The following is a 72,089-nucleotide window of genomic DNA, read 5'->3' on the forward strand; positions in this document are numbered from 1 at the left end:
ACACAGTACTAACTGGTCTACGCATTAGAGTAGGGTTACATTGAGGTCTGGGTCATTTTGGTGGCGGTGCACGAGCTGGTGTGGGTTAAGCCTAACTAACCTAAGGTCCGTGGCTGCCCTATCTAGGTCCCGAAAGAGATAGGGGTTACCTTGGCCGGATTGGCCGGCTACTGCCCCTGATTGAGCTCGGTCCAAATCTAGATCTTGGGAAGCCTCCGGAGCTCTCCTCTTTCGCACAAGGGGCACCTCTAGCTCATCTTCCTGCTCGTCGCCGTCACCAGCCGCGACCTTGACCTCAGGAATGGTCTCCATCACGCGGGCAGCTGGTAGATTGGCCCGCGCCCTCCTCAAGGCCAGAGTCTGGCCTGCAGAGATAAGCTTACATGCCAACATTGTCTCATCAGACGCGAGCTTGTGGTAGTCCTTATCACTCGATGGAAGCCCCGCCAAGGTGTTGTATTGACCCCCGAGGGTCACTGATTTGGCCGTCCTCGCAAAGATGGCTGCACGACGTTGTTCCAGTCAGTATATACACGCGAAAAAAAGGAAAGAAAAAAGTTTTTTTTTTTAGCTATGGGCTGAGAATGGAAAGCTTATGAGGACGGTTGAAGTAGTGGTACTCACAGTTGTGAAACCCCATCGACATGAAGAACTGGTCCTTGAATTCGTTGGGGTGGCTGGGCAGCTCGATGATTGCAGGAGAGTTTGGGAAACGGGTCAAGTAGTAGAACCCGTCGCCTCGTCCCCGTTGATCTGGGCTGGCTTTGAGGTAGAAGAAATAAAGGATGTCCGCTGGAGTAGGGTCCTCCCACTCATGCCTCAGGAAGAGGTACCTCAGCCCTGCCAGCAGACGGTAGGAGTTAGGGGGCAGTTGGAAGGGGGCCAGCTTCACGTAATTCAGGAAATCCGCGAAGTACTGGTCCAGAGGTAGGAAGGCCCGGCCTTGAGGTGTTCGTCGCTCGAGACCACGAACTCCTCATCAAGAGGCACGCAGCTCCTCTCACCCTCGAGGGGAGGTCGGGCTACAAGAGCGCCTGTCCCAACTTCGATGTTATGGGACAGCAGAATCTTGTTGACCCTCCCTTGGGTCGTAATCTTCGAGACTATCCTCTCCACCTTGAAGAAAGCGTCAGGTCCCACCTCGACCTCCTTCTCCACCGTGGGACCAAATTGGGGGATGGGAGACTCCACTTCAATCTCTTTCCTCTTGCTGGACTGTTGGGACGACGAGCCAGCCATGCTTTTCTTGGGCGCGTTCTTCTTGGGTCCCATCTGGTCGCCTAACGAACAAGAACGAGGAAAAAATTAAATAGGCTACCTAAAAATAGAAAAGGGAAAATAGCGCGAGAAGAAATGATTTTCATACACGGGCTAGGGTAATCTCAGCCCGTGGTGTGTGAAGCCAAGCGTTGCCATTGTAACGCGCCCACGTTCCCAACGGATCCCTGATCTCCAGGGATCTTTGTGTCAGGAAGGGCAGATTATTGCTTGCCTTGGAAGGGAAGTTTTGAGAGCAAAACCACCTAGGAAGCGTGACCCTTAAGCTACCCGGTTTTGCAACCTAAAAACCTCTCATGTTCCATGCTCCGAATAGGCATACCCAAAAATTTACCCATAAAATAACCCAGAAAATTACCCAGAAGTCCCCTAGTTATGAACATCACATTCCTAGACATGTTTCTAAGTGTAATCAATATGCCTAGAATTAGAACCTATGCACCGAAGACCAGCCAAAAATAGCCTATTGTTTACAACTAAGAAATAAATTTGCCTATCAAAGAAATAGGGAAATTGAAACATGCAAAACGGACAGGGAACTTACAGTGTGTTTTTCCGAATGAAAGTTGCAGAAAGCGTAAGGGTAGGAGTCCTGGTTGAATCCTTAAAGCTGGACTTCTGAGAGACTCTTGTGGCAAGAACGTGGGGATCTCTGGGAGTATGACCAGAAGAAGTACTTCTGAAACTCAAAAAGAGAAAATGAGGAAAAAATTTCAAGCGAAGAGTGACTAGTACTGAAGATTTCCCACCTTATATATACGTAAGAGGCATGAGAAAGCAAGGACCGTCCGATCAAATTAATACGAGATACGAGGGTCATAACTCGGGAGGCGAAACAACAGCAGAAAGGTGGCTAGGCCATTTAATGCAATACTCGGAATCCGAATAGTCACCAACCACGACATTCCACGTGTTCGGTACCAATATAGTGGGCAAGACATGAAGAGTCGGAAGGGAAGTTTAAAATCCCCCCCTGTGAAGATCAGAGGTGACGTCATAAGTCACGAGCAGGGGCTTGGGCGGCAAATGTACGCCCTGAATATATGCGCACTTCGGCGAGCTAAAGAAAAGGGCTTGACTCGGTCTGCCATGTGTCAACCGTCCACCCGGAGCTGTTTGTTACCATCCCCTAAATTAACCAGCCCGAGCTGGTTAATCATTTAGCTGCTCCCTGGAGCCATTATGTCGACATGTTGAAATCTCCGAGCTAGCACCACATTAAGCTCGTAGTGCATCAGAAGCTTGACACCCCCGAATCCTTGTAAAGTCAACCACGCAATATAAACGTGAATATCCCAGGTGTCACGTGTCTATTCTATTCCTGAATTCTCAAACACGTAGTATAAACGTGCGTGTTCAGACATCCCACGCCTGATTTGGGCCATGCGGCCCATTATCCCTCCTTACCTATTGATTAGACCACACTTCACTGCAAGGTTTAGGAATTAATCATCGATGTCACATAAATGATTTGATGGATGAAGAGGTCACGGGATGACCCCAATACCTACCCAGATATCATCTTCCTATAAATACCAAGACCCTGGATAGTGTAAGGGGTTGGGATATTTTTTGTAAAGAAGCACTCTGTAAGAAATAGGCAAGAGATATCAATAATATCGACTGGTGGACTAGAGGGATTTTAACCTTCGAACCACCTAAAAAGGGAGTGACCATCTTTCTATTGCTATTAGTTTCCCAAAATCTAGATTACAATTATTTTCATATTACGGTTTACCAATTTGCACTAATTCATCCTACTTATTCGTATAATTATCTGTTGGCAAAAAACTGCGTCAACAATCTTATTATAAGATATTAATAATAATTTATTTATTTATTTAAAACAGATATCTTTAAGATAAAGTTAATTTTCAATTAACTCATATTTATTTTGAGATAAATATATTATCTTACATATTAATTAAACAAACAAATGAGAAAATTAGGGATAGCCACATAGTGGCTCACGCTACTCACTATGCCACACACTAAGTGGCGCAGCTTTAGGGAATTCCCTATCCCTGGGATTTGACTTTTGAATTTAAGTTAATTTATTTATTTATTTTTAAATAATATTAAAATTAAATATTTAAAATAGGTCATAATTGATTAGTTTTATTTAAATAAAATACAGGTTAATTAAATTAGATAATTATCTTTGTAAACCTAAAAAGAAGCGGTATTTTTCAAGAAGTTTAATTAAGCAGTTGTTATCAAATTATCTTTGAGAAAAGAAATGAAAGAATTTCCTAAACATGAAATTCTAGAAAAATCTATAGCCTCCCTCTTCTCAAACCTCTCTAGATCTCATGTGCTGAGTACATCTACAGAGCATAAAATCAACCTGTGAATTCTACTTGCCCACACATGTCCTTGTGTATTAGATGATCGACTTGGAAGGCTAAGGTGTGAGCTTTCATAAGTATAAGAAGATCGTTGGTTTTACGAAAAGATTCAAGGACACTTGATAGGCTACGAGAGGTAATCTCTATTCCTTTTATGTGTTATTTAATATATCGATATATGTATGATCCTGGTTGGCATTAATGATTTTTAAAATCCCTTTACTACACAATTCTACTGCGTATTTATATTTTTCCTTATTTAATACCAACAATTGGTTCTAGAGCACTCTACATATATATATATTAAATGTTGTATGGGTTTCTTGAATTTTTTTATATTTATGGTGATATGTATATTGAATAGATGGATATGTGTTTTGAATGTATGGTTGAATGATGGATCATTAATTATATGGTTCTATTGGGTTATGATTTTGTTTTTCTTAGATCTTGTGTAAGCCATATGGGGCATATGAATTTTTGTAATTTTATTGTAAAAATTTTTTATCACACAAGAGGAGAGAAAGGAGGAAGGGACCTAAGCCACCAGCCATAAGCTAGCGCCCTGAGCCCCAGCTTGCGCGCCCCTACGCCAGGTACAACTGTGCCCATGCGCAAGACGCCATTGTGCTTACCCCTGGCCGCGTGCACCCCTGTCCCAAGTGCTATTGCGCGCATGGGCAAGCTGCCATTGCGCCTACCACCTGCCTGCGCACGCCCTTGGTCCTGAGCCCCGCCGTTTGCGCCTGCAACAACCATCCAAGCCCCTTGGGCTTGCTCCTCCATGTGCCGACCGTGGTTGTTACACCATTCTTGGTGCACAACCACAAGATCCTATTTTGTGCTAAAATATATTTTATTGAACTTATTTAAAATTGTTTGAATTTAAAAAGATAATTATTTTATTTTTATCTTATCTTAAATTTAAATAATTATTTGAATTTGATTCTCTTAATTATTTGAATTCAACTAAATTAAAAAGATAACAAAAATAGTTATTTTATTAAAAGTTAGTTTTAATTAAAATTCAACGACTGGCTGAATTTTTAATGGCACTTCATGATGACTTTGAGGGGTTGCGTGGCTCTATTTTGCATCGTACTCTACTTCCTTCGGTTGATACAGTAGCCAGTGAGTTGCTGGCTGATGAAATTCGTCTCAAGTCTCAAGCAAGAAAAGGCATCCTCCCAGTACCTAGTCCTTCTGTTTTGGCAGTTCCTCTTAGACCTTTTACTCATCATGAGAATAAGCCTCACACAAAGGTTGGGGTTAATGAATGCAGTTTTTGTAAACAAAAGGGACACTGGAAGGCAGTGTCCTAAACTAGTGAATCGTGCACCACAGAAGCAGAGAAATCAGTTCAGACCGCCTCATCATGCTAACCAAACACAATTCGGTAATCAACCACCTCATTATAGTAGCCAACCACATTTTGGCAACCACCCATAATCTCGACCATACCGTCATCAGCAATTTAATGTCGCTGCTACTGTACCTCCATCTGACTCATATGATTTTGGAGCCTCATCTTCCAATCCTGCTCTTGTTGCCCTCTCAGAACAATTTCAGAAGTTTCTTAGCATGCAGCCACATGCCATATTTGCCACTTCTTTGGTAGGTCAGCCCCTACTAGCATTTTAGGAATGACCTCCTCTACATGGATTTTAGATTCTGGAGTCTCGCACCATATGTCTCCACATTCGAAATCTTTTGTTTCTTTGTGTCCTGCATCATCTGTGCCTGTCATGACTGCTAATGGTACTCCTATGCCATTAGCAGGTGTTGGTTTTGTTGTCAGACCTAATTTATCACTTCCTAACTTTTACCATATTCCTAATCTTTCACTAAACCTTGTATCTGTTGGTCAATTGTGTGATTCTGGTTACTCAGTGTCCTTTTCTTCTATTTCTTGTTATGCGCAGTGTCACGGGCCGCCAACTTTGATACTCGAATTGACGGTACGTGCGACACTTGTTAGCGCTCTTAACTAGCAAGTCAGCCTAGAATTCACACCTGCGGCAAGCAAACTCAATGGTTAGCCGCATTACAAGTCTCACACAAGTAAGGGCAATTATGAAGCGAGAGCAAGCACGAGACAAGGAATCCAGAGACAACATCCCACACAACAATCAGAGCATATAACACATTCAAGTGGCACGCAATAGACCGTAAAGAAAGCATACACAAAGGGAAATGGCAAAGTATTGTTTTATTCATATAAGGCCTTGATAGGGCAAGGGAGTACACAGCTTAAGCCCCTATCTGCTGGTGGCCATGGTGCTTCCTTAAGTCACCAGGTCACCCCCCCCCCCCCCTAAGGAGCATTCTAAGCAAATGAAGTCTTCCCAGGAACATATATGATTTTTTTCTTGGAGACATATGCATAATTACAAAAGTGCCATTCCATACCCCTGAGGTTACTTGGTGCAATACTTGACTAATGATCAAGCACCAAGGCATGCTCATACATACAAAATGGCCCCCTGGAGATGTGCCATGACGCAGCACGTCACACTCTCCCCCACTTAAATCTTCGGCGTCCTCAACAAACTTGCCCCTTGCTGATCTTCAATCTTCTGCGTATGCTTGTGCAAGTCCTCCACCCTTTCCTAGCAAATTTCTTCATCTCCGAGCCCTTTTCACTTCACCAGAAACTCTTTCTTCTTCTTTCTGTCCATGACCACGATCCTCTCTGCTAGGATTTCTTCAGGTTTTCTGCTGCTTCGTGGCTTGACGCTGACTCCTTCTCTGGTAGACTGGTTGTGCGCTGGATCTTCGTGATACAATTTGAGGTTGCTGACGTGCAAGACCGGGTGTATCTTCATCCATTCTGGTAAGCTGACTTTGTAGGAGGTCAGGCTTACTTTCGAGATGACTGGAACAGGACCCTCATATTTGAGAACGAGTCTGATGTCCTTATTCCCTCGGAATCTCAGTTGTTCGGGCCTCAGCTTGATCATCACTAAGTCACCTGTTTTGAATTCTAGCGGTCGTCTCTTCTGATCTACCCACTTTTTCATTCTCTTTGATGCATTCTCTAGGTAGGCTCGGGAAATCTCGGTGGTTTTCTTCCAGTCTTTCGTGAAATTGAAGGCTCTCGGATTTCTTCCATGATACTCATCCACTGTGTGGGGTAACAGTGGTTGCTGACCGTTAAAAACTTCAAAAGCACTCTTGTTTGATGAAGAACTCTTCTGAGAGTTGAAACAAAACTGAGCTACGTCTAGTAGTTGCGGCCAATTCTTTTGGTTGGCACTGACGAAATGTCGCAAGTACTCTTCCAGCATCCCGTTGAATCTTTTAGTTTGTCCATCTGTTTGAGGATGGTAGCTCGAGGAAATATTTAGTTGTGACCCCAAAAGGTTGAATAACTCCGACCAAAAGGTCCCTGTGAATCTTCCATCACGGTCACTAACTATATTTTGGGGTACTCCCCAATACTTAACTACATACTTGAAGAAAAGTCTCGCTGTCTCTTCTGCCGAGCAATATTTTGACACCGGTATGAAGGTTGCATACTTTGAAAATCTGTCCACGATCACTAAGATCGCACTCAAGTCTCCCGTCTTTGGTAAACTAGTAACGAAGTCAAGCGACACACTCTCCCATGGTCGGCTTGGGACTAACAAAGGCTCCAACAACTATGGCGTCTTGTGTCTCTCCACTTTGTCTTGCTGGAAGGTGAGACAGGTTTTGGTATACTCCACGATATCGTCACGCATTTGTGTCCAGTAGTACCCCTGCTTCAACAGGGCATGGGTTCTCTGCCACCCTGGATGAATAGCCCACAAGGTGTCGTGACACTCACTCATTAGTGTCCTCCGCAAATCTCCCATCTTGGGAACATATAAGCGGCCACCCTTGGCCCATAAAAGATCGTCTTCTACCTAGAATTGGCGAGTCTTTCCCTCTTTTGCGAGATTCATGATGGTCTTCACCACCGGGTCTTTCACCAGGTTCTCCTTAATGCGCTCTCGGAGTGGAGTGGTCACCATGCTAATCGACATATTAGCCAGCAATTTTAGAGCCGCTAACTCAGCTTTGCGACTTAGGGCATCAGCTGCCTGGTTTAGACGGCCCGCCTTGTGTTCGAAATGAAAGTCGAATTCTGCTATGAACTCCTGCCATCGTGCTTGTTTAGGGGTAAGCTTTGGCTGGGTGAGGAAATGACTCACCACGGCATTATCTATCTTCACCACAAACTTCGACCCCAACAAGTAGTGCCTCCACACTCGTAGACAATGAATTACTACGAGAAGCTCCTTCTCTTGGGCAGTGTACCGCCTCTCTACCTCCGTGAGTTTGCGGCTTTCATAAGCTACGGGGTGGCCCTCTTGTACCAGCACCCCTCCCAAGGCAAAATCAGACGCGTCTGTCTGCACTTCAAAGGGCCTACCAACATCTGGTAAGGCTAGGACAGGATCTCGCATCATGGCTTCCTTCAGAATTTTAAATGCTTCGACACACCTATCGGTCCACGTCCAAGTTACACCCTTCTTCAACAACTCTGTCAAGGGTGTCGCCCTTCTTGAATAGCCCTCCACAAATCTTCGATAATAGTTGGCTAAACCAAGGAAAGAGCATAATTCCTTCAAACTGGTGGGGGCCTTCCAGTCTTGAATGGCCCGCACCTTCTCTAGATCCATGCGGATCTGACCACGTTCTACTATGTGGCCTAGGAACTTGATTCTCTCTTGTGCGAAGGAGCACTTTTCTCGCTTCACATAGAGTTGGTTCTCTCTCAATTTCTGAAACACTTGGGATAAGTGTCGTTGATGTTCTTTTATTGTAGAGCTATAGACCACAATGTCATCCAAGTAGACTACCACGAACTTGTCTAGGTATTCTTGGAAAACTTGGTTCATCAACGTACAGAATGTGGCTAGTGCATTTGTCAACCCAAACGGCATGACTCGGAACTCGTATGCTCCATATCGAGTCACACACGTTGTCTTCGGCTCATCCCCTTCTGCTATCCGCACTTGATAGTAGCCTGATCTCAAGTCCAGTTTTGTAAAGAATTTAGCTCCACTCAACTGGTCGAATAAGTCGGCGATCAAGGGGATGGGGTATGTATTACGCACTGTCGCCTTATTGAGAGCCCGGTAATCAATACATAGTCTCAAGCTCCCGTCGTGCTTTTTGTGGAATAGGACGGGTGCACCATCTGGTGCCTTCGATGGCCTGATGAAGCCTGCCTCTAGTAAATCCTTCAACTGCTTCCTCAGTTCTGCTAGTTCGGGGGGTGCCATTCTATAGGCCGCCTTTGCAGGTGGTTTGGCTCCCGGCACCAGCTCAATCTGGTGATTAATCCCTCTCCTAGGTGGTAAGGCTTTGGGGAGTTGGTCTGGCATCACATCCCCATACTTCTTCAAGACCATTCGAATTTCTGGTGGGATGACTTCATCCACCGTTTCCTCGTATATTGTGGGTAGGATAATATACGTGGGCTCTTGTCTTCTCACGCCCTTCTTCAACTGCAAGGCTGACAGCAGCTTGGTTTCTGGGGGCTGCTCTACTTTAGCAGGCACCACTGCAGGTGTCTCCCCCATTATGAGTAAGCTTCCCGTAGCTGGGATGGGGATGGCTCCCTTTTCCGTAAGGAAGTCCATACCCAATATCACATCAAAGTCGTCCATTCACATGACCACCAAGTCAGTCTGCCCCTCCCACGAGCCAATCTTCATTTTCACCTTTTTAGCCACGCCGGTTGTGGCCAAGGCTTCTGAGTTAACCGCTTTCATGCGGCCATGGTCCTTCTCCCATTTTAGTCCCAGACGTTTAGCTTCGATCTCCGAAATGAAGTTGTGAGTGGCGCCCGTGTCGATCATCACATTTCCGGCCATCTTACCATTTAGGGCGGCGTCCACATACATTAGTCCCTTTCTGGGGGTCTTCTTCACTTTCGCACCGTGTTTCTTGAGAGCATTCAGCATCCGGAGGGCACCCATGTGTGTAAACTCCTCCTCCTCTTCTTCATTGGTTTGTTCTCCTTAAGCAAATGTCGCTTGGAGGGCACTTATCTTGGATTTATGAGGACACTCTGTCGACTTATGTGGTCCGGTACAGATCCAACATGTAAGAGGCTTCTTGAACGAGGGGTTGCTACCTTTGCTAGGAGAGTTAGACTCCACACTCCTTTGCTCTCCTCCCCCACTCTTGCTTTGCGACGACTTCCCAAAATTTTTACTCCCAACATTACTTCCACTAGTTGACGGATTGGTCTTCTTGGATTGAATGTTTCCTGAAGTGTAATCAGTCAGTCGTTCGGCCGCAGCTTGAGCAGTGGATAGGTCAGCCACTCGTTGTCTCTCGAGCTCTTGTTTTGCCCAAGCCTTCAGACCTTCTAAGAATGCGAAGAGTTTGTCCACTTCAGACATGTCTTTGATATCCAACATCAACCCAGAGATTTTCTTCACATATTCTCGGATTGTTCTGGTGTGCTTCAGCTCTCTCAAATGGCGTCGAGCTATGTAGGCAACATTCTCAGGGAGAAACTGCGTGTTCAACTCTCTCTTAAGATCTTCCCATGTTTTTATGGTGCATCTTCCATTCTGAATATCGTCGTACTTCGTCCTCCACCACACTTTGGCATCCGCAGACAAGTACATCGTTGCCATGGCGACCTTTCCATCCTCTGATTCAGCTCTCACGGCTCTAAAGTAATGCTCCATATCAAAAAGGAAGTTCTCTAAGTCCTTCGCGTCTCTCGCCCCCCATAGGGCCTCGGCTCAGGGACTTTTACTCTCCCATACTCCATGCCAATGGGTCCAGTTGCAGGCTGACTCCCAACTGTCCTCATGGTGAGGTTCAGCTTGGTGTTCATCTCCAGCATTTCATCCTTCATTGCCTCAACCGACTCTCTACAATTCTCTACGAGGCCATTTAATGTTTCTTGTAGGTCCTTCACAGCTCGCTCCACTGCCTCAATACGTTCCTCCCTCGGAGGAGTATTGGATGTGCTTGAAAGGTTTTCTCTCCGCTCGATTGCCGTTATGCGGGCTAGTAGAATGGTCGTATCCCGCTCCAACGCAGCCACGCGGTTTAGTGCGTTAGTCATCTCCGGTTCTAGTCTGACAGAGCCAAGATCCCTGACTCTTTCGTCCATGCCATCTAGCTCTCCAACGCGCCTCTCTAGCGCTTCAATCCGTTGAATGTTGCTCACCATCCTGTAGGGTCACCAAGCTTTCTCAAACTTGGCTCTGATACCAACTGTCACGGGCCGCCAACTTCGATACTTGAATTGACGGTACGTGCGACACTTGTTAGCGCTCTTAACTAGCAAGTCAGCCTAGAATTCACACCTGCGGCAAGCAAACTCAATGGTTAGCCGCATTACAAGTCTCACACAAGTAAGGGCAATTATGAAGCGGGAGCAAGCACGAGACAAGGAATCCAGAGACAACATCCCACACAACAATCAGAGCATATAACACATTCAAGTGGCACGCAATGGCCCAACGAAGGCAACAAACAAGCAACACATAGACCGTAAAGAAAGCATACACAAAGGGACATGGCAAAGTATTGTTTTATTCATATAAGGCCTTGATAGGGCAAGGGAGTACACAGCTTAAGCCCCTATCTGCTAGTGGCCATGGTGCTTCCTTAAGTCACCAGGTCACCCCCCCCCCCCCCCCCTAAGGAGCATTCTAAGCAAATGAAGTTTTCCCAAGAACATATATGACTTTTGTTTGGGAGACATATGCATAATTACAAAAGTGTCATTCCCTACCCCTGAGGTTACTTGGTGCAAGGCTTGACTAATGATCAAGCACCAAGGCATGCTCATACATACAAAATGGCCCCCTGGAGATGTGCCATGACGCAGCACGTCACACGTAGGATCCGCAATCTCAGAAGCTGATTGGGACCGGTCGTAAACAGGGGGTTTATATGTTTTGGATGAGCTGAGATTACCATTATTTGCAGCTCCTAGTGTTGACTTGTCTTCTTTTTCGTTTGTCTCCCTCATCGTCTAGTTTTTATTTATGGCACTCCCGCCTTGGTCATGTTTCAACTTCCCATTTAAGATTCTTAGCTTCTACAGGAACCTTAGGAAATATGCAAGTTCATGATATTTCTGATTGTATTGGTTGTAAACTTGCTAAATTTTCTGCTTTACCTTTCAGTAAAAGTACTTTATTCTTTGTTGCACCTTTTGACTTAGTTCATTATGATGTGTGGGGACCCTTTCCCATTGCTACAAAAGGAGGTTCTAGATATTATGTCTCTTTTGTTGATGATCACACTTGATTTTGTTGGGTTTTTCTAATGAAATGTTGTTATGAGTTCTATGATATTTATGAACATTTTCGAGCTTATGTAAAAACTCAACATGTTCTGTTATTAAATGTTATAGATGTGATCAAGGTGGTGAATATACTTCAAATAATTTCTATGATTTGCTTATTTTAGATGGAACTATGTATCAAACTTCTTGTACAGATACCCTTGAACAAAATGGTGTTGCTGAAAGAAAGCATAGACACATTATTGAAACTGCTCGTTCTCTTTTGTTGTCCTCATCTGTGCCTAGTCAGTTTTGGGGAGATGCAGTTCTCACTGTAGTCAATCTTATTAATAAGATTCCATCTTCAATCACTTCAGGTTTGTCTCCTTTTGAAAAACTATATGGACATATCCTTGATTATTCTTCTTTGAGAGTCTTTGGCTCTACTTGCTTTGTTCTTCATCCTAGTGTAGAACGTACAAAACTTTCATCACGCTCTGCACTTTGTGTGTTCCTTGGTTATGGTGATGGCCAAAAAGGATATCATTGTTTTGATCCAACTTCTCAAAAATTATATGTATCTCGCCATGTTGTTTTTCTTGAGCATATACCCTTCTTTTCTATTCCTGGCACTACTCACAACTTGACCAAATTAGATCTTATTCATATTGATCCTTTCTGTGAGCATACAAGTACCTCTTCTCCTCAAGTTCCTCAAATTGTAGAGTCTGAATCTTCTCCTACACCTATAGACCCTTTTCCACTTCATTACTCTCCCAGGTCTCAAGCTATTGATACTGGTATTTCGCAGGCTGACATTTCTGAAACACCTCCGCCTACAGCTGTTCTAGATCCTTATGATATTATGGATCATCCTCGCTATCCTCAGCACACTCGTAAATCTACTAAACTAACACATTTTGTTTATTCGTCTAATTTTACTCATTTCACTTCGTTTTTAGAGTCTATTCATTGCCTCTTTGAGCCTTTATCCTATAAAGAAGTAGTTACTGACCCTCTTTGGCAACATGCTATGAATGAGGAACTTTCATCTTTGCACAAGACAGATACTTGGGATTTGGTATCTTTACCTCCTGGTAAACATACAATTGGTTCTCGTTGGGTCTATAAAATCAAGACCAAGTCTGGTGGGTATTGTAACGCCCCAAACTCCAGGGACCGTTACGGTGTGCCTTGTAAACAGTGCTAAACTCGCTAACCGAGTCATTTGGCCAAAATCGTGAACTAAGTATGATTAGCGGTTTAGGGATTAAACATTTTGGTTAAGAGGTAACGTTTCACTAGAACGTTTAGCATATACATTGGGATCCCGAAAATAAAGTTTCAGAGTTTATTACAGAAAATATTTACAACAGGCCGTTCTAAGCGGCAAAACAGGGTTCAACCCTAGTTCCACTTTAAACCTCGGCCGTGGCAGACGAGCAGCTGCATATGTACACGTCATCACCAAAGCTCTCCAACTCAAGGATGGTCCAGCTTCCTCTTGCCTTTACCTGCACCACGTAGCACCCGTGAGCCGAAGCCCAGCAAGAAAACACAATATAACATGATATAATATCAACTATAACCATAGTATCCATTTGGAACCAATGATCCATCCAGATAGGTGACAGTAGCCAAAAGTCACAATAATGAGCATTGCTCCCTCTAGCCACGTGACGATAGGGTCACCATGGCTCAACTGATAAGTGTTCCTTTCATAAGATTGGTTAGGATAGGTGCATGGTGACTAGTCACCAACATAACCTTCCTCACGACTCTAGAGTCGAAACTATGGACAACGTCCCTTAGCCATGTGACAAACAGTCACCGGGGTTCTATACCTTGGCTATAGTCATCTGGTTGTAAACCAGGCAAGCGCTTATAGTTCTCATTGACCTTCCGGTCGGTCTAGCATTAATACCCCATATGAGTCATTCAATGCCAACCTTGATTAGATCCAATCTTTAATCGGCCCGGCGCTCACAACGAACTGCCATTTCTGACCCTTGGGTCGGTAAAACACGACCAGTGCTCAGCCCGTGGTGAACTTAACTAATAAGTCACAGCTTCACAGACGGACCTGACACCATTGTCGATTCTGACTAATAAGTCAGCGCCATACACAGGCAAGCCATGCCACCAAACATATATCACATGTCCAATGTCCATAAACAAAGTGTTTAGCATGCTTACTAATAGATACCAGTACAATTAGGACCATGCACAACCACAGAGGCTCAAGCTCTGAACAATGTCATACCCAGCATATAAAGCATGTCCTAATCACATGTTTCTTATGCATCATGTGCAACATATTCAACAATCTAACATGCACCAACAACGGCCATGCATGTCACGTTTAATAGCCAACCAACATGCATCAAGAATAGCCATGCGCGTCATACATAATAACCAACCGTCAAGCAGCAATAATAACCACGCGTGTCATACTCATTAATCAACCAACATGCATCATAATAACCATGCATGTCTCATATACACAGGGTGCAGTTTTTCTTACCTCCGGTTCGAGTGAGAGTTAGAACAAGAACGACCCCTGAGAACGATCGATCCTTAATCCTTTAACGGTCACCTAGTCATAACCAAAACAACCTCCAATTAATGAAAATCACCAAAGATAGGGTCTTAAACTAAACCCCACTCTCGGGACCTCGAAACATGCCCACATAGTGAGTAGATTCGATCCCGGGCCTTAAAGATTGGAACCCCAAGTCAAAAACCCTTAAAAACACCCAAAACAGGGTTCTGAAGGAACAGGGTAGCGCTACAGCGCTGCCCTTCTAGCGCCCCAGCGCTCAAGGCAGAACCACAAACCGCCCAGCCACCCTGTAGGTAGCGTTGTAACGCCCTACATTGGGCGCTGTAGCGCTACCTTCAGCCAGCCAATTCCCAGATTTTTCCTTCTTCGATTCTACCATTTATAACCCAATCCAAAAGCTTCCAAATGTCAAATTAACTCCCAAATGAACCCAAATACCATCTCCACATGTCCTAAGGACCACAACCCCAAGAACCCTAGCCAAAACTCCAACCAATTCCCAAGTTTCCAACCCAAAACCAGCTGAAACTTAACTTATAAAACAGAGTAAAACCAAGAGTTCTAGTGGCTAGAAACTCACTTTAATCTTGGCAACACACCCTCTTCAATGGTGGAGCACAACCCTAGCTTGGCTAAGCTTGGTTCCTTGGCTCGATTCCTCAAACTGAGCTCGAAAATCCAAAGAGAAAAGAGGAAGAAAATCTATCGGGAGTGAAGGAGGAGAGGCTCTGTTTTTGTTACTCTTCTACAGCCTCAATGGCTGATATATATCTCTTAAGGTAAAAAGACCTAAATACCCTTAGGTCTAAAATAAAACCTTAATAGCCACCAAGGGCAAAACCGTCCTTTCGCACCTATTTCATTAATCACATTTAACACCCTCCAATTCCCGCTGTTCTCAATAACCTCAAACACCAATAATCCATATCCCATTACCCTTTAATTCCCGGTAATGCTCTAATCATTAAATTCACCCCGAGACTCACCCCGAGCCTCGAACTTATACCTGTTATGACTAGACCAAACTCTCGCATCTCACGATCGTCTCATGTCGACTAGCTCGAACCAATCCACCTTATAATGTGGCTATATTAATTAATCACAATCATGCACCCAAATTATGCAATTACGCCCACAGCGGCCAAATTACCAGAATACCCTCACAATAATAAATACTCCCATATGCATGCATCCACCATCATATAATAATATAATTCACGTAAACATGCATATAATCATTAAATACTATAATAAATCATTTATGGCCCTCCCGGCCTCCTAATCAAGGTCCTAAACGTTATTAGGAAATTTGGGGCATTACAGGTATGTTGAACACTACAAAGCTAGATTGGTGGCTAAGGGATTTTCTCAACAGTATGGTATGGATTTTGAGGAAACTTTTGCTCTTGTTACAAAAATGACTACTGTTCGTGCTCTTATAGTAGTTGCATCCGCTCGTCAGTGGAATATATCTTAGTTTGATGTTAAGAATGCTTTCTTTAATGGTGATTTACATGAAGAGGTCTACATGGTTCTTCCTCCTGGGGTCCCTCGCAATCATGGAGAAGTTTGTAAGCTTAAGAAAGCTCTGTATGGTCTCAAACAGGCTCCTCGAGCATGGTTTGAGAGGTTCTTCATTGTTATTGCTTCTCTTGGGTTTCTCCCTAGTAATCATGACTCGGCTCTATTCGTTAAGTGTACTAATGCAGGTCGTATTCTCTTTTCCTTATATGTTGACGATATGATCATTACTGGTGATGATTTAGATGGAGTTGGAGTGTTAAAGTCTCAGTTAGCTTCCCAGTTTGAGATGAAGGATTTGGGTCCTCTTTGGTATTTTCTAGGTATTGAAGTTTCCTTCTCCCCAAAAGGCTATATTCTTACTCAGTCAAAATACACTTCTGACATCATTGAGCGTGCTCGTCTTACAGATACAAAAGTAGTTGCCACTCCTTCTGAGCTCAATGTTCAGTATTCTCCTTCTGATAGCACTCCCTTGCATGATCCTGCTTTGTATCGCACTATTGTTGGCAGTTTGGATTATCTCTTTATCACTCACCCCAACATTACATATGTTGTTCACATTGTTAGTCAATTTGTTTCCTCTCCTACTACTGTTCACTGGGCAGAAATTCTTCGCATTTTGAGGTATCTTCAGGGTACTATATTTCAAAGTCTTTTGTTTCCCTCCACTTCTTCCTTGGAGCTTCGTGCATACTCCGATGCCAATGATGGTTGTGATCCCACAAATCAGAAGTCTATTACTGGTTTCTGTATCTTTTTGGGTGATTATCTTATTTCTTGGAAAAGTAAGAAACAAACTGTTGTCTCACAATCTTCTACTGAAGCAAAGTACCGCGCTATGTCATCTACTACTAAAGAAATTGTTTGGTTAAGATGGTTGCTTGAAGATATTGGTGTTTGTCATTCTCAACCCACTCCTATGTATTGTGAAAATCAGAGCGCCATCCATATTGCTCACAACTCTGTTTTTTATGAACGCACCAAGCACATTGAGATTGATTGTCATCTTACTCATCACCCTCTGAAGCTTAACACTATCACTTTGCCTTTTGTTCCTTTTTCTTTACAGATAGCTGACTTCTTTACTAAGTCGCATTCTATTTCTCGTTTTCACTATCTAGTAGGAAAACTCTCGATGCTTATTGTTGCTGCATCATGATTTTGCGGGGGGTGTTAGAGTTATTATCTTAAGGTTATTTTAGTCTTTTATGTTATTTTATTATATTTTGCCTTTTATAAGGCTTTGCTGATTATTTTATTGTAAGAGAACATTTGCTCTTCTTTTGCAATATACTTAGCTCCTCTCTTTATCTCTTTGTCTTTTGCTTTCTCTTTGAGATCTACAGATTGAGTAATCTTTGCATAATTATCAAACTTTTGGAAGTGGAGTCCATGTACTCAAATTCGTCATCAATGCAAGTTGATGATGAAATTCCCACTCTTCACGTCCAATCGACGCAAGTTGATTTAAATGAAGAAAGTACAACTGCTCTTAAGCAAACAGTCATGGAGCCTCGTCGTAGTGGGAGGGTTTCTAGGAACCCAGTTTGCTATGGTTTGGATGGTGAAACCAATATGTTTGTTGGTGACACTAGTGATGATGATCCATTGTCTTTCAAACATGCAATGGCTAGCCCTGAAAAGGAACTATGGCTCGAAGCCATGAAACAGGAAATGGAGTCCATGTACTCAAATTCCATATGGGATCTTGTGGAAGCACCTAGTGACTTTAGGGCCATTGGGTGCAAGTGGATCTACAAGAAGAAACGAGGTGTTGATGGAAAGATCGAGACTTATAAAGCTCGATTAATGGCAAAGGGTTATACCCAAAGAGAAGGCGTGGACTATGAGGAAACTTTTAGTCCGGTAGCCATGCTCAAATCCATTTGCATCCTCTTATCCATAGCAGCCTCTCGACTATGAGATCTGGAAAATGGACGTCAAGACAACTTTTCTTAATGGAAAGATTGACGAAGTCATTTATATGGATCAACCAGAAGGATTTAAAGTATCTGGACAAGAAGCAAAAGTTTGCAAGTTGAATAGGCCCATCTATGGACTTAAGCAAGCTTCTCGTTCTTGGAATCTTAGGTTTGATGAAATAATCAAAACCTATGGCTTTGAACAAAATATTGATGAGCCCTGTGTTTACCAACTGAAGGCAAATCAAATAGTGGTATTCATGGTTCTTTATGTAGATGATATCTTACTCATTGGAAACAATGTTAAGAAATTATCAGATGTGAAGAATTGGCTGAGCACTCAATTCCAGATGAAGGATTTGGGTGAAGCAAGTTATGTTCTAGGTATCCAGATCATTAGGGATAGAAAGAACAAACTTTTAGCTCTATCTTAAGCAGCTTACATTGATAAAGTGCTTGAATGTTTCTCAATGAAAAATTCCAAGAAAGGTCGTCTACCGTCCCGCCATGGAATTTATCTTTCAAAGAAGCAGTCTCCCCAGACTCCTGAAGAGGAAGATGCAATGAGAAAAGTTCCTTACGCATCTGCAGTTGGAAGTCTGATGTATGCCATGTTGTGTACTAGACCAGACATCTGCTATGTAGTGGGATTAATGAGCAGTTATCAGTCAAACCCAGGACCGGAACATTGGATAGCAGTTAAGCATATCCTGAAGTATTTGAGACAAACTAGGGATTATATGTTAGTCTACAAAGGTGGTGTTCTGAACCCTGTAGGCTACACCGATTCAGATTTTCAGACTGATGTCGATGACAGGAAGTCTACATCTGGAATGGTGTTTACTCTTGGGGGTGGAGCTGTGATTTGGAGAAGCGTAAAGTAGTTTGCAATCTCAGATTCCACCATGGAGGCTGCGTACATAGCCGCGTCAGAAGCAGCTAAAGAAATAGTCTGGCTAAAGAAGTTCTATTCGGATCTTGGTGTTATTCCAGAAATGGATAAACCGCTTGTGTTGTTTTGTGGCAATACAGGAGCGATAGCCAACTCGAAAGAACCTTGAAGTCACAAGAGGAGTAAGCATATAGAAAGGAAGTATCACATTATTCAAGAATATGTGGCTAGGGGAGATGTGAAGGTTATGAAGATTGCAATCGAAGACAATCTTACAGATCCGTTTACAAAGACACTACCAGATGCTACATTTGATAAGCATATCAAGGAAATGGGATTAGTAGAATTAAGACATTAGTTTCAATTAGTGCAAGTGGGGGTTTTTTGGGGTTTTATGCCATAATTAAAACCCAAATTCTTTGTAATCTGATTTTATTATCAATAAAAGAATAGAAATCATTTTTTTGACTTGGTCAATCACTTTGCTCACATGTTTTATTTTCATGATTATTTGTTTAATATAAACTTCTATCAAATCCCGAGCATATAGGTAATCTTATTTATAGTGACGTAATCACAGTGGAATATAAATATGATTATATGTTCAAAATAAGTTAGTCCTAAGATTAGTCAGTGCACCAGATTTACACTGACTTGCCAATCTACGATATGATCTACTTACACATTACAGTGTTATGTTCTTTCCAGAACATTAGCAAAGTAGATAAGATCGGATGTATCTGTTACATTGGACAGGACCGATATTGACAGTTGATAAGATAAGTAAACATACCATTATTATCTATTCTAGTCATATCATATAGTTGACCATAGGTCAATTCAATCTCAATTCTGAGTGGTTAGTATTCTAACTGATTGTATTATTTGAGTTCTTTGACTTGTTCGTTACCATCTTACCCTATGGACTAGCCCATACTTACATCTTGGGAGCTCGGTAGTATAATTGAGTGGAAGTGTTAATCATAGATATGAACATCTATAGCTTCTGATGAAGAAGTGAAATGATGGTTTCCTTTTATTTTGGTTCAAGGTGTTAAATGATAGAGATCTCATTTCAGTAATTAAATTAGTTTACTGAAATATCATTTACAAGGAACTAAGTGTTTTAAGGATAAAATACAATGAGGGGTAAAACGATATTTTAGTCCTATCTCATTGTAGACCGTCTATAGATGATTGAGTGACAATTATGGTTGTAACAATGGATAATTAATAGCGTATCTATATTTGTTATAGAGCGTTCTATGAATTCAAGAGTGCAATTCCAAGTCTATAGTGGAGTCATGAGGAATTAATAAGTTAGTAAATTTATTTGTTAGATTTATGATAACTTATTGGAGCTTGATTTCATAGGCCCATGGTCCCCATTGAACCTTGGATAAAATCATCTAGATAGTCTCAATTAATTGATTTAATCATCAATTAGAATTATCAAAGTTGACCAAGTCAATTTTGGATAGTTTCACAGAGTTATGTAATTTTGAGAAGAAAATAGAAATTATGCCAGATTTATTAATTAAGATAAATTGGTATCTAAATTAATAAATAAGTTTAAATCAAGGTTCAAATTATAAATAATTAATTTGATAAAGGATTTAAATAATTATTTAATTAATTAAATCAATAGAAAATAATGCAGGCCTTGATTTTAAGTTCAATGAGCTTATAATCAAATGGGAAATTTCACTGGCCAATAGCCCATGATAATTTCGACATAGAGCTTTAAAGTGGCTATTATTTTATTGATTTTTTAATTAAATTAAATGATCTAATTGATTCTATAAAAGGAGTGCATAGAGAGAAGTCATCAATTAAGATTTCTGAGACGACATAGAAGTTTAATCACTGGTTTTCTGATAGTTTTAGATTCTTTCTAAACACAAGTCATTTTCTAATCCTCTTTGTTATTTTCTCTTCTTCTCTCTATATCTATCTCATGTGTTGAGAATTGCCCACACTAGTCTAGGTGGTTCTAAGGATATATTGGAAGATTGTGAAGAAAATAGAAGATCGGTTCAGTTTCTTGATAATACTCTGTGACAGAGAGGATGCAAGAGTTAGAGAAACTGAAGGAATGACTGTTTCATTCCGCTGCATATACTATAAGTGTTCTATTATTTGTTTCTCTTTGAATTCAATTTTAGAAACATGTTTTAGGCTATCTCGTATTAATTTGTTTAATATTAGATATATATGAAAATAAATAAATATCCTGTATAAGTTTTTCCAACATATATATCTCAAAGAAAATTAGGAATACAGTTATTTAGATAAGACAAATTATTAACACGGGAAGGAAAACCAAAATTGGTTTATGGAAACTAGCTAACTAGAACTTACGTTTGTTGTCCCTTGTCCCAGAAAATAAGACCAAACAAAATACCAATGACTATGGTCATGAAGAACCGAATAGCATTGTACTGAGGGTTTCTCCAATAAGACCAATGTTGTTTCCAAAAACTAGCTTTGCATTGAACAAAGAATGATTATGAGTATTTTGTAGGGAAGTAGAGATCTTTGGTGCCTGGTACCGGAGTACTAAGAACTTTGATAAGATTATGATTCCTCCTAAAGAAAACATCAACAATCACTTGAATGTTAACAACTCATATGTCATATCAAAGTTGGTGATATTGAAAATGTTGGATAAAAAAGTTAGAATAAATAGCATTTTTGCCCCCCCCCCCGGAACTATGACCATTGTATGATTGTCTCCCCCGAATGATTTGTGATGTTAAAATTCTCCCCGAACTATGCACGTTACTGAAATATGAGACTTTTGTTAGATTTCGTCACAGAAGGCTAACAGATTGGTAATGTAGTATTTTTTTTCTTGATGTGGCAGTGCCGTGTGTAGAATAATTAGAAATTTTGCCCTCCGAACTTTGACCACTACCAAATTGTGCCCTTTTTATTAAGACTAATTTTTTTTAAAAAAATAATAATTAAATCCTTAAAAATTAAAAAAAATTATTTTAAAAGATTAAGAAAATAATCAATACTAAAAGTTTCAAATTAATTAAATAAAATTCAAATACTCAAAAAATAAAAATCTAATTAATAGCAAATAACTTTTTTTTTTTACTTTTTCTTTTCCTTTACAATATAAAATAAATATATTTTAGTATAAAAATTAAAAAATAAATCCCAAAACAAAAATTATTCCCCTTTGTCCTCTCTTAAATTAAAATTTTTATTTATTTATTTAAGCATTTCGTCTACCTCTTAAATTAATTTTTTTTTCTTTGTTTTAGTATTTATTTTAAATATTCATTCTAAAATAGTTTTAATTAATATTGTAAAAGAAAAAGTAAAAAAGAGTTATTTCTTGATAATTAAATTTTTATTTATTAAGGATTTAATTATTATTTTTAAGAAAAAACATATATTATTTTTATAAAAAGAGTATAATTTGGTTGTGGTCAAAGTTCGGGGGGGAAAATTGATAATTATTCTACATATGACACTGCCACGTCAACAGACAAAATGCTATATCATCAATCTGTTAGCCACATATGACGAAATCTAACAGAAGTCCCATATTTTAGTAACGTGCATAGTTCGGAGGGAATTTTTAACATCGCAAATCATTCAGGAGGCACAATCATACAATGGTTATAGTTCGGAAGGCAAAAATGCTATTTATTCAAAAAGTTATATAATTAGTGGCATTATTCTTGTAAAAAGAGTTGGACTAGTTGAGAGTTGGCATAAATTTTAGCGAAGTCTACATGAAGTTGAGCCTCAATTAGAGGGGAAGTGATCTCAAGCATCCATGTTGCAGGAGGGTTATAACCATCCTAAATCTTAGGGACCCTTGGGATAGCCGATAGTGTGTTATAGATATTAGTCTAATGCTCTAATAAATTATATTATTTTTCTATGTATATATGGACACTATTACTCACTTCATAATACTCTATCAACTTGTGAGAGTGGCGACTAAGAGGTCCAGCGTAAATGACTTGACCTCCACGTTACATTGTTTGCAACTACAACACAGCAAACAAAACTTTTCATGTGTGACAAACAAAGATTGGCAAATGAGAAATAGAATTAACGAATGAAGGAATATGTACCTCATCAAAAGCTTCAAAGATATTTATACTTGGCTGGTGAATTGTGCATAAGACAGTTCTTCCTGTGTTCAGCGACGGAGCCACTTTGGGCTGAGAAGGGGCTTAAGCCACTGAAATTTTAAAAAAATACTTATATTATATATGTGTTATTTTTTTTTTCTTTTTTACTAAACATATATGACTTTCCTTACATGTTTAAAGCCATCACTTAAACTACTTAAGCTCGCTTACACTTTTATAAGTAACAATCTATTTGTATATTTTTATATGTGTATGTATACATATTTGAAGGAATAGCGTACTAGTTAAATTTTTTAGTTTAATATGAATAAATAAATATGATAGAGCATACATTTACTTATTATATAATGAAGAGATATCAATTTGTCAAACAATAATTTGTAACACATATACGATATAAATTTATCATTCATTTTTACTCATATTAGTAATATTTATTCAAAGTTCAAGCCTTCACTAAGCTAAGTTTCTGGCTCCGTCACTGCCTGTGTTGACAGTGTTTCTTACAGTTCACATGACAATGGCAGCTGCTCTAGCATCAAGACCAGATGTTGGTTCATCCATGAAGATGATGGATGGATTTGCAACCAACTCCATGGCTATTGTTAGCCTTTTCCTTTGTTCTGTTGAGAGACCGTCAACTCCTGGAAGGCCTACTAGAGCTTCTCTAATTAGATTTAGCTCAACTAAATCCATAACTTCTTCAACAAACATCTACGCAAAAATTTGCCACCAACATCTCATCATAGTTAGGATTGTTCAGGAGTTCTAGCTGAACATTTGATATGTGCTCAGGACGAATAAATAAAAAATAAAAAAAAACACAAACAACACATTTACGTGGTTCAGCAATATATGTGTGATTATTGCCTACATCCATGGTAGCAAGAATTGTCTTCTTATTATTAATAGAAGATTACAACAAAGGGAGCATAGCCCATTATCTTTATTGCTTAAAGAGCTTAGAGAGATTTTTAGTATAAATTTCTTTTTGTATCTTAGGACGTTTATTTTGCTGGATATAGCTAGCTTATAGTAATTTTGTAGCAAGTTGGATTATGCAAGGTTGGAAACATATATGAATTTGTAGCAAGCTAGGTTATGCAAGGTTGGAAAATGCATATATATATATTGGTAGTTAGATTATGCAAGGTTGGAAATATATACGATCTTATAATAAGCTAGGTTATGCAAGGTTGGATATATATTGGTAATAGAGTTTGTAGTGAGGTTTGTGCAAGGTTGGAAATATATCTATATGTGTTAGGGTGAGAAGGCGTAGTGTAGGTTATGATGATCAACCTAGTCTGTTTGAGAAAATTTGGCTTAGGCTAAGAAGAGCTAGTTTATGGAGAGGCACGCTAATGATAAGTGTGGATCTTATCTTCCTTTTTGTCTGTCCCTCATTGCTTGGTCGTCCTTTTATAGGCTAGGGTTGCTTGCTAGAGAAGCTAAAATGTAACTTGCAGGAAAAGGCTAGAATGCAACACGTAGCTTGCAAGAGAAGGTTAAAATGTCACACATGTTATCTGCCAAAGCTTGTTTGTTTCTGTAAGCTTCCTTCATGGCATTCTTGTAATAAAAGCTATGTATCATGGGAATTCTCATTATTGCACAATTCCCTTTGTAACCCTATCTATTATTTTACGATTCAACATTAGCCCCCTTGCATGTGTGAAAATACTCGTAGTATTTTTACACATGCAAAGACTCTTCTTGATAGCTCATGTTTGTCGAGTGTCTCACCACATTATACCTTGCTAGATCTCCCTAAAAAAAATTATCTATAAATAGGACATTTTATTAGACTGGAATCACATCTTTCAAGCATTTCCCAATTCTTGTTGTGGTCATGTCTTCGGGAAGTAGTCCTTCTCAACCTTCAAACCTTGAATTCACTCATGACTTGAAGGATCTTCCTTCTAATTCCTTATCTTACACCAATGACTTGCGTAGGCGTGTTCATTCCTTAGAACGTTCTCTAGCAAACACTAATGATGCTACTCGTGTTAGGGAGTCTGAATGTCGTAACCATTGTCGACAGCTTGACGATTTCAATGATCGCTTAGAAGAAATGTCCTTTTGAATGGTTTTTCTGAAAACTGAGCTTCTCCAAGCTTATGCTACACTTTCTAGGAAAGATTCTGTACTGAGATGCATCCACACAGAATGTGATAGGGAGATAGAGCTTCTTCGCTCTCAATTCGACAAGGATGTAGAATTTTTGAAGAATGAGGTTCAAGTATGGTTCCGTCATTACCTTGATGTGAAGCATCCTGTCTCACTTGTTACTCCTAGCCCTTCTCAGTATTCTCCTATTAACAACATGTTTGAAGTCCCCATGTCAGGATTAGATTTTCCTTCGTCTTCTCAGGGTGTTGGTCTTCCTCGCCTTGAAGGTTTTGTTCTGCTTGGAGGCACACATGGCTACGTAGTTTATAACCGTTGCATGAGTACTATGTTTATGATAAGCTTCCAACAAGCTTTTAGCAGGCTCCTTTGTAATGAGCATATGCTCTTTTAATATTTATGAATAAAATAATAATGTGTGCCTCTTAGATTTTGTTCATTTATTTATATATATATATTTAACAAAAGACAAACTAGTACTCCAAGCATGCTCCACCTATTTTCTTAGGTTTTTCACCTCTATTATAGATTTGTAATCATAACTTAGCAGCCATGCACACTTTTTCCATGCCTTAAATACCTACATATAGTAGCACGCTCATAACAATATCCTTATATTTTTTTTTTGTTCGTTCCCACAACAGTGCTCTCCAAATTCTTTCCCTTTTTCCTCTCTCTTTTTTTTGTTATGTCTTCTTCTTCTTCTTCTCCAGAGAAAAATCAACCAACTAATGGGGTCACTATTCCCATTCCTCCAAAGAAAAGATGTACATGCCATGACCCTAATATGAAATCCCAATATGAGATGCAAGCTGAACTTTTGACTACCAAGAAAGAGCTGGCTATTTTTAAAGGCCACGTGGAGTACTTGTGTTCCTTAGTTACCATCTATCAGAATGATGCTGCTAACTGGCGCAACAAGTTTGTAGATGCAGAGAAGTGGAGAAGCACTCGTATTTTTGAAGACCTTCAGGATATTCTCTCCAAGCAGGTTAGAGAGAGTTGAAGAACCTAGATTTTCTTAGCTTTGTTTGTTTTTCTATTTCCCTTTGTTTTTTTTTAAAGATCGATCCAACCCACTCTTACTTAGTACTATATTTTGAAGTAGACTGGGTCTATTTGGCTTTGAAGAAGAGGATTTATGTTTTGGAAAAAAGAATGGAGTTTAGCTACTTGTGACAATGACTGTAGTTCATTTTTTTTCTTCAAATAATATAACTATGTTGTTATGATTTTCATTCGCTCATATTTCCAATTAAAAATAATTTAAAATACCATATTAATCGATATTGCCAGTATGCATAGACAAGCATACAACCAAGACATTTGGCTGGTTGTGTTGTGTTTTTTTTTTATGCATATATAAGCAGCCTGCTTCACATTTAGGAATGTATTTAGTAGTTTGTATTTTATTTATATTTTAAGAAATATATATATATATATATAATATGTAAGCAAGGTACCTCTTTTTTTTTAATATATATCCATAGGTTGTGTGAGTATATGCATGTATGTGAGCATGCTATGTGTATATATAGCTTGCAACTCTTTTCTTTTTCCAAATATATTTCAATGTACGTATATATATTTATTAGTATACACATATATACATATAGATATGTGGACCATATATATATGAATCATTTTCAAAATGTGAGTATTTGAATATTTTTTAAATTTGAACATATGATATATAATTATCTTTAAAATGTGATTTTTTGAATTTTTTTTTTTAAATTCAAATATATGATACTAAAATAGAGATATGTTCAAAACACAAGTTTTTGAATACTTTTTAAAATTCAAATATGTGATACTAACATAGAAATATCTTCAAACTATACAAACTACATATAAGGCTGATTTGTTTTTTTAAAAGAGAACATAATATATATGTAACAGATTAATATTTAGAAAGAATTAGGTAAGGAAAAAAAAATCCATACATGAGTAACTATATATATACACGTATAAATATATACATATATATATATTTATATAACATTTTTAATATATATATATATATGTACATTTAATTGAAAGAAGGCTGATTTGTTTTTTTTTTTAAAGAGAACGTAATATATTTAACAAATTAAAAAAAATCTATACATAAGTAGATTATATGTATATACACATATATATGCGAAGAAAAATCATTTTACTATATATATATTTAACATTTTAATTTTAAAAAATAACTTACATAACTAAAAAAAATCTATATATAAGTAAACTATACATATATATATACATGTATATAAGGTGAATTTTTCAAACATATTCATAATATATATATATACTTATATAATCTTATATGGTTGTGCAATGTAAAGAAAAGAATTTAAAATGCAGTTTTTTTTTTAAATATCTACATAAGTTGTATATTTATATACAACCTAAAAAAACATCACATTTTCTTGCTCCTAAAGAAATTCTAGCCTATTATAAATCTACTTTCTTAGCCTTTTTTTTTCGATAAAAATACCATGCTTCTTGTTCATACTTTTCTCTCATAGGGCCACACTCTGTTTTAAAGAAAATAAAAACTCAGGTACTATTTACTCTTATGTGCATATACATATTATATATACTTGTTGTATGTGTGTATATGCATGTATGTGGAAACTTTTGTAATGTTGTTTTTTTTAATCGTCTATACACTTATATTATATTAGGTGCACACATATTTATTTTATGCAACATATGTGATAGGTATATAGGCTTTTCAATGATAATGTTTTACATATATATATAGTCAGATGTGTAATAACATAATATATATATTTAACGAAACACAATCAATACCTAAATGATGCGATTTTTCATAGTTAGAATGATGAGTATGGGCAAATCTAACTTATATATAGATGCCCATATGTAAGTATTGTATGTCATGTATCTTGTATGTATATGTGTTACGCAAGATTTAAATATTGCTTCTACATATTATTATTACCTGGATATGTATCCAAGCTTGAGAATGTCCTATACGTTCTCCATTATTTTTTTTTGTGGGACAATTTGTGGATTGTTTCAACTTGTGTAATTTATGCATGTCGCTCCTTTGATATTTTCATCCTGTTGCTAAGAGTTTCTCTATTTGCCTTCTCTTGTGTGTGTGTTTGTCAACTTCATGGGTTGTAAAAGGAAAGTTTCCTCTTATCATAATAGCCAGGAAAATAAGTTACTTTCAGAATCCTCATGCGAATCTCTTCGAAATAAAATGTTTCCTCATATCTGCAAAGGAGATGGAGTTTACCTTTATCCAGATTCAACAAATGATCGCATAATGCCTAATAATGATAATCCATTACATCGTCGTTTATTGGGGGATGATTTAGATGTTGAATATTGAGCCCGTCGAGGATTATTTGTTAAGTGGAAGGAGTGGAATGCTTCTATTTCCACACGCTTTTATGATGTTTTGAAATCAGTTAAGATTTTATCTTCCATGTGGTTATCTTCTGGCCTCGAAGTGTATCGCGATATTCCTAGCTTAAATCAATTGGTATCGCGCTGGTGCCCCACGACCCATACTTTTTTAACGAACTGGGGGGAGTTTTCTATAACATTGGAAGACGTTTACGCACTTCTTTTCTTGCCCATCTGTGGTACTGCTTCTACCATTGCCCCATTATCAGATGAAGAGAAATCTCGGATGTCGTCCTTGAAGGCGTCTGTTGAATCTTTAAAAAAGAATAAGAAGCAGTTTGACCTTCCTGATTGGGTAAGACACTTTCATAAAAAAGATGGTAGGGATCTTGTAGAGTTGGCAGCAGGCATCGTTTTGTGGCTAAGTAGGTATGTTTTTCATCCAAAAAATCCTAGGACATATCAAAGTGATGTATTCCCTTTAGCTTGTAAACTTGCATGTGGGCAACAAATCCCTTTAGGTGCTTGCTCTCTACCTAGGAACATTATACATAACTTAGACTCCCTAGTTCTTGAAGTAAATTCAAAGGGTACAAATATGGTCAGTACAGTCGATGCATGTTTTCTTCAAATGTTCATTTGGGAGCGTTTTGCAAAGCTTTCCCCACCGCGTAAGTGTTTGAATAATGATAACCCTTGTCCTTGGTCATGGGCTCGTTCTCGTCCGAAGAAGTCAGTAAAATTGTGTGACATTATTGACAATGTTTCAGAATTTACCTTTCGCCTGTACCTTACCAACACAGATAGTTATTTCACTTTGGACTTGTACCCTGGAGGCGTAGTATCATTGACGGAAGATGTTTGCTTATCTTTAGATACTTCCCCCGGAGGTATAGGCTTTTGGTTTTCTATATGTCTACCTCGTCACATATTATATCTCCTCGATAATGCTAAATCAACATCTTGGTCATTTACTGAATATCGTCCTAATCGTGTGGCTAGACAATTTGGTTTTGACCAACATGTCCCTCATCATCGAAAGGTGGGGGACTTAGAAAAAACTAATAATTCATGCCTGTTAAACTACTTTCAGTCTTCGAAACGCTCTCGTACTTTATTCTGCCTTCCTTGTAAAATAAGGCATGGTGGGGTATCTTTCAAAATTTGTTGATTTATGGTTGAATGAACTCGAGAATCGCTCGTCAGAACATGTCTTAGTTCACACTAATGTCCATACCAAATATGTAGGGCTTATTGCTGGCGGGAATACTGTTCTATCGTCCTGAGACTCTCAAGAAGTAGTGCCTTCAGCATCCATTGATCTTGGTATATTGGTTGAATAATGCAACATTAATGATTTTAATCACTGTTTCGTGCATTGGCTCACGTGCTCATAATATTTCAGGTCGTGACAACCTGGGGGAGGCAACTGGTGAAGATGAGATTAATCGATCTGATATTGTTTTCCCTTGTGACGTTAGGCCTTCTGAAGTTCAAGGAGCTACTAGATCTGGTACATGTTCATTAACTTGATGTCGCCGATATATGTATATATATTTTTGCTCTTCAGTCCATATATAAATTTGTTTTGTTTGACAGATCTTCTAGATGAGGGAGATACTATGAGCGCAACAGATGTATGTGTCCCTATTCAGGAAGCATTGTCTTCAGGACTTGATGCTCGTTATTATCATGTCTCTTCTGGCTTTGCCAATGGGTCTTTACAGACTGATGTCGTAAGATCCTTGGCAGGGAATTCCTATTTAAATGACGCATTTTGGGGTGATCGCCGAAGTACTAGAGTTCAATCGAATCTTGATGAGCCACAGATCTTGCTTCCCCCACACATTAGTGGTGACAATGATAACATCACAATCTAGGTGCGTGCTCTTGACCTATCAATTCTTGAGTCGTGACATATATTTATTTGCTCTCCATTTTCTTGCAGGACACTATAGCCTGCATTTCTTCAACCCTTCATTGTAGTTCTAGTGAGGACATCAATGTAGTTGGGACTGTTATGGCGCCTGGTATGTCGAATTTTCCTTCTTGTAAATGAGAAAAGTATTCACGTTATCCCTTTGAAGTTTGCTAATAGTTTACCACTTTTTTTCTTTCAGCTTCTTTTCATACTTCATCGATGGTACGAATCTTTTTATACCCATGCTGCATATATTTTTAATACAAAATGCATATAAATTTCCTACTTTGTTCTCTTTTGCAGTCGACGGAGTTCCCGGATTTCACTAGAGCTTTTGATCCTTTATCTCAACTCCAGAACATCACTTCAAGTAACATAGCGCCAAGGACTGATACTGGCCAAAATATTCAAGAGACACATTCACTAGTTTGTTTCACTAACCTCCTCACTGCAGACCTTATTGAAGAAGAATCGGGGCGAAATCTTATTTTAACGGAATTTATGGGCACAGATGCACTTCGTTTACGCCATCTTGAACCTCAAGCATCACAATTTTATTCACTTTATTCAGCTTTGGACAAAGATTTCGCGCATCATTTCAAAGACATTTCTTCATTCAAAAAATGGCATTTTATTTCCTTAGCCTTGATCACACTGCCATTACTTCAAATGAAACATGAAATTTCTGAAGACTATTGTTTTCAAATGTTAGAGCAATGGGAGGTAGCATGCTTATCTCTTCCTTTTAAACCTCTTATATTGAGCAAGCTAGTGGAGTCCTATAGTGAGGTTGTCCGTTCTTCCATCGACCGTCGCCATATAGTTAAGGAACTTGCTAGCGCGCAAGAAGCACGCGATGCCAAGATCAAGAAGATTGAGTAGTTGTCTAAAGAGGTAGAAGAACAAGATGGAAAAGTAGCAATTTTATCGCAACAATACCAAGAACATGGATCTTCTTCGAGCATTTGGTCATATGCTGCTTGATATCATGCTAGCTTTTTTTTTACGTATACTCTTATTTGTTAATTTATTCATTTTAAGCACACTAATTATCGATAGCTCTTTATATATACCTATTTTTAATGCCATTGATAGTTTTTGTGTTTTATGTTTGTATGCATACGTATGTGTGAGCTAATAAAAAAAAAGAAAAATTATTCTTATGCATATATTTATGCATACATACATCTATATATATATAGATGTTCGTACTTTACTTGTCTTGTATGTACACTTTTTACAAGTATACATGTATGTTTTTTGGCAATTTATAATCACCTCATATTTGGATACTTGGTAAAGCGACAATCTTATTTTACATGTTCGTGATATATATAAAAAAACAAAGTTGTGTGAATCGCACATTTTATTGCCTATAGTTAAGATTTTGTATCGTACTAAGAAAAGTATTTTTTTCACATACTTGATATTTGTAGGAGAAAGTGTCGATCCACTGTTAGGATTTAGGAGAATGCAGTAGCCACTATCTTTAATTTCTTCAATAACATAGGGCCCTTCCCAATTTGGCACAAACTTCGTTGCGTGCATACCTCTCATCACATGATCTGTAGCTTTTAGGACTAGATCTCCCTTTTGAAATATCCTTGGACGTACTAGTTTATCATAGGCTCGAGCCACACGTCATTGATATTGTAGCAGGTTATCTTTGGATTTTTCCCTTCGTTCATCCACCAATTCCAATTCTTCTAGTCTTTCTTGATGCACATCCATTCCTGCTGCCATGGCCAACTTGGCGGAAGGTACAACTATTTCTGCAGGTAGTACTGCTTCTGACCCATATACCAAGGAGAATGGTGTAAATCCTGCCGATCCTCGTTTTGAAGTGCGATAAGCCCATAGAGCCAAAGGGACAAATTCATGCCAGATTGCGAGACTATCATGTCCCATACGAATCAAAACTCGTAATAGTAACTTGTTAAAAGCTTCAGCAATACCATTCCCCCGTGGGTAGTACCTAGTTGACTTTCCATGGGAAATTTGATAATCTTCAAATAACTTCTTCGTTGCTTTCCTATAAAAGGTGTACCATTATCTGACAAAATTCTTTTTGGTATTCCAAATCGACAAATAATGTGTTCTAGAATAAAAGTTGCCACAGTTTTTGTAGAGGCCTTTTTCAATGGGATTGCTTCCACCCATTTTGTGAAACATTCTGTTGCTTCTAAGATCCAAATTCTTCCTTGGGAAGGTGGTGAAATCGGACCTATGAGATCCATGGCCCAAGTGTGGAATGGCCAAGGAGTAGTCACAAATTGTAGAGAGATTGCTGGAGCATGTATTTTGTTCTCGAAATTTGACATTTTTGGCATTCTCTTGCAAACATCATGGCATCCATCTCCACGGTTGGCCAATAGTACCCTATACGAACCACTTCTGTAATGACCCAACTATTCTAGACTCTTGGACCATTAACGAAAACTATACATACAAATTCTTACTAAAACTTACATTTGCGAAAATACCATAATTTTATTAGAAAACTTATAGAAATAAGAGTTACTTACATAAATACCAAGAAGGATATGGGATCCCATTGTTTAAAAAAAAAAAAAAACATAACATGATTTATAAAATAAAAGGATTACATAGTAAGTGCGGAAAATACATATAAAGACCATAAATAAATGACTACATCCTCGAAATCGAACTCTCGACTCCTTGACTCCATTCATCATCGATACACAATCTCCAAGCATCCACGAATCTTACCGCCACTACATCTATTTTCCTGCACATATAAACAAAAGGAATGAGTCTAATGCCCAGCAAGGAAAATCTAACATATAGTTCATAAACATAAATTTCATAATAAACCTAAAGACATATCATAACACTTATTACATACACATACTATAATGGCCATTATTACTTGGGGTCCCATAGACTAAACAAGTCATATGCCCATGAGATTAGTGGGGTCCTACTAGCTAAGTAGGTCATATGCCCATAATCTATTTGGGGTCTTGTTAGTCATATGGGTCATATGCCCAAGCCTACAAACATACATATTCATAACATATTTTATAACATATTTCATAACATAAAACATAAGATGACACAAGCATATAACATATAGATTCTATCCTATTTTCCTTACCAAAGTTACCGGGATATGTGGACAGCGTTGGGACTTTGGAACACTCCTAATAACCATTATGAAAAAGAGTGAGTCTAATGAAGAAAAAGAGATGAAAAGGAATGGGAAGACTAAACCATTGAGAAACATACTTACCGAAACTTATGTGCTCAAGAACTTTGATTTCCTAACCAAAATAAGAATGAGGTTAGAAGACTGAGTAGAAGGCTATGAGAAAGAAAATAACATAAAACCAATGAACTAGAGTTTTGGGTTACCTTAAAGAATTGTAAGACCAATCTACACCACAACCGAAATACTATAGAACCTTACTTCCCAAAGTGTTTGATAAGCTTATGAGGATCAAGCTTATGATTTCCCCAAACCAGGTGTTTACACTCTCACACTCACTTAGCACTTGCAGCCTCTGTACTTAGAGCAAAAGATGAATAATGGTTGGGTACTAGGTCCTATTTATAGAGTTTGGGAATGAAAGGATCTTAATTTTACTTGAACAAAATAATAGCTTTTTAGGTGAAAATAATTTGAATAATCGTTCAGCAGAGGCTGAAGACTCGTTCAAAAAGATGCTGGACTTATCAAGAGGTTGAATGGCTGAAAGGAAAAAGAATTAAAAAACTTTTGAAATATGCTGAAGGAGGCGATATATCGCCCCCTGTAGGCAATATATCGCCTGGGCCAGTATGCCCGAGGCTGTCGTGCATCGTCTCATGTTTTCCGTATCTACGTGCTGCGATATATCGCCCCCTATAGCTGCGATATATCGGCACACGCTGATTAATTAAACACGAAATTACACATTTTTAGCTAAGTTTGAATGGAGTAAACAGCCTTGACTAAGCCCTCAACGTATTCAAAGCTGCTGACTGACCTTATAGCATTCAAACTTTACTCCTTATTAAATTTAATCCTCAAAATACTTAATCCTTAATCATCCATACATAACATGTGCTTAAAATCCTATTGGTCTTTATCTAAACCTTATAGTATAATAAATATTATCCTTAATATCAGTCATATAATCAAACCTTAGGTTAACATTAATATTCTTAAACTATAGGTTAAACTTAGAAAATCTATAAGTACTACTATGAGTGTCCAAATAATTCCCGGTCTGAACCAAAAATCCACAGTTACAAAGATAATACTATACATACTATAATACTACTAAATAATTAGCTAAGTAAAGTTCTTGGACTCTACAACTTCTTCATACAACTTTCATCCTCCTTGATGTTTATCGCAATCCCCATGGTGGATTTCTTTCATAACTTCCTATGCTTCTTCATTGCTAATGCAACACAACAACTTCCCGTTGAATCCTTTACGATAAAGGTCATTATTGTCTTTTAAACAATATTTGCTTATATGTCTTAGTAACTTTTCCTTTTCTTTCTTATCACAAGGAGTCACTTTATCTCAAAAATACTCTTGGTTTGGCCTCCTCCAGCCATATATTTCAGTGATTAAGATCACCTCAGTGCTATTAAATATGAGTTGGCAATTCAGGCAATATTTTTGCAAACTTGCAGCATCTTCCTCCATTTTCCCAATAGTGCCCCGTTCTTTGCAACCTTCTTGAAAATTTAGGGCCTTCTATCCCACAAGTAATATCATGAATTTCTTCCATTCATGCAATAGCTTCTTCTTTCCTTAGACATCTTGCTAATACCCCGTCCGAGGATCGGTGATAAAGTGTATCTTTAATCATAACGAAATGTCTTCTTTCTTTGAAACTGGTCATTTTTGGTTCGGTAAGTTTATTCACTATTTGTTGCTGCCATTCCTCGAGTTCAAATCCTCTTTTGTATCCCAAAATAACTTAACACTTTTGATTGATTATTTTGCATACCAAATTTTGAGTTTCAGATACCTCAACCTTAGAAGCCATGGTAGCTAAAGCATCAACATACCTATTTTGTGTTCGAGGCATGTGTTCAAACTGACATTCCTGAAAATTCTTTGCTAATTCTTGGACCATTGCTCGATATATCGCCAGTGATGGTTCTTTCACAGAAAATTCTCCTTTGACTTGTTGGATGAAGAGCTTAGAGTCTCCCTTAATTACAACTTTTTTTACTTCCATGTTTAGTGCAGCCGTCATACCCAAAATAAGTGCCTCATATTCAGCCTCATTGTTAGTACAATAAAAAGACAATTTGTATGCCTGAGTATGATTCTTACCTTTTGGGTTGGTCAATACTATTCCTGCACCTCCCCCATTGGAGGTTGATGACCCATCAAATGTTATTATCCATTTATTTTGTATCTCTTCATCACAAACCATAGCTTTGGGTAACCCTCCTGGGATTTCTTTTGGGATCCAATCTTCGTCATTATTGGATGAATACGTTAGCAAATCAGACAAGGCTTGACTTTTTTGTGCTCTTGGATACATGACGCTGATATCGAACTCGTTGAGCATTTGTATCGAACGAGCTATTCTACTAGAAGGTATGGGTTTATTTAGCATGAACTTTATGGGGTATGCTTTAGTCATTATCATTACTTTATGTGCTACCAGATAGTGTCGCAATCGTTGAGCTGTGTACACCAAGGCCAGACACTGTTTTTCAACATACGGATAATTTATCTCGGCCCCTTTCATTTGCCTGCTGAGGTAATACACATGTTTCTCTTTCCCATCAACCTCCTGTGCTAATAGCGTCCCAATAGATGTTTCGATAACAGTCAAATATAATAGCAATGGAATTTTTGGTAGGGGTGCTATCATAACCTGAGGGGACGATAATACAATTTTATCTTGTCAAATGAGCTTTGCTGTTTTTCTCCCCAGCCAAAGGGCACTCCCTTTCGCATTAATGCTTGGAGCAGGCTTATGAGTATGGATAAAGCTGGTATGAAACATCGTAGGTATGATGCTTTTCCAAGAAAACTTTTCAATTCTTTAGAGATTGTGGTACCCTTATGGCTAATATATCTTTGGTCTTGTCTTCGTCAATGCTTATACCATTCTTATGTACAACGAATCCCAAAAATTTCCCTGCATTTATGCCGAAGGCACATTTGAGGGGATTCATCTTGAGCTTGTGCTTTCTACATCTTTGGAATGCTTTCTCAAGGTCATGAATATTGTTGAACTTGCTCTGTGATTTGACGACAATGTCATCAACATATACCTCAATATTTTCATGTATCATATCATGGAATATTGCTATCATTGCTCTTTGATATGTGGCGCCGGCATTTTTCAAACCAAATGGCATAACAGTGTAGTAAAAGTTTCCAAATTGTGTTCGAAAGGCTATTTTCTCTGCATCTTCTTGAGCCAATTGAATTTTATTATACCCACTAAATCCATCCATAAAAGAGAACATCTCACAGTTTGATGTAACATCAATTAGAGTATCAAGGTTCGGTAAAGGAAAGTCATCCTTTGGACAAGCTCTGTTAAGATCCCGATAGTCGACACAAATTCTTATCTTCCCATTCTTCTTCTTTACTGGCACAATGTTAGCCAACCATATTGGATGCTTGCATGTACGAATGAATCCTGCCTTTAGCAATTTTTCAATTTCTGTCTTGATCTAAAGCTGAATTTTAGGCTTATAATTCCTTGGGGTCTGCTTTATAGGCCTGGTCTCTAGTAAGGTACTTAAATTATGTGTAACTAATTTAGGATCTAATCCAGGCATATCTTCATAAGTCCATGCAAAAACGTCTCGATATTTGTATAATAACTCTATTAACTCACCTCGTATTGTTACAGGTAAATCAGCCAAAATGAATACAGGTTTCTTTTCTTCGGGGTTTTCTGCCAAGTTAATCTCTTCAAATTTATTGATCTTATATTTTGGCTCTTTGTGTGAGATTGGCCAAGTCACCCTCAATTTTGTCTACAACAGCAACAGTGGGATTAGGTATTGATGCTGACCCCACACACCGTCATAATTGATACACCTTTTTTCCGTTGGGTAACATGACATTTTCTACCTTTCTTTCCTTCTTGGGTTTAACAGTTGGAGGCTCACTTATCATATCGTATTCTTCCCATTTTGGTAAGCGCACCCCTCGTGGTCTTGTTACCATTTCCATGTTATTTTCGGAGAGTTCATCAAAGAACATTGCTTCGGCCATGTAAGCTTCCTCCCTAGTGAATGGTGCTTTGGTAGTTGTGATATGAATGTCCTTTCCACGAATATGTGCCTTGATACATTGGTACAACGTTGATGGCACAAAATTGTGTGTGTGAATCCATTGCCTCCCAAGTAGGAGATGATATGATGTATCTGCTTCTATCACATGAAACCGGGTGGGACTTCTTATTGGTCCCACTTCTAGCTCGAAAGTAACATATCCCATTGTTTTCACTGGCTTTGCAGCAAAGCCAGTTAGTGTGATTGTTTGCGGAACAAGCCCTCCTTTCACTATTTTCATGGCAGAGTAGATCTCTATTGGCATAAGATTCACTGAAGCCCCATTATCTACCAAGGCGCGTTTGAGTTTTAGTCTGTTAACCTTGGCCTCAACATATAGTGGACGATTGTGAAGAAATGGAGATGTTTGTATGTCAGCATTAGTAAAAATGATTGCTCCTTCATACTTTTTAGCAATAGTTTGTATCGGGTTTCCTACTACATAACATGAAGGACCATGACGTTGAGAGATTTGAACTTATACTTCTATGGCCTCTATTTTTGCATCTTTCCCAAACTCTAAGCAATCAAAGAAATTTCGAAATAACTTAGTTCGTAGTAATGGTTCAATCATATTTCTGTACTCACTTGTGTTAGGAGGCTCTTCTTCGACTTCTTCGATAAGTATGTCTTGAGATATCCCTGTGAGGATGAGAGGAGATTCCTCTGTGCATGTCAAAATAGTTCCTCCATTTTGGTGTTGGGGAAATGGTCTTTGTTCCACTGTATTTGGATCTATGATGATTTCCCTTTTTTCTAGTCGCTCATGGAAGATCTTTCTAAGAGTATAATATCTCATTGTTGGATGATTAATTTTTCAATGATAATGACAATATAAGTCATGTTTTTTTCTTCCGGTGTAGGAAAATTTGCAATGAACGGCAAGGTTACTTCCCCATCTCGAATCCATAATTCTAACAAACTGCAAACTCTTTCTTTGTTGCAAGGAAATTCTGGTGGTTTATTATTTTGCCTGGTTCTTTTGCGTGCCTCAAAATCTTGTCTTCCTTGAGCTAGCGCTATGTCAACACCGTGTTTTGCTCCCTTCCATGGACGATGTGCTTGATCGTTGGTGTTTGTTGGTTTGGAAAGGCGAGATACAGTGGCTTCAGTATTTCTTGACTTGGCAATAAGTTTTGCAAAATTATAGATAGCATGATTCTCAATATGCAAACGATACTCATCAAGCATTCATTTGATGCACATCTTAATCAGATCTTTTTCGGGCATAGTTTCGGCACACTCGAGGGCCTTTTCTCGGAATTTTTGCACATATTCAATAAGTCTTTCTTCTATGTTTTGTCTTTCTCTTGAGAGATCAACTATACTCCATTTATCTTCAATCATAAAGAATTTGGCACAAAATTGAGAGACTAAATCATCCCAACTTCGTATACTTCCTGGTGGTAGGCTCGCATACCAGGAATAAGCCCGATTAGTGAGAGACTTTGAAAACTCTCGGATCCTTAACTCAAAATTATGTGCATAGAGCCCTAGATCATCAATGAATTGAATAACATGTTCTTTGGCATTGCCAAATTTTCCATTATATTTTCGAAATGTTGGGCTCATGTAGCCCCGCAGATATGGTTTCATCGCTACTTCCATAGGGTATGGTGGATGAAAATCAATGGAAGTTACTATCAATGATGATTTACCTCTTTCAGCCTTAAGAAGGCCAATTAGTTCATCCTTTGTAACGAATTCAGAGATAGATCGTGTCTCTTCACCAATTCTTTCAGCAATTTCAGATATCCTATTGCCTCTTGCATTGTCGGGTGTTGTCTGGATACGCTGTTCAGTAACGTTTATATGCCTCACTGGAGACCCATTTGTCCCGTGCTCATCTGGTAGGCCAATTTTGTCGGCAATAGCTTCTTGGTGTGTTTGTGGTAAAAGGGTACTTAGTAATTGCATCATACCATCTTAAGCCCTCTGAAGTTTTTCGAGTCTTGCCAACACAACGTTGTCTGCATTCGTTGCATTAGTATTGTTGGTGTTGTTGTCATTTCGTAAGTTCTCTAATTGATTCCAAGTTTCCTACTCACGGATGTCCATAGAGGAAGACATTTGAATTCAAACAAGAGAACAAACGCGAATAACCTGCCTTGATTTAGATATAAGTAGATTAATAATGTTCCCCAGCAGAGTCGCCAAAATGTTCAGGTGTTCTAGCTGAACATTTAATACTAATATAAATAATATAATAAACTATTGATGATATGTGCTCAGGACGAATAAATAAAAAATAAAAAAGCACAAACAACACACATTTACGTGGTTCAGCAATATATGTGTGATTATTGCCTACATCCACGGTAGCAAGAATTGTCTTCTTATTATTAATAGAAGATTACAACAAGGGGAGCATAGCCCATCATCTTTATCGCTTAAAGAGCTTAGAGAGATTTGTGGTATAAATTGTTTTTTGTATCTTAGGATGTTTATTTTGCTGGATATAGCTAGCTTGTAGGAGTTTTGTAGCAAGCTGGATTATGCAAGGTTGGTAAACATATATGAATTTGTAGCAAGCTAGGTTATGAAAGGTTGGAAAATGCACACACACACACACACACACACACACATATATATATAGGTAGCTAGATTATGCAAGGTTGGATATATATACGATCTTATAATAAGCTAGGTTATGCAAGGTTGGAAATATATCTATGTGTTAAGGTGAGATGACGTGGTATAGGTTATGATGATCAACCTAGTCTGTTTGAGAAAAGTTGGCTTAGGCTAAGAAGAGCTAGTTTATGGAGAGGTACGCTAATGATAAGTGTGGATCATATCTTCCTTTCCGTCTGTCCCTCATTGCTTCTGTTGGCCGTCCTTTTATAGGCGAGGGCTGCTTGCTAGAGAAGCTAAAATGTAACTTGCAAGAAAATGCTAGAATGCAACACGTAGCTTGCAAGAGAAGGTTAAAATGTCACACGTGTTATCTGCCAAAGCTTGTTTGTTTCTGTAAGCTTCCTTCATGGCATTCTTGTAATAAAAGCTATGCATCATAGGCATTCTCATTATTGCACAATTCCCTTTTTAACCCTATCTATTATTTTACGCTTCAACAATGATCATGTTTTGTTTTATCAGTGACATTCCATAGATGAAAATATCTACATGACACAATGTTATTGATGATGGTTCAACATACCTTTCGTGTTTTTGTGCTCACTTCTTTAGCTAGACAAAGCCCAGCTGAATAGAGAAGAGATTCATAGACAGTGACATGTGGTGAATGAATGTCATTCTGCTCACAGTAACCACTAACTCGATCAAATGTTGATTGGTTCCTTGGAAAACCCAATATACTAATACTTCCTTCAATGTAGCCTCCTGTTTTTCTTCCTGCCAAGACATCCATAAGAGTTGTCTTCCCAGCACCACTGACACCAACTAGTGCTGTCAAAATTCCAGGCCTAAAAGCATCCTTGACATCTCTCAACAGCTGAAGACGATCTTCTTCGATTCCTTGACTCTTCATTTCCTGGTATGATAGACCAAATATGCATCTCAATCTTTGGTTCACATAAGAAAAACAATAGCTCTCAAAACCAGGGAAATAAATGCTTGTAACGTATCAACTTACATGGATGAATGCGAGTGATAATGGTTCGAATGGTAAGACCATTCCTCTCTTTGGTGCATTCTTAGAATCACCAACAATTTCTGAAGAACCTCTCATTTTCATATCAATACCTGTAATTGTTTTGAAAAAGGATTATGCTTTACCTTGGTAAAAGTGTGTAACTTAAGCAAAGAAAAACATAATGAAAATCAAGTTATCCCTCTACTTGTCACCATATCACATGTTAATGTATAGTAAAAACTAAATTAAAGCTGGAACCTTCTTCACTAAGGGATGGACTTTTTCTCTTTTTCTCCCCTTCTTCATCTGCAATGACGGCTTTGGAATCTCCCAAAGCTTGATTTATTTTCCACAAAAGAAAAGATAGTTGTATATCAACCCCATTGCATTCAACCATTTACACACATAAAACTCATGGGAAAATATGAAGAGGTAACTTACGGTTCAAGTAAGTCAATGCTGCAATAAATAAAATGTTGAAAAGGAGAGAAAATCCAAAGATTGCTCCAACACAAATCCAGTACCAATATTCTTCTGTAAAAAATCCTCTAGAGTGGAGGACTTTCCCAACTGTAGTTTCGTTTACTCTGGGGATCTGTATTTAGCTACACAATTAAAAATATAGTTTAATAATAACATTAGATTCAAAATGATAGCATGTATAATCCAAAGAACCTTAGTAGCCTGATCAAAACATGTACCACAAAGATACCTTACCTTGCTCCATCTTTTATCAAGGAACTCATTAATGACTATTGCATTCTGTCCATACATCATAGGAGAAATGTAATAGCCCCATATCATCCATGGCTCAATGTCATCTACAGTAAACAACAACATGAGAAAAAAAAACACTTACTACCAAAAAGAGTGCTGAATTTCACCTAGATCAATGAATTTGTTTTGTTAAAGTTAGATGAAACACCATTTACTAATTTAATTACTTTTGGCAACAATGAACCCTTCGAGTACAAACACCATTAACAATGTAAAAGTACCAAGAGTATTCGCAACAACTTGTGTTCTTCCAACTGCGGCAATGAACCGAAAGAGTGAAAGAGCCATCTGATGTATGCCAAAGAATGCCAACAACTGTTTGAAAAATGTTTTGTGAAAGCAAGAACAATAAGATGCTTTTAGTAGGTGCTATGCGTTGTACTTTATAACTCAAGGAAACGAAAATGTGAAGATTGTTTTACCTGCTAGCTGCTGGTGCAAACCCAATTGTGTAGTATGTTAGAACAATCCATATTGCTGATTCCAGAAATGACAGGGGAATTCTGAGGACCCAAATAGGAAAGCAAAAAGCCCAAGCGGGATAAAACAAGAAATCTCTTTGTAATTAAAAGACAGGAAGCCTAAAAATAGTCATAGCCAACTCTGCCATTCCATTGAACATGACATTAATTAGACTGAAGAAAAGTGCTCCAAAAAACTTTCCTCCATGTACTACAGATCCCACTGGCATTTCTGTTCTAAGGAAAACAGTCAAAGCAATGAGCGACATGATCGTTATCTGCGTGGTTTTGATTATGTAAACGAAATAATTTCGTTTCATAAGCAGCCAATCCCTTGAAAAACATGCTTTGAATAGTTCCATATTTGATATTCTATACTTCTGTCACCAATGCAGCCGGGTGAACACTACTTTTGTCATAAGGAACTCCAAGATCAGATGCAAGATTTTTACCAATGTGGAAAGTCTTGAATGACTGAAAAGTTAGAGACTGATATGAACCTGTAAGGGTGTTGGTTCTTACACCAATATTGTTCTTGGTCTTTCTTGGATGTTACTTCCTGTAAAAAGTCAGCTTCTCCTTTCCTCTCTGGGCATTTGAACCCCATGTACTCAAAAAACTCTAGTACATTTTCTCTTGGACCTTGGTACACAATCTGACCTTCTGAGATTAAGATTTTTCGTCGAAAAGCTCATATGTCTCTGGTGCTGGTTGTAGAAGGGAGATAACCATTGTTACATCTGAGATATGAACCATTTGCCTCATGTACCTGCAAATCTGAAATGTGGTGGAACTGTCTAATCCTGTTGAAATTTCACCCATCAAAAGAACTTTTCCTGGCCCCACCAACATCTCCCTGAACATATTTCATGCAAAGTTCATTAAATATTATCCTATCCCACTAACCAAAATAGTCTTATAAGTAATGCAGTATATTAGCTAGAAAAGTATACCAGTTGTTACTCGCTTCTTTTGACCACCAGAAATACCTCTTCTCATATCATCACCAACCATAATGTCAGCACAAATATCCAACCCAAGTATCTGTCATCATTCCTAATAGTCAGAATTCTAAGTATTAACAAACGAGCATATCTCTATTTATTCAAAAGACTAAGGATTGGTGTGAGATTTACAAGAATTATATCTATGAACATAAGATATGAACTATAAGAACTAGTTGGTTAACCTTAAGAACATAATCAGTGACCAGACTTGTCTTCTGGCCTGACAATGCAATGGTCTTCATGAATGCATCAATCTCAGGGTCTGGTTTAATTCCTACTTCTTTCTCTCTTTTGGAGAGTTCAGCCAACATTTCGTAACTTGTGCCAACACCTAAACAACGTCCTGAAAAATCTAATGTCTCTCTTACTGTCATCTCTCCATAGTGATAAGATCATGTTGACTAATGTAAGCACACGTTCTTTGAGGAACAAATTCTTTAATTTCATGACCACAGTATGTAACTTTTCCAGATACCTGGTTATAATAATACAATATCAAAATTAATTATATATGTGAAAATATTTAATTATGAATAAATATGTAGATTTATTCGTTAGATCTTCGTTATATAATTTATCAAGCATATTTAATAAATTATGATAATTTAAATTATAAAATTAATAAAAATAAACTTGCTCTTTAAATACTTTATTATTTGTCCAGAGCCAACTTAGTTTAATTCATACCATTTTAATAACTTGTATGTATAGCAAATCAATTGAAAATTGTATATATATTTTTTACCTTTATTGATAAATATTTTTTCAAAAACAAAAAAATTGTAAATATATTATAAATAAAAAAATAAAGAATTTAAAACATATATATATATATATATATAATTTTCTTAATCGTTTTTCTTTTACTGAAAAAGTGAAGAAAAAAAAGAGACAATCTTGAATTGATTAATCATATATATGTTATTAAAATGGTATTTAAAAGAGATATATGTGCAACAAAATCTAAAGTTAGCAAGTAGTTAGCTTGAAAGATTTAGATTGCACTTCAGTTATAAATAGTTTTTCGTTAGTGGCCCTTCATTAAATCTATCATATACTACTTACTAACTTTTGATGCACCAAATTAGTGTAAAATGTGAGCCAAACAAATTACTTAGTGGCTTAAACACAACATTTTAGATTACTAATTAACTTTTGTCAAAAAAAAAAAAAAAAACTACTAACTAACTTAAGTGCAATATTCCAGACTACATAGTGACATTTGTCACAAATTTCTCTCGTCTAAATTATAGTATGAGTTTATATTAGCAGAGGTCTCCAACCTTTTTTTAAAAGTATCACTTAGGTCCCCCAAATTTTATTTTGTATCACTTAGGTCCCAAAACTTATTAAATATATATCATATATGTCCTTTTGGTTGAAAAATAATTTTAAGATTTCATAACAGAAAGAAATTTATGACCTAACGGAAAATGATTTATGACCCAATTAAGTGGGTCATGAATTGATTTCCGCTGCACACTCTGTAAATCATTTTTCAACCAAAAGGACTTATGTGATACACATTTAGTAAGTTTGGGGACTTAAGTGATACAAAATAAAATTAAAGGAACAAAATGATACTTTTTAGAAAAAGTTGAGACCTTAATAACATAAATATACTTAATTAGTTCCAAGACAAAGTAATATAATAATATATATTTAATATTAAATATAATCAACAATTCAACATGTTATTAAAAAATATATGTATCCCTATGTTTTCTCTTCCCATTTCTTTCTAAATAAATATCTTATAAATTTTTAAAATTTATTTTTACACACCTTCTGATAAAAACATAATACAAAATTACTCCTATCAGTATATTCATTTGTAAAATTATTACAATATCAAATTTTAATACTTATAATAATTACAATATTAAAAAAAAATTGTTCTTAATTAAAAAATGATATAGTAATAGAGTTATATAATAAATTTTGGAAATATTCAATAATTGATTTATATTTCTTAATATTTAATAAAAAAATTATATCATTTCACTAAAATAATATACTTAGTAGTATGTAATAAATTTAGAGCATTGTGGAGGAAAAAAAAATGCTAATAGTGGCATCTTTAAAAAAATTATTAAACTTAGGGTAGGTAACCATTTGGTACCCTTTGTTTTTCTAAAGTATCGATTTGGTACCCTATGTTTACAATAATTCTCATTTGATATACTATATTTTGAAATAGTACATAATTGGTATCCTGTCTTTTGAAATAGTATATATTTGGTACCTTAAACTCAAATTTAATTGATAAAATTTTGCTAATTTAATCAAATTGGTCTAAATTATATAAGCTATAAATTCAAATTTAATTACCTAATTACATATAAATGATGATAGTTTGGTTATATTAGTACAATTTTATTAATCAAATCTGAGTCTAAGGTACCAAACAAGTATGATTTTAAAATACAGAGTATCATATAAGCATTATTGAAAATACACATACTGAAATGATACTTTGCAAAAACACTAAGTACCAAATGAGTATATTCTCTTAAACTTATAATATCACAACAATACCCTTAGATCATGATCAAGTTTCCCAGCAAGTGCGAGCAACATGGTTGTTCTTCCTGCTCCCGGAGGAAAAAAAATCTGATGTCCTCAATTTCCTATCCCCTCCATGTCCCATCAATTATTGTAAAACACATCATCTAATGAAGTGTCTTAAACTAATTCGTGGGACAGTAGATTTTTTTCCCTCCCGGAGGGCCCAGAAGTAGGGTCATTATGGAAAATTGCAATTCAAAGTATAGCTGAAATTGACAGCATGAGTTAATGGAGGACACAAATATAACAGCACCCACGTCATCATGAAATGCTCCATAAATAAAAATATTTAATACGTATTGTATGGTTTTTTCAAAATAAAATCAAATATGTATTAATTGTATTGTATGGACATATTTCAACAGAAACAAGATTAAAAAAATATCTCATTCACATGATTTGTTAAGTTTAGGTTACGTACGTACCTTAGAGGGTCTGACGATTCCGCTAACATCTTTCAGTATCTGTAGTTTTCTTTTTTTCGATGGAGCCAACCCAACCAGTCCCAGAATACTCTGTCATAAAAAACAGGCTATTAATTGCCTTATATTTTTTAACAAAGAAGAAAAAATAAATAATAAATGAAAATTAAAGTACCTCTAAAGTGTTCAAAGTAACATTAAGCAGAGAAGGAAGGGCTCTGCTCCCAACATACACATCTCCTTCAATACATAACCTCTCATATCGAACTTCAATCTTTGGAATCTCAATTCCCACCCTTCACAAACCCCCAAAAAAAAAATACAGATGAATATAGAGATGACATATATGGAATGTTTGAATGCAATGAATACGTAGTACCTATCAGTTCTTTCACGAAGTCTTCATAGAAACTTTTCGTTATCTTCTTCAACAACACTAAGTATGCTCTCCATTAATAGCTTCTTCTCTTGAATTCCAATCTTGGTGACATCAACCTCATCGTGAACAACTCGTCTGCTGTCCAGAACATGCTTAAGCATCCCTTTACGAAGACGGTCATAGGTCGGGAGCCTTTCAATGGCCGCCCACCGCAGCTCTTCCTAGTTGTCGTTTGACGACTACTTCGGTTGAAAACGTCCGGGGGTGATGTCCAGATCTCTCTCAAACTTCTTGAAGATCTCGACCCCCAGCTTCTCCGACTACTCGCCGAAGATCTGGCCAAATCGTCTCCCGCTAAAGCCGCAGCCATGGCGACCTTCGAAACGAAAAAAAGCTATTCCTTGAGTGAATTCCAAGAAGAAGAAAAGAATTAAGTATTCTCACTACGTGTCAATGGATCTTATCCAAACTTTATATAATCAAGATTCATCATGTAAGTGCTAGAGTACTACTACTACTAATGCTTTAAATATATATATGGTTTAAACGACACCGGAAAATTTGTCGTTTTCGGTGAGGTATGAAAGAGAATGTAATGAATACTTCTCAATCAATTGAGAAAGAAAGAGTGGTTGTTAAAAACGTAAAAGAGATGAGGTTTTTAAGCAATTTAACATGAGTCAAAGCTTTGGATCAGCGTGTCTGGTTTTTGTAAGCTTAAATACCGGCGAAGCTTAGTTTTGTTTGTTTGATTGATTTATTAATAGATATCTGTGTATATAAATATGTATAAATAAATATATATATTTATACATTATTTCCTAAATTTTTATTTTGAAAAATGAAATATTTTCACGTTTTCTAGATGATGTTCTAGTTTGAGCTGTAATTAATGAAGTGAGATGTGCCGCTTAAATTATATATTGATTAACAGTCACTATAGAGACACACAAACAGATAATTAATATCATTCCATTTTTTCCACAACGTCCAGAGTAAAAAAACAATATATGAATAAGTATTTATGAATGGGATAGATTTTATAGACACAATTTTACACATATTTTTTTACATCATTACTACATCAGCCAAATCAAATATTAATAAGGGATTATTTTAGTAATACGGTTAATAAAAGCTTTATTTTCAGTTATACGGTAAATAACAAAAAAATTACGTGAGGTGAGGTTTTGTGTTCAAAATTACAGTTTTCTCTTTTCCTTCTCGACCAGTGACAATCATTGCTGGCGACAATGAGAGCTTTAATGTCTAATAGAAAATTAATCCTGCTAATTCGAAATCACGATAATAACTACTGAATTGTGATTATTTCGAATTCTAGTTAGGTACCTCTTCATCTTTGTCTTCCTTTAGAACCCATTAAAGAACTAAAAATTTTAATTTTGGTTGCAAGGTTGGAGAAGCTTGCTGTGAGAATCAGGTACAGTAATTTCTCATTTTTTTTAAGTACATATATATTTATATTATAATATATAATTGTTTAGAGTTTGTATTTGGGTAAAACAGTTGCTATGATTTAGAAGGCTCTGCCCAGAATTTGAACAAGAGCATTGGCATGGTGAGGTTGGTTATGCTAACATATTTCTTTTTAATTTTACTTTAATTTTGTTATTTATTGATTTATTGAATGGGGTTGCACATAAGGTTTATGTTGCAACCACTTTTGAAACATTTGCAACCACTGTGCATTCTTTGAAAACTAATTTGCAAACTTTGAAACCTCTCTTGAGGTAGTTATTGGTTTGCAACCTCTACAACATTTACGGTAACATCTCCAACATCTATTGCATCTTTTGAAATCTAATGTGCAACCTTTGTAACCTTAATTTGGAAATTTAACTTTATAAGTTGTTTTACTTGCATGTAAATAACAAAAAATTACGTGAGGTGAGGTTTTGTGTTCAAAATTACAGTTTTCTCTTCTCCTTCTCAACCAGTGACAATCATTGCCGGCAACAATGAGAGCTTTAATTTTTAATAGAAAATTAATCCTGCGAATTCTAAATCACGACAATAACTACTGAATTGTGATTATTTCGAATTCTAGTTAGGTACCTCTTCATCTTTGTCTTCCTTTTGAACCCATTAAAGAACTGAAAATTTTACTTTTGGTTGCAAAGTTGGAGAAGCTTGTAGTGAGAATCAGGTACAGTAATTTCCCTCTTTTTTTAAGTACATATATATTTATAGGACAATTCTTTTATAGGGGCTTCATTTTAAGCCCTAACGGCTCTCAATGTTTCGCGACTCGTGAACAGTTTTCGGCGCGACTTATTTTTATGACCGTGTATATTGTAGCTATTTAGAACATCCTGCAAATTTTCAGAAAATTTCGAATAGTTTACAGTACCGAAAACTAGGTCCAAACATGTTGTTTTCCACGCGCATAAAAAAAATTAGTCAAGCGTGCAACAATATGTTTGAACCTAGTTTTCGGTATTGTAAACTATTCGGAATTTTCTGAAAATTTGCAAGATGCTCTAAATAGCTACAATATACACGGTCATAAAAAAAATCGTGCCGAAAACTGTTCAAGGGTTGAGAACACTGAGAGCCCTACGGGTAGGGCTTAAAATGAAGCCCCTATAGGAGAATTCCCCTATATTTATATTATAGTATATAATTGTTTAGAGTTTGTATTTGGGTAAAACAGGTTGCTATGATTTAGAAGGCTCTGCCCAAAATTTGAACAAGAGCATTGGTATGGTGAGGTTGGTTATGCTAACATATTTCTTTTTAATTTTACTTTAATTTTGTTATTTATTGATTTATTGAATGGGGTTGCACACAAGGTTTATGTTGCAACCACTTTTGAAACATTTGCAACCACTCTGGATTCTTTGAAAACTAATTTGCAAACTTTGCAACCTCTCTTGAGGTAGTTATTGGTTTGCAACCTCTACAACCTTTATGGTAACATCTCCAACATTTATTGCATCTTTTGAAATCTAATGTGCAACCTTTGTAATCTTAATTTGGAAATTTGAATTTATAAGTTGTTTTACTTGCATACAAGGGTTGTTTAAGCTATTTTTTAATTGCTTTAGATGCATTTGGGTTGCATTTGAGGTGCATGGGTTGCATTTAAGGTTGTTGTGAGTTGCATAGGCTGGCATTTGAGGTTGCGTTAGGCTTGCATAAATATGGGTAATTCGCACAATGAGGTTGCAATATTTGCTTAATTAAACTAAAATTTGCAAATGAGTTCTTAAAAGTTTTTTTTATTGGGTTGCATAAAGTTGCATTTGAGATTGCATAAGTTGCATTATGATGAAATTTTCTAATGAGTTTTCAAGTTGCCATGGGCTGCATTGAGTTACAAAGGCTTCCATTTGAGGTTGTTTTAATTTCCATTAGGCTTGCATTTGAGGTTGCATGAGTTGCAACATGTGTTGCAACGTATGCAACCTCTTTTGAAACTTGATGTGTAACTTTTGTTGAACGACCCAAAACGTGCTAATAGGGTTTAGTGCCTTGATTAGCGTGTTGGGAGGGCATAATTAGATATATGTGTGTGTTTAATTGGTTAAACATGTGACTCTGTAGCATGCATGATCAATGTGATTATGTGAATATATTATATGCATTTTTATGAGTATTAGATATGCATGTAGGCCATTTACTGTTTATAAGGGCATATTTGTAATTTTGGCCCATTAAGGGCATAAATGTGATTATATGTAATAAATAGTTGAGACTACATTATTATGTGGATATAGTTGCAGTTTATGGCTCAAGACGATCCTGGGGAGTGGATTAGCGAAATAGTCACAGCGGTGTTTGATACCCGACTCGGGGGAGCCTAGCGGTATTTTGGAAATTTAGAGGATATTTTGGGATTTATTGAATAATGAATAGGTATTTGATAATTAATTGGACACAACATGATTAATTGGTTAATAGTAGGAACACTTGAGGAATTAGCAGGAATTGGGGAAAATGACTGTTTTACCCTTAGAAACCATTAGAGGGTTGAATAAGTTTAAGGGGCAAAATGGTCTTTTTGGGTTAAGGATATACACAGAAAAGTCTTGGGGATGTATTAGACTACACTAGAAGTCCCTTAACCCTAAAAAAACGTTCTTTGTTCATCTCTCTGGAACTAAGGGGAAACCTTTGAATTTTCAAGGAGGGACTCAAGGGAGGAAGCTGAGTTTGGGGCTAGGAAACAACTAAAGAATAAAGGCTAGAAGTGGACCGAGAATAGCTGGAGAAATTCAAGCCATAAATTGAGGTAAGTTTTAAGTTTAATTGTTGACTTATGTTGGAAATTATGTTGAAATTAGAGCTTGCATGATTATGGTTTCTTAAGCTAATTTTAGGTACTTAGGGGGGAGTAAGAATTGTTTATAGGCTAGATATAATGTTTAGACCAAAAGGATAGGAATTCTAGGCTTAAATCCAAGTTTGACTGCTGGTTTGGGATGTGAATTTGAGGTTAGGCTTGAGGAGAAACACTGGGAAAGGGAAGTTTTTCTGGATTTAGGGGCTCGGGTCGCGGCCCTGTTCTTCAGGCACTGCGACTCGCATGCTTAAGGAGGCTAGGAGCCTCTGTTCGCCAGGAACGCCGCGACCTGGAGGGGTGCAAGTCGCAGACCATGCCCTCCAGCAGGGAGGGCTTGGCCTCTGTCTTAGGGGCGGGCCGCTGTCCTTAAGGGAAAGTCGCGGCCCTAAATGGGAAATTAAGGGAAAACAAGGTTTTAGGTTTGGGGATTCAAACCTAGGCGCTCGGGACGAAGTCTACTACCCGATTTAGTAGAATTCAAGGTCCCGAAAGCTAATATTTGTTCCCTAAACATTTATTTGGATTAGATATTGATAGTTACCCATTGTTATTGTGACTAGGATTATCACTAAGGCTTAGGACTGAGGATTGTGCTCGGGATCGCTCTTTATTCTTCGTTCGGGATTTGAGATAAGAAAACTGCACCCATGTGGTTGTGAATGGGACTGAGATTCACAATAATTGAATATATGTGCTATATGATTGTACTATTGTTATGCATTATGAGAATGTACGACCTAAGGGTGTCGGGGCTAATGATAAGCGTACTGAACATAGCTTGGCCAAGCGAGTCAAGGTTAGCTAGATAAACAGAGGGCTCAGCCTAAGAGTGCCAACCCTGAACATTTGTGTAACTGGTTAAGATATGTGCTTGAGAATATATGTTTACCATTGTTTAGTTTAATGCTTGTATTCTGTTAAATAAAAGATATGGTTGGATTAAGGTTGATTAAATACTACTGTTGATATATGTGTTTGCTGTTTATGGTTTTCTTGATGGGCCTTGGCTCACGGGTGATATGTGGTGCAGGTAAAGACAAAGGGAAACTGGACCAACCATGAGTTGGAGAGCTCTGGGGGCAGAGTGTACATAGTGAACTACTCGACCGCCACGGCCGAGGGATAGTTACAGGGATAAAGCTCTAAAAATTTGTATTTTGCCATTAGACTAACTTTTGGTTGTATTGTCTTTTTGGGGATTGTATTTACCACACATACCCTGTTTTTGGGATCCCATGTATCAAACATCTGTTTTAATGAAATTAACCGTTTATGATCAAAATCATTTAACCCTAACCTAATAATTGACTTTAGGATCACATTTATGTTCAAACAACTTGATTAGCAAATCTTGCACTATTTTAAAATACATAGTGTAACAATCTTGGTTATCCAGGGTGTTACAACTTGGTATCAGAGCAGTCTAGGTTTAAGGGTTCCTGAAGATGGGCTGGGCATGTACACTTGTCGCTAAAGACAAGCTCGACTCAAGGTTTGGTAACTATATATATGTGATTGTATGCTAAAATGGTTAAATGAAATGTAAATGTTTTAATCTGTATGATTAATAAGGAGCATGAGATACTGATAGGGCCTGACCCTTGCCTATTGTGTGATTATGATGAGGCATGCTTATTAGCATTGCTGCTACATGTGAATGAATGTTTAAATGCTTTTTTGCATCTTGATTGCATATTGTTGGTTGAGTTTCAATGATGGATCGTGGAAAGAATGTTAACCTCTCATCATTGCTTGACTGTCGAGTCGTTGATTGCAGATAAACTTGGATAGCTATGTTGGGGTTTTATGCCCTAATTAAAACTCAATTTCTTTGTAATCTCATTTATTATCAATAAAAGAATAGAAATCATTTTTTTTTACTTGGTCAATCACTTTGCTCATATATTTTATTTTCATGATTATTTGTTTTATATAAACTTTTATTAAATCCTGAGCATATAACTAATCGTATTTATAGTGACGTAATCACAGTGGAATATAAATATGATTATATGTTCAAATATAAGTTAGTCGTAAGATTAGTCAGTGCACAGGATTTACACTGACTTGCCAATCTACGATATGATCTACTTCCACATTGTAGTGTTATGTTCTTTCTAGAACATTAGCAAAGTAGATAAGATCGGATATATTTGTTACATTGGACTGGACCGATATTGACAGTAGACAGGATAAGTAAACATACCATTATTATCTATTCTAGTCATATCATATAGTTGACCATAGGTCAATTCAATCTCAATTCTAAGTGGTTAGTATTCTAACTGATTGTATTATTTGAGTTCTTTGACTTGTTCGTTACCAGCTTACCCTACGGACTAGCCCATACTTACATCTTGGGAACTCGGTAGTATAATTGAGTGGGAGTGTCATTCATAGATATGAACATCTATAGCTTCTAATGAAGAAGTGAAATGATGGTTTCCTTTTAGTTTGGTTCAAGGTGCTAATTAATAGAGATCTCATTTCAGTAATTAATATTAGTTTATTGAAATATCATTTACAAGGAACTAAGTGTTTTAAGGATAAAATACAATGAGAGGTAAGACAGTATTTTAGTCCCATCTCATTGTAGACTGTCTATAGAGGAATGAGTGACAATTATGGTTGTAACAATGGATAATTAATAACATATATATATTGCTTATAAAGTGTTCTATGAATTCAAGAGTGCAATTCCGAGTCTTTAGTGGAGTCACGAGGAATTAATAAGTTAGTAGATTTATTTGTTAGATTTATGATAACTTATTGGAGCTTGATTTCATAGGCCCATGGCCCCCTCTGTACCTTGGATAAAATCATCTAGATAGTCTCAATTGATTGATTTAATTATCAATTAGAATTATCAAAGTTGACTAGGTCAATTTTGGATAGTTTCACAAAGTTATACAATTAAGAGAAGAATAGAGAAATTATGGCAGATTTATTAATTAAATAAATTGGTATATAAATTAATAAATAAGTTTAAATCAAGGTTCAAATTATAAATAATTAATTTTACAAAGGATTTGAATAATTATTTAATTAATTAAATCAATAGAATATAATACAGGCCTTGATTTTAAGTCCAACGAGCTTATAATTAAATGAGAAATTTCACGAGCCTAAAACCCATGATAATTTTGACCTAGGGATGATTATTGGTTATTATTTTATTTATTTTTTAATTAAATAAGTGATCCAATTGAGTCTATAAAAGGAATGCTAAGAGAGAGTTGAAAACACAAGTTGAATCACAAGTTTCTGATAGGTTTTAGATTATGTCTACTACATAAGTCCTTTTCTAAGCCTCATTGTTCTTCTCTCTTCTTCTTTCTGTATTTATCTCATGTGTTGAGAATTGCTCACTCTAGTCTAGGTGATTCTAATGATACTTTGGAAGACTATGAAGAATATTGAAGAACTGTTCAGTTTCTTGGTAATACTTTGTGACAGAAAGGATACAAGGGTTAGAGAAACTGAAGGAATGACTCAATCATTCCGCTGCTAAATAATGTAAGTGTTCTTATCATTATCTCTGTATGAATTCAATTTTAGAAACATGTTTTAGGTTTTCTTATATTAATTCGTTTAATATAAGATCTACATGAAAATAAACAAGATCATATATAAGTTTTCCCAACAAGCTATGTGTTTAAGGCAATCAATACGACTAGCTGGCACAAGGGTCAAGGCTAGAGGTGACGAGTAGGGCCAGAACCCTCCGCCAGTCCATGAGAACTAGCAACAGATACTTGTTGATATGCAAGCCAAGTTACAAAGTCAAGAAGAGCAGATTCATCTTTTGAGACAACAGGCTCCGTCAGGGAGTTTTGCACCTATTGTGCCCCCTGCTGTGGCACCAATTGTACAGCCACCTGAGATTGGGAACAGGCGGGAGCCACTTTATGAACAGTTCAGGAGACAGCATCCTCCAACTTGTGAGGGAGGACCAAATCCATTGAAGGCTAAACAGTGGATGAGTATGATCACCTCCATCCTGGATTTTACGAGGGTGGAAGGTAATGACTGGGTGGCCTATGCCACCTATATGCTTAGAGAGGATGCCCGTATTTGGTGGGAGGTGGCATCACATACTCAGGATGATTCTACTTTGAGTTGGGATGGGTTCAGAGATCTGTTCAACAAGAAGTATTACAATGTTTCCATCAGGGCAGCAAAGGTGAACGAACTCATGGGATTGGTACAGGGGAGCATGACAGTTACAAAGTATGCATTGAAGCTTGATAGGCTAGTGAAGTTTGCATCAGACTTAGTGCCTACAGATGCAGCCAAACAGGACAAGTTTGTCCGAGGGCTTAATGCTATGATAGCCTAGGATGTGAGGATTACATCAGTACTTGGGCAGACGACTTATGCCTAGGCTGTTGAGAAGGATATTACTGCTGAGGAGGCAGAGAATAAGATCTGGAGGGAGAACGCAACGAAGCGGCATGTTCGCAGAGCAGTGCCTCCATATACAGGATCTGGTAGGGGCGGAGGCCCCAGTGATACGAAGAGAAAGACCCCTGACACCTCGACCACTGCTGGTCTTGATAGGAGGGGCCGGGGTGTTTAGGGTGGCTGCCAGGGAGGTGGTGAGACATGGAGAAGTTATCAAGAGTGCACGAGATGCAGGAAGAGCCATTCGGGCGAATGCCGAGTAAAGGCTTGTTACCTGTGCGGGGTGGTTGGACACCTCTAGAAGGATTACCCAACAACGAAGAAAGAGGAATCAGGGAAGATGGACAGCTTGACTCCAGCTTGAGTGTTCATCTTGACGCATGCAGAGGCTGAGGCTAGTCCCTCGGTAGTGACAGGTCAACTTTCTAGTGATGCTATTCATATAGTGTATTGATTGATGTTGACGGTAAGAACTCGTCAACGAAGTTAAGTTGGAAAAATTATCAAATCAAGATCGCTAATTGGAAAGCTGTAAAAACTTGAACAATAACTTAAGAACAATGATGTAACAATAATGGAGAAATCAATCTTTCATTCACACTTTAGGCTCAGCTACAGTAAAATTTCCAACCCCCCTCCTGGTGGTCTTAGAATCCCTTTTATAGTTGGCTCTAATGGCCTTAGGTACATAGTGGTCCAGGGGACCTAGGGGTACATACATACTGTATTAGGTGAGTGGCTCCAGAGGTGGTGATCGTACATCCCGTACAGGAGCAGGTGTCAGTACGATACCTCCACTACTTGTCTGTACTCATCTCTGCTGCGTGGTGGCAGGCGTAGTGGCGCAGAAGGTCGTGGTGTCGTGTCGGCTCTGTCCTATGGCCGTAGACGTACGGACCATGGCTCTTCCCCCAGCAATCTTACTGGTACTGATATCCGTACTCAATACTAGGTCGTACAAATATGTCCCCATTCGACCCGTACGGGACCTCCTAAGCATAGGGGTCTTAAGGTGCAAGGAATGGGACCCTCGGTGTGAGGCGGAGATCTTGGGTCCTTGGCGCGAGATGCCTGAAGTCTCCCAAGGTCACTCACAAATCTTGGCGATAGGTATGTGCCCCATGTCTGACGTCTAAGGACGCATGACGAGACGCCCTGTTTGTGGCTCCCTTGATGGCGCGGCTCCCTAGTTGTTCAGGAGGCCCCTATCCCCTCGTGAGGCCAAACAAGGCCTGGGCAAGGCCACTTGGTTACCTCGGCCTATGGCGAGGCCCTTAGATGCGAGGCGGCTAATGCGAGATGGTGGCACGGGCTTAGCAGCCGAGCGAGGCCACGGGGGCTCCGTGCGCGGGGGCCGAGCGAGGCCACGGGGGCTCCGTGCGCAGGGGCCGAGCGAGGCCACGGGGGCTCCGTGCGCAGGGGCCGAGCGAGGCCACGGGGGCTCCGTGCGCGAGGGCCGAGCGAGGCCACGGGGGCTCCGTGCGCGGGGGCCGAGCGAGGCCACGGGGCTCCGTGCGCGGGGGCCGAGCGAGGCCACGGGGCTCCGTGCGCGGGGGCCGAGCGAGGCCACGGGGCTCCGTGCGCGGGGGCCGAGCGAGGCCACGGGGCTCCGTGCGCGGGGGCCGAGCGAGGCCACGGGGCTCCGTGCGCGGGGGCCGAGCGAGGCCACGGGGCTCCGTGCGCGGGGGCCGAGCGAGGCCACGGGGCTCCGTGCGCGGGGGCCGAGCGAGGCCACGGGGCTCCGTGCGCGGGGGCCGAGCGAGGCCACGGGGCTCCGTGCGCGGGGGCCGAGCGAGGCCACGGGGCTCCGTGCGCGGGGGCCGAGCGAGGCCACGGGGCTCCGTGCGCGGGGGCCGAGCGAGGCCACGGGGCTCCGTGCGCGGGGGCCGAGCGAGGCCACAGGGCTCCGTGCGCGGGGGCCTAGTGAGGCCACGGGGCTCTGTGCGCGGGGGCCGAGCGAGGCCACGGGGGCTTCGTGCGCGGGGGCCGAGCGAGGCCACGGGGCTCCGTGCGCGGGGGCCGAGCGAGGCCACGGGGCTCCGTGCGCGGGGGCCGAGCGAGGCCACGGGGCTCCGTGCGCGAGGGCCGAGCGAGGCCACAGGGGCTGTAACCAATGCTTAATTTGATTAATATGGAATTAAAAATGAGATTTGTGAGTTATTTGGGTTTGTTGAGTCGTTCAACAAAGATTGAAAAAACTGAAAAAATGGTCAGTTTTGGCCTGTGGCCGCGGCCACTACTCTCTGTCCCACTGGCCGCGGCCACTGACCATTTTCAGCACAAAATTTTGTGTTGTTTTTCCAAACGGTTCCAAACCCTCCCAAATGATTTTGTAACCCACAAAACACATTATTTGGGTTAAAATCATATCTCTAACCGTCATTTCACATATGACTTTATGAAATTCATCCCAATATTGTGTAACACCAAATTTACACAATAAATGGTAATATTTGGAAGTTACAAATTTGTAACACCAAATATGTTACATATTTGGATATATCACATATATCTAAATATTGTAACACCCTATTATATGTTACAATATGTGACAGACTTTGTCACATTTATTTAATCTAAAACATTATATTATAATATAATATAATATTACATTATAATATAACATTTGAAATTCCGTTTTTTATGATTACCAACTTAATTATTCAATTTAAATAATTAATTGCTGAACTATTACAGAAATGTTTAAACAGACACAGAGACTGTTTGAACAGAAACCAGATATGTTCAAACAGTTTATCACCAGAAGATAAAAACGAACATAAGGTAAAGAACACACGAAATTATACGTGGTATCAGCAATCTTTGCAAATTGCTACTAGTCCACGGGGCCATGCCCAGAGAATGAAATTTATTAGAAGAATATCTAAACAATTACAAAACCAAATTGACTTATACAAATAAAGACTCCCTCTTGAATTTGTCGCAACTGTTGTAATCTAAACTCCTAATCAAATTTTTGAAGTGCTAAGATCTTGAACTCCCTTCAAATCATAACACTTGCACTTTTCCTCCCGAAAAGTGACTCACGAACAAGACTTCTCCCGAAGCTTGATGAACAATGTCCAAGTGTGTTCTACCTGTACAATTAGCACAAAGAAAATAATACAGAAGTACACTTTAATAAACCACTAAGAACTTGCTGGACTCAAGTTCTTCACATAATAAAAAGTCTCTCTAAAACTTGAAAATATTTGGAAAATAATACACCAAGAGAGATGATCAAAAACCAACGACCTAAGAATGATTATATATTTTCTAGAATCCCTTTAGGTCGTGGAAAACAAATCAGAAACCAATCACCCAATAATGGAAAATCTTCCCAAACAGGAAAGTCAGACTCTATTCAAACAGACTGGCAATCCGTTCAAACAGATTCATTGAACCTGGATAGTTTTTAAACCCAGTTTCCTTAAATAAATAAGGAAACATTATATACATTATCTCTGCAAGCTGTACACGGTTTCTGGACAACCAAATCAGATCAAGAAATAAATATCAATAATTTCCATATATACAAAAGTTAAGACAAGATAATCTTTTATAGGAAATTATATATTTATTCTATTAACATATATAGAATAATCTGATTTTAGGAAACATTTCACAACAAAACAGGAAACTACCCATTTCGAAAAATCTTCTTTAATTAATTTTGTCAAATATGCCAATAAAAAGGATTTTACAATCTCCCCCTCTGGCAAATTGATAGACAAAATTAATTCAAAAACCCGCAACATAAATTTTAGTTACAAGTAAAGAGAAAAAACTCCCCCTGCAAACATGCATTAACTTATAACAAACATATAAAGAAACTAGACTTAACTCCCCCTCAAAATAAGAAGGTCCAGAGATAAACAAAGCAGGTTTTTGGAGGTACTCTCCCCCTTTGTGTCTTTCAAAGAATCCAAAGAAACAAGAGAGGCTCGAACAACAGCTAGTTCTGTAGCAACAGTTCCTGAATCTGTGGGAACAGATGAGAATTCAGGAGGAATGTCATCTGAAGCAAACGTCGGAGATTGAGTAGTAGGGGTCTTCTTAGAGGAAGCTCCAGAAGTTTTCACCATTGCTCCTTCTCTGAAAAGTAGCAAACACTTACAAAAACAATGAGAGAAAAAAATAAGAAGAAGAAGAAGAGGCTTAGAGGGATCGTGGGTGAGGAGAAAGTAGGTAGTGACAAGCTGTTTAAGGACAGAACTTTCTCATTTAGGATACCCACGTCAAAAAGAGGTTTCCTTTTTTGTATTTTTATTTTTAAAAAATAAAAAGGAAACAAACCTTATGGCACACGATCAAGATAACAAACTTACTTTTTTTTTATTTTATAAAAGGAAATAAAATAAATAGAGAATGCCAACACTAAAAAGGTAACCAAAAACCCCACACGATCTTCTTATTGAACTTTTCCTTATTAAAAAAAATGCTAAACAAAATACAAAACAATAAAGAGACAAATCATGGTATTCCAAATAGAGAAAGCGGACAAAATAAAATCCTTGGAAACAAAGAATATATTAAATCACACAAAATAAATGCATAATTTCACATAATTACCACAAAGATTCGGTCCACCGTGAATTTCCTTGTCAACCAAATATATATATTTTTTTATTTATTATATTTTTATATATATAACAAGGCACAAAAATAAAACCCAACCAAAAGAAAAAAAATGTGCTTTGATCAATGAGTGCCATCCTTAAAAAAGATATAATCAAGCACCTGAAAATAAGTGTTAGTGTATAACAAAGATAAGAACACTTGTGAAAATGAAAAATTAGAAAGAGTATTCGAGAGAAATAAAGCATAATTCAGTCACAAGTACATATTCTAAAGTGAATCAATCAACATGTATGAGTCTTACACACACATTTTTCTATTATAAACTGTGTACAATTTTTTCTTGTATAGTTTCAAGCATAAGTGTTTGACAGTGTATGCAAGGGAACATTGCCCAATGACAAATAAGTCTTTTTCGAAATTGTAAATAATTGTAACCCATGAAGTCGTTGTCACACTACACCAGTGGTAGCCCTTTTCTATGGTAGTGTATCCTCTTCATAACTCTGAATTACAAAGTTCCAACTTACTCAAAAGACGGCTTTCACACACTGATGTAGGTAGCTCTATTCTTTCACAGGAGCTTGAAACAATGCTACACAAAAGGAAGCTCAAACATTAAACATTGATTGATTTACTCGAATATGCCTAGGAGGAATTGATTTAAATTTCTCTAAAGAATATACAACCAAAGGCTCATAAACACAAGTCAAATTATCTAGCTTGACACACAACAAAATTTTTAAGTTAATTGACAATTTTCTTATACTTAAACAACACACATTTGATCAAGAGTGACAACATAATAACAAGAAAATTTAAAGAGAACAAACCCCCAAAGATTTTCGGAGGAAATCAAAGCGAACTGAATCAAGAGCTTTAGTAAAAACATCAGCAATCTGTTTATGTGATTCAATATATTCCAAGACAAGAACTTTATTTTCAACTAATTCTCTTATGAAATGATGACGAATATCGATATGTTTAGTACGAGAATGTTGCACAGGATTTTTTGAAATATTAATTGCACTTGTATTATCACAAAAAATAGTTAAAAATGTCAAGATCAAACCCATAATCCATCATCATTTGCTTCATCCACAACAGTTGAGCACAACAACTTCCTGTTGCAATGTATTCGGCCTCAGCTGTTGAAAGAGAAATAGAATTCTGTTTCTTGCTGTGCCAAGAGACAAGAGACTAGATTATTTCCCAAGTAGAAACATCATCCACTAGTGCTTTTTCTGTCATCAGTGTTACTTGCCCAATCAACATCACTAAAACACACTAGATTAGGGTTAGTTTCTTCTGAATACCAAACACCATAATCAACAGTCCCATGAACATATCAAATGATTCTTTTGACAGCTGCAACATGAGACTCCATGGGATTTCCTTGGTACCTGACACACACACCAACACTATGACTCAAATCAGGTCTACTAGCAGTGAGATAAAGAAGACTACCAATCATGCTCCTATACAGTGTAGGATCAACTTTGACACCATTTTCATCTTTGGATAGCTTCACAGTCGTTCCCATCGGTGTTTTGACAATCTTTGAACTTTCAAGACCAAACTTTTTCACCAAGTTCTTAGCATATTTTCTTTGAGAAACAAATGTGCCTTCATCTAACTGCTTGACTTGCAAGCCTAAGAAATAGGTCAATTCTCCCACCATGCTCATTTCAAATTCCTCTTTCATTTGTTTCACAAATACATGCACCTCATTGTCAGAAGTAGAACCAAACACAATATCATCAACATAAATCTGAGCAATAATTATGTTAGATTTAATATTTTTGATAAATAAATTTTTATCTACTCCACCCCTTTTGTATCCATGAGAAACAAGAAATTGAGTGAGTCTCCCATACCAAGCCCGAGGGGCTTGCTTCAACCCATAAAGAGCTTTCTCCAATTTGTAAACATGATCAGGTGCATGGGGATCTTCAAACCCTTTAGGTTTTTCAACATATACCTCTTCATTCAAGATCCCATTGAGAAATGTGGATTTGACATCCATTTGGAACAACCTGAAACCAATCAAGCAAGCAATAAACAATAATAATTTAATTGATTCTAGTCTTGCAACAGGTGCAAATGTTTCATCAAAGTTTATTCCTTCCACTTGTGTGTACCCTTGTGCCACTAATCTTGCTTTATTTTGTACAATTGTACCAAATTCATCAGATTTATTCTTGAAAATCCATTTTGTGCCAATAATATTGGTATGCAACGGTCTTGGCACAAGGATCCATACTTTGTTTCTAAAAAATTGTTCCAATTCCTCTTGCATAGCTTTAATCCAATTTTTACCAGTTAAAGCTTCTTTCACATTTTTAGGCTCAATTAAAGATAAGAAACAAACAAATTGAACAACATTACTAAACCTTCTTCTTGTTACCATACTGTCTTTTGGATTCCCAAGTATTAAATCTGCTGGATTATTTAATTTAACTCTGGTTGATGGCTCCTTTTGGACTTCATCCGAAATAATATCTGGAAATTTCTTTTCTGTCTGTCCAGAATCAGTTTCATCGGATTCGTGATATGTTGGAACAGATGGACCAGACGTTGCAATAGTAGTATCATTGACACAAGCTTCTTCGTGTTTTTCAGTAGGTTCATCAATAAACCTATCAATTTCTTCCTCAGTAGAAAACTCAGAAAAATCCCTGACATCATCAATAACAACGTTAGCCGACTCCATTACAGTTTGGGTTCTCATGTTATACACACGATAAGCCCTACTGTTAGTGGAGTATCCAATAAAAACACATTCATCACTCTTAGCATCAAATTTACCAAGATTTTCTCTATCTCTCAAAATGTAACAAACACATCCAAAAAACATGAAAGTAAGCCACACTTGGTTTCTTACATTTCCAAATTTCATAAGATGTTTTAGATGTACCTGGAAGGAGAAAAACACGATTTATGATATAGCAAGCAGTGTTAATTGCTTCTGCCCATAACCGTTTGGTCAATATTTTGCTATTTAGCATCACTCTAGCCATTTCTTGAAGAGTGCGGTTTTTCCTTTCTACAACTCCATTCTGTTGAGGAGTTTTGGGAGCTGAAAACTCATGAGAAATACCTGCAGACTTACAAAAATCATCATAGACAGAATTCTCAAACTCTTTACCATGATCACTTCTTATACGAATAATTTTTCCAATGTTCCAATCTTTTTCAACTTTTAATTTCAAGCAAAGAGTTTTAAATGCATCAAAAGTATCAAATTTTTCTTTCAAGAAATCCACCCAAGTATATCTAGAAAAATTATCCACACACAAAAAAATATACCTTTTCCCATTTAAACTCTCAATTTGAATTGGACCCATAAGATCCATGTGAAGCAATTCTAAAAATTTCAAAGTGTTTATGTCAGAAACACTTTTATGTGTAATTTTTAATTACTTGCCAAGTTGACAACTCTTGCACTTACCATCAGATTATTTACCTAGCTTAGGTAAACCATGAACAATTCCTGCATGTGACCATTTTTTCAAGGCTTTGAAATTTATGTGACCAAGTTTAGCATGCCACACATCAGTGTTATTTCTCACAACGGATTGACACATAATAGAAGGCATAAGAGTATAGCAATTGTCATTAGATCTAAAACCTTCAAGAACATTCTCACCATTCTTATTTAAAAAAAAACAATTCTCTTTATCAAAGTTAACAGTATAACCTTGATCACAAATTTGACTTATGCTAAGCAAGTTAGCTTTAAGTCCTTCCACAAGTAACACTCTTTTGATTTTAGGTAACCCTTCAAAGTTAAGAGTACCAATTCCAAGAACATTACCTTCAATTCCATTCCCAAAAGTAATAGACCCACAATGCATAAGTTTTATGTCTGTAAGAATAGACCTGTCACCTGTCATATGTCTTGAACAACCACTGTCAAAATACCAAAAATATGAAGAAGCAGATCTATCATATTTACTAGTAAAACCAGCAAAACAATTATTCTTTTTTATCCATATTTTCCTTGATTGAACATTTTTCTTTTTTACTCTTTTGAAATTATCAAAATAATTGAATTTCTCAAAATATTCATTTTTGGCAAAATTCATAAGATTAAAACACTTAGGTCGAATATGACCCTTCCTACCACAAAAATGACAGATTGGAATGAATTTTTCAAACTTACCATTGGATTTACCTGCTGACTGTGTCCTTTCTGTTGGAACAATCTAAGTACTGGATACAACAGATTTCAGTGAGGATGATACAGGAACATCAGACGATAGCATCCCACCCGAGATAAAGGCAGTTTTCTTTGATTTTTGAGAACTTGAAGCACCAAGTCCCACATGACTTCTTTAACCTGCATTTTGTATATTCTAAAAAACAGTTGAACCGGGATTAAGCATTCTAACATTTTCTCTCAAGAGTATCCAAATCTTTAGACAACTTATTAATTTCAACATTTTTTGAAATTATTTCTTTTTCAAAATTTTCATTTAAGTCAGTAAGTTGCTTAATTTCAAAGGATAATTCCCTATTTTTGCTTATCAATGATCGATTTTCAGAACACACTTTCACCCATGAACCATACATATTTTTGTAAGATTCACTCAAAGACTCATCATTCAATTCAGATTCATCACTATCAGAATTTTCTTCATCTTTTGAAAAATTATTCAAGCAAACAATTTTTTCATTTTTAGATTTAGAAACAGGTAAAATAGAAGTGAAAGCGACATTACCTTCCTCATCTTCACTACTTTCTGAGTCATTATCACTCCAAGTAGTAATCATACCTTTTTGTTCTTTTCAAGGTGTTTGCACATTTAGACTGGATGTGGCCAAATCGCTCACATTCCCTGCACTGAATACCCTTTTTATTAGTTTGAAAATGATTAAGAGAAGAATGATTACCTTTTGATGGCTTGCCATTGAACTTATTATTTCCTATCTTTTTGTAAATTCTTTGCAAGCATTGCCATTTCATTATCACCATCTTCATCATCTGACACTTATTTTTCAGTACTTTTGAAAGCTATGGTTTTCTCTTTCTCTTTGGAAGTACTTGGCTTGTCTTTTTGATGAATCTTTCGATTTAACTCAAAGGTACGAAGTGACCCCATCAATTCTCCTACTTTCATAGTACTGAGCTTTTTTGCCTCTTCCATAGCAGTGAGCTTAACATTTCACCTGTCAGGAAGAACTCGAACGATTTTTCTAACAAGAATAGACTCATCAAGTTTTTCACCAAGTGCAAAATACTCATTAGAAATATCAGATAATCTCTCATAAAATTCAGATAGTGTTTCAGAATCAGACATCCTAAGGTCATCAAACCTAGTTTGTAACATAATAAATCTAGACCTTTTGACTTCTACAGTTCCTTCAAACTGAGTTTGAAGAATTTTCCAAGCATCTTTAGCCGAGACACATGTGGAAACAAGTTTTATAAAACTTTCTCCAACACCATTAAATATGGCGTGAAGAGCTTTATTATTATAACTGGATAATTTTTCTTCTTCTGTATCCCAAATAAATTCAAATTTTACAATTGTGCTTCCATCTTCACCTTTTTCAGTAGGAGGTGACCATCCAGACAAAATTGCTCTCCATGCTTTCTCATCTTGAGCTTTTATGAAAGCTCTCATCCTAACTTTCCAATATGGATAGTTTGAGTCATTAAGCAATGGAGGTCGAGACACCGAACTACCTTCTGCAAAGAAAAACATTTCACACAAAACAAATCAAACGGAAAATAACCACAAGATCTCACTAAGAGTTTAGTGAACCGCTCTGATACCAATTGAAATTCCATTTTTTATGATTACCAACTTAATTATTCAATTTAAATAATTAATTGTTGAACTGTTACAGAAATGTTTAAACAGACACAGAGACTGTTTGAACAGAAACCAGATATGTTTAAACAGTTTATCACCAGAAGATAAAAACGAACATAAGGTAAAGAACACATGAAATTATACATGGTATCAGCAATCTTTGCAGATTGCTACTAGTCCACAGGGCCACGCCCAGAGAATGAAATTTATTAGAAGAATATCTAAAGGATTACAAAACCAAATTGACTTATACAAATAAAGACTCCCTCTTGAATTTGTCGCAACTATTGTAATCTAAACTCCTAATCAAATTTCTAAAGTGTTAAGATCTTGAACTCCCTTCAAATCATAACACTTGCACTTTTCCTCCCGAAGCTTGATGAACAATGCCTAAGTGTGTTCTACCTGCACAATTAGCACAAAGAAAATAATACAGAAGTACACTGTAATAAACCACTAAGAACTTGCTGGTCTCAAGTTCTTCACATAATAAAAAGGCTCTCTAAAACTTGAAAATATTTGGAAAATAATACACCAGGAGAGATGATCAAAAACCAACGACCTAAGAATGATTATATACTTTCTAGAATCCCTTTAGGTCGTGGAAAAAAAATCAGTAACCAATCAGCCAATAAATGGAAAACCTTCCCAAACAGGAAAGTCAGACTCTGTTCAAACAGACTGGCAATCCGTTCAAACAGATACATTGAACCTGGACAGTTTTTAAACCCAGTTTCCTTTAATAAATAAGGAAACAATATATACATTATCTCTGCAAGTTGTACACGGTTTCTGGACAACCAAATCAGATCAAGAAATAAATATCAATAATTTCCATATATACAAAAGTTAAGACAAGATAATCTTTTATAGGAAATTATATATTTATTCTATTAACATATATAGAATAATCTGATTTTAGAAAACATTTCACAACAAGACAGGATACTACCCATTTTGAAAAACATTCTTTAATTAATTTTGTCAAATATGCCAAAAAAGGATTTTACAACATTCACCCACTAGATTAAATAGTTATCCTATTGTAACACTTATTTAATCAATAATTATATTTTAAAAATATAACAATATCCCTGACTTGATTAAATAAGAACTCTCTCTTATAGGAGTCATTGCATTAGTGTATAAAGCAAAGTGTTTTTCAACTTGAACTTTACTATAGTGTAATTATCAAAAAAATTGTCAAAAATTTGGTTGCACTGGGCATTGAACCATCTTTTCATGATAACAAATCGGTGATAACACACACACCTTTGCGATGTTCACTTGCGACCTCTATGTCTCGCTTTGCACCGTTAATGGCCATGTGCACTTTCCATTCATGGACGTTCTTGAGAATACTCCCAATTCTCATGAGAGGCGGCACCACCCCTAGGTCCATATAGGTAGAATTCTTACAGTATTTTGTTTCCAAAAATACTTGTCTTCACAAGACTGAATTCTATTAAAAAACCTTTCAGTTTTACCCCTCAACTTGGTAACTCATAAGTACTCAATATCTCATATGGGACTTGTTTTGAGTACAACTAATATTCACTTGATTGACTTGTTGTTACCTATTGAACCTAACACTAGTTGAATAACTAGTGTTAAGATAGGTTACCATCAATCGTGAATCTCTTTAGGTAGTTTAAGTCCCATCCCTCGAGATGATTCAGCCTCTAAATCCCTAGTTAATGGCTTAGTGAAAGGATCTGCCAGATTTTCACTTGTTCTCACATAGGATATTGAGATGACTCCTCTTTGAATCAATTCTCTTACATATCCATGTCTTAGACTAATATGTCTAAACTTCCCGTTATATACTCCGATGTATGCTTTAGCCAATGTCGCTTGGCTATCACAATGTATCGATATAGTAGATACATTCTCTTTGATTAGGGGAATCTCTATCAACAGATCCCTTTACCATTCGGCCTCATTACCGGTAGCAGCAAGAGCTATAAACTCTGCTTCCATAGTGGAATGAGATATACAGGTTTGTTTCTTGGAACCCCAAGAAATTGCACCTTCACCAAGTGTAAATACCCAACCAGATGTGGACAAGTTGTCCCCAAGATTGGATATCCAACTTGCATTTGTATATCCTTCTAAAATTGAAGGAAATTTGGAGTAGTGAAGGCTTAGTCCTTTGGTTTTCTTGAGTTAACCTAGGACTCTTCCAATTGCCTTCCAGTGATCCCTACTTGGATTACTTGTAAACCTACTAAGTTTACTTACCGCAAATGCTATATTAGGTCTAGTACATTGGGCAGCGTACATTAGACTCCATATAGCACTAGCGTACTCCAATTGAGCCACCGCTCTTCCTTCATTCTTCTATAGTTTTACACTATGATCGAATGGAATATTGGCATCTTTAACCTTGAGATGGTTAAAAAATTTCAATACTTTCTCAACATAGTGTGCTTGCCCTAACACAAAACCCCCACTATGTTTCTTTACTTTGATACCAAGTATGGTGTCAACTTCTCCAAGATCTTTCATCTTGAAGGTTGATGATAGAAACCTCTTTGTTTCTTCTATCTCTTTCATGCTATCACTTAGAATAAGCATGTCATCCACATATAAGCAAACAATGATCACATATCCTTTACAAGTTTTGGAATACAAACACTTGTCTCTATTGTTATGTCTAAACCCATTAGACATGATGGCTTGATAAAATTTCTCATGCCATTGCTTAGGAGCTTGTTTCAATCCATATAAGGATTTTACAAGTCTACATACTTTATGTTCATATTTTGGTAGGACAAACCCTTCGGGTTGTTCCATATAGACCTCCTCATTAAGGTCACCATTAAGGAATGTCGTTTTGACATCCATTTGATCAACATACAATTTATGTAAAGAAGCTAAAGCAAATAAAATTCTTGTAGAAGTTGTTCTTGCAACAGGCGCATAAGTATCGAAATAATCGATACCCTCCTTTTGCCTAAACCCTTTAGCTATTAATCTAGCTTTAAATGTTTGACTAGTGTCGTCAGTGTGGTATTTTCTCCTAAATACCCACTTACACCCAATTGGCTTAGACCCCGGTGGGAGGTCTACCGATTCCCAAGTGTTGTTGGAAAGAATGGAATCCATCTCATCATTGATGGCTTCTTTCCAAAATGCACTATCTCTTGATTGCATAGCTTCTCTATAAGTCTTAGGATCATCCTCAACGAGAAGTACAATAGGAATTTTCCTAATGACTTCCTCTCTATTTCCTTCTACCATGTAGAATGAAATTCGTTGAGAATCTATCTCATCCACTACTAGACTTTTATGATTTTTAAGCCTTTGACTTCTTCTAGGTTCAAAGGGTTGCTTTACATCCTTTTGAGAATTCTCCTCTTGAGAATCAACTTTGGATGTAGAAGCTTGAGAATTGTTCTCATATAACAAATTCCCCTTTAGAGATGCTGAAGCTTGAGAATTGTTGTCACATAACATATTCTCAAAAAATTCAACTTCTCTAGATTCAATCACAATATTAGACTCTAAGTCTAATAGCTTATAAGCCTTACTATTGTTGGCATAACCAACAAAAGCACACTTTATGGCTCTTGAACCTAACTTTGTTCTATTATGTTCGTTTTTCTTGCAATATGCAAGACACCCCCACACTTTGAAGTACCATATGTTGGGTTTTCTTCATTTCCGTAACTCATATGGAGATATCTCATTTTTCTTTATCGGTATTCGATTAAGAACGTGACAAGCGGTTAATAATGCTTCACCCCATAAGTTCAAATTCAACTTAGAAAACACCAACATAGAATTTATCATCTCTAGATAAGTTCTATTTTTCATTTCGGCAACACCATTTTGTTGTGGTGTATAAGGTGCGGTGCACTCATGAATTATACCATTTTCTTCACACAATGTATTGAATTCATTAGAGAAGTACTCTCATCCTCTATCACTTCTTAGCACCTTAATCTTTTTATTTAGTTGATTTTCAACTTCTAATTTATACAATTTAAAAGCATCAAAAGTTTCATCTTTATGCTTTTAAAGAAACACATAGGTATATCTACTAAAATCATCTATAAAAGTAAGAAAATACCTTTTACCACCTCTAGTTAAAACACCATTTAATTCACAAAGATCACTATGGATTAAATCTAGTAAATTAGATGATCTTTCTACACTAGGAAATGGTTTCTGAATCATTTTTTCCTTAACACATGTTTCACATTTACCATAGTATTTAATATTGCATGAAATCAGACCACATTTTACTACTCTTTTCATGGTTGAAAAGCCTATATGCGATAGTCTAAGATGCCACAAAAATAAAGAATCATACTCAACAATATAGGCGGAATTAGCCTTTTTATTGATAACATTGAAAGCTACATCATTGGTGCACAATTTAACCATACCCTCACAAGAGTACCCTTTTCCCAAAAATACATTTGATTTGGTAAGTATAAGTTTACCGGTCTAAAAAATGGCTTTAATGCCGGGCTTGCCAAGCAAATCACCACTTACCAAGTTTCTACTCATTTCGGAAACATAAAGTACATTCACTAATGTAACTTTCTTTTCGGAGGTGAAAAAGACTTCAATGGTACCTTTGCCAAGTACCTTGGATTTTCCCTCATTGCCCATTTGAATCTCATGGTTGCCCTTTGACTCTTCAAAGGTCTTGAACAATGATTTGTCATAGGTGACATGGATGGTGGCACATGTATCATACCACCACCCTTTCACCTTGCCTTGGACCGCATTCACCTCACTAAGGGTAGCAACTATGTTTTCCTCTTGAGTTGCATTCACCTTAGGTCCTTGTTGGTCTTTTCTATGCCTACACTCTCTAGCATAGTGACCCTTTTTCCCACACACAAGCAAGGACATTTCTCGCCCTTAAACTTGTTTGGGTTGGTTTGTGGACCCAAAGGTTTCCCGTTACCCTTTTTCCCTTTGTTTTTGGGATGTTTTGGTTGTGACACCGCATTTGCTTTGGAAGTCTTTCCATTAGACCCCTCCACAAGTTTATCTCTACATGTCGATTCCTCCTCGATTCGAATATGTTTTTGGATTTCCTCCAAAGAATAATCCTCATTTTTATGAAGGATTCTTTTCTTGTAGCTCTTCCAAGTTGGTGGTAATTTAGCCACTATAGCACCAACTTGAAAGGCCTCGGGAAGCTCAAACTTTAACACTTTCAATTTGTTAACAATTATTTACAATTTATGAATTTGAGGAAGGATAAGTTTATCACCAAAAAATTTGAAATCAAAGTATTGAGATATCAAAAACTTTTTGGTACCTTCCTATTTTGCCTTGAACTTTGTCTCAAGTGCATCCCATATCTCCTTGGCCGATTTGGTCTCGGTGTAGAGGTCATAGAGCCTATCGGAAAGGGCGTTGAGGATATGACCCCTACAAAGGAGATTGTCCTCCTCCCTCTTCCTTCTTTTCTCCACCTCCTCGAGAGTGTCCTTGTCGGATGGCGTTGGGAGAGGTTCTAGAGTGGATTCTAGAATGTAGGCGATTTTGAGAGTGGTCAAAATGAATATCATCTTGTCTTATCACCTAGTGAAATTGGACCCATCAAACCTATCCAACCTCACTAGGTCTTGATACATTATCTTGATGGTCTCACCTTCCATTGAAAGAAACAAGGGTAAGCTTTTGAATGTTAGGAAAATATGTATTTGCCTCAATGGAAATGGTAAGACAATACAACTCTATGCAATATATTACAAATAAATAATGATTGATTAAAAAGAGTGTTACAACTCTATAACTGAAAATACAAATGAACAAAAAGAAGAAGAAGAAGAAGAAGAGAAGAAGAGAAGAAGAAGAAGAATAGAATAGAATAGTGAAAAATGCAACTTTAAGCAAAATATTACAAGTAAAGTAAAAGTGTTTGGAACAAAAGAAAAGAAGATTACAACTCTAAACAAAATTACAAGTAAATAAAACAAGAAAACTGAGAAGAAAAGCAATAGAATAAAATGTAAGAACAGAAACACAAGTAAACTCTCACTTACACAACCTAAGTGAAGAGGGTTGGGGATCACCAACTTGAACAAGGTTTAAAACCTTTGTCCAAAAGCTTATTTCCCCCTAACTCAAGCACTAAGGGATCTCTCTTAGATTAAAAGAAATGCTTTCTGGAATTATCAAGCCTCAAGGTGTTTCTAGCCAAGTGCTCTAATGGATAGAAA

General features: G+C 37.4%; 1 protein-coding gene and 1 pseudogene across 1 annotated transcript; one reads left to right on the forward strand and one right to left on the reverse strand.

Moving 5' to 3' along the window:
* Positions 1-15,950: 15,950 nt before the first annotated feature.
* LOC133832991 (uncharacterized mitochondrial protein AtMg00810-like) lies at positions 15,951-17,105 on the forward strand. The gene has a single exon (XM_062263259.1). The coding sequence runs from the start codon at positions 15,951-15,953 to the stop codon at positions 17,103-17,105; it is 1,155 nt and encodes a 384-aa protein (XP_062119243.1).
* Positions 17,106-21,117: 4,012 nt separating this feature from the next.
* Positions 21,118-47,552, reverse strand: LOC133832992 (pleiotropic drug resistance protein 2-like; annotated as a pseudogene).
* Between the last annotated feature and the right edge of the window lie 24,537 nt (positions 47,553-72,089).

The sequence above is a fragment of the Humulus lupulus genome, chromosome 4, assembly GCF_963169125.1.
Source record: "Humulus lupulus chromosome 4, drHumLupu1.1, whole genome shotgun sequence".
In the NCBI taxonomy this organism is placed as follows: Eukaryota; Viridiplantae; Streptophyta; class Magnoliopsida; order Rosales; family Cannabaceae; genus Humulus; species Humulus lupulus.

Coding starts and splice junctions, on each gene's coding strand:
- LOC133832991 (XM_062263259.1), top strand. CDS start 15,951: ATGGTTCTTCCTCCTGGGGTCCCTCGCAATCATGGAGAAGTTTGTAAG.